This window comes from Lonchura striata, chromosome 3 (genome assembly GCF_046129695.1).
Source record: "Lonchura striata isolate bLonStr1 chromosome 3, bLonStr1.mat, whole genome shotgun sequence".
Lineage (NCBI taxonomy): Eukaryota > Metazoa > Chordata > Aves > Passeriformes > Estrildidae > Lonchura > Lonchura striata.
Window position 1 is genome coordinate 44,689,762 of NC_134605.1, and position 72,089 is coordinate 44,761,850.

At 40.2% G+C, this 72,089-nt stretch overlaps 1 protein-coding gene across 1 annotated transcript; it reads left to right on the top strand.

Moving 5' to 3' along the window:
* Positions 1–6,020: 6,020 nt before the first annotated feature.
* KCNK1 (potassium two pore domain channel subfamily K member 1) lies at positions 6,021–34,022 on the top strand. The gene is made up of 3 exons (XM_021527111.3): positions 6,021–6,497; positions 28,245–28,640; positions 31,473–34,022. The coding sequence occupies exons 1-3, from the start codon at positions 6,143–6,145 to the stop codon at positions 31,730–31,732; spliced, it is 1,011 nt and encodes a 336-aa protein (XP_021382786.1). The 5' UTR covers positions 6,021–6,142; the 3' UTR covers positions 31,733–34,022.
* Positions 34,023–72,089: the final 38,067 nt, after the last annotated feature.

Genomic DNA, 72,089 nt, shown 5'->3' on the forward strand with positions numbered 1-72,089 from the left:
GAGCCCAGCTGCCTAAGGCAAAGCCAAAGAGCAATGTGTCCAGACCAGGCTCCAGCACACTGGAGATGTGCATGCAGTCCAAGCATGCACATATTGTTCCATCCAAACTCATAGCCCAGCGTAAGGAGGCCTCAGAGAGCAGTGCTGTGCTGTGTACACGTGCTGGGGCCCAGGAACACAGAGTCAAATGAAGCTGAAGCTGAAAGCTGTTTTGATAAGTTAATGTGACCTTTCTGTGAATGGGTAAGAGGGTGCATGAGCTGTCAGAGAAAATGTCACCACTGCTAGGTCCAAGTTTTTGTCTGCCACTGTAAGAAAAGTTCAACTCAGCCTGTTGCATAAAATTGATTTTATAACAAGTCCACAAATTCTACAGTGATCCAAACTGTAGAGAGGTAAAATTAAGAGAGGTAAAAGGATGTACACTATTGCCCAATTGCACCACTAAACTAAGACTGGGACCAGGCCCTAGTCAACCAAAATCAGAAACCAGGGAAATATAACCCAACTACTCTAAAAAGTAATTACAGATAGATCATTTAGTGTTTAGTCCATTCTAAGTCTGTATAGTTTGAAACTGGCCCAGAGAATGCTGGTGGGCTTTGCTGACACCATCGTTTCCTGAGTGCCCAAGAACTAGCACAAAACCAAAACTGGTCTCAGAACTGATAAGATGAGGATGGAGGCCTGGACACCCGCAGTTGTGTGAACTCAGTTTTGCTATGCATTGTTTTATTTCCCACCATGACCACTTTTAAGAGCAGACTGCCAAGCTGGGGAAGAAGGACAAAAATTTCTACAGAGTAGATGGAAGAGATATAAAGTATTTTGTGATTTGAACTCCTATTTTTCAGTGCAAAGTATTAAGTATATAATTTGTCTTTTCAACATCTTGAACAAGAGATTAAAAAGACCGATTCTGCTGGGTGACTGTCACAGGACTTAGGAGGGCAAGGTCACTTTATTGTAAACGTTGAATTTTATTTACTGTAATTCACTAGTAAGGTCATGTTGACATCCTGAATTCTCTGAGCTAGTACATTTCTTTAGTGTTAACACAATCCCACAAATAACCTTTCTACAAAGATATGGCACAACTTGGAATATAATAGTGAGGACTTTGAAGAAGCATGCTATATATATAATTATATAAGACCATATATGTATATACATGGGCATGTGTATTTATGTACCTATATGCAGCCCTTATGCCCATTGAACTGACATCTCTTAGAGAAACCAAGCTGCTTTCTGGATAATGTCATTGCTAAACCTGATGGCAAGTATACACAACATTACTTTTTCCACCACATAAAGTGCTTATCTTAATAAAACAGTTATCTATCAGTTATTCAACCTGGACAGCAAGATCATTGGTTAGATATGAATACTTATTGCAACTCTAAGGAAAATTATATTTACGCTCAACAAGGATGACTCACTCAAGAAAGAAATTGTGCCTGACCATGCATATAAACTTCCTTGATTCTAAACACTACTACTTCATGATGCAAACCTTCCCCTAAATATAGGTCCAAACTAGGCACATCCACTCCTTTGCTATCACACATCAGTGGTCTTAACCTTTGTGGGCAGCGTTGCACCATTAAGCAAACAGCATAAAAAGGGTTTTTTTTTGAGGAAACCACTAAATCTCAAGCCTCCTCCCTTCCCTCTCAAGTAGAATTTAGCCAGGCAGGTTTTGTTGGAAATGGCATGAACATGGACACAGAATTTGCTGACTCTTTTTTTTTTCCATAGCACTGTATCTACTGACACCAGTAGAGCTGCTGATAAATATTAAAGATCTAAACACTCTCTTATACCCTCTCCATCCTCCTGCCAAATTAAGACGAGACTGCATCCACTCTTCACAGATTACTTTTTTTCCCCTGAAAAGTCAGGCTCCGTTGTTTCAACTTTTATAAGTTTTACTTTATTTGACCCAAATCGAGATGATTCCATTTAACCAAACAGAACACCTTACCCATTGGAAACAGAACACATGGCAACCCATCTGACTGCTTTTCAACTTAAGTACATTTTTGTTAGTGAGGAGGTGATTCTTATAAATTCACATCCTGCCTGCCCACAAGGCCATGACTTTCAATTAGAGCCACTAGCAAACCTTGCACTAACTTCTGCAAAAGCTTGCAAATTGAGTATTTAGAAGCAATTGATCAGAAAAATTTTATTCCATAAAAGGAAATGTATGATGTTCCAGCCTTCACTTAACAGATAGACCAAATCATGAAGGATTCTACTTTTTATCAGTTTCATTTAAAAAATATTCTAGGGGCAGAATAATTAATAGAAGTGAATTCAGAGAATCTCACATTTATGGCAATGTTTCTTCATGTATACATAATTTAGGAGTGATCAAACTTCAAATTTGCCAAAACCACTGAATTTATCTCCATGCCAAATTTGAAGAAAGGTTCTGAAGGACAAATCAGTTCCCTGCTGCTATTCAATATTCAGCTGTCAGGGTAACACAGCTTTGATACTGCCTCATGTTTTCCCCACCTAAGTTCCTAGTGCCTCCCACACTATCCTGGTTCATCCCACCGTTCCTCACCACCACCTCCTCTGCTCTCTGTACTGTGAGGTCATGCTGTAGGTATGCCAGAGCAGAACAGGTTTGGCAGGATAAGTATTGCCTGGTAACTAATTTTATTTACCCAGCTTCTGGGATTTAAGGTTCTACAACATAAAGAGAGGAAGGGCTTTTTCTTCCAAGACTGATGGAAAAAGTTTTGTGGTCTGGCCAAAAAAATACTCTTTTTGGGGGAAAAAAAAAGAGAAAATAAATCATCCTTTCAGTCAACTTGAAGTTTCTGTGCATATAAGTACTTTTCAGTTTTCTTTTTAGTGTTGAAAGTATTTTATAGTCTTGATATAAGTAACGGTGCCAAACATGGGTGTTTCCCTTTCCCCAGACTTATTCCTGCTCACTGAATAGAACTCAGCGATCACAGCAGTAGAGACTCCATGTCAAATCTCCTCTTTGGCCTATGCCGCCCAGCACAGACCAGGCTCTGGGCACTGGAGCATTGCTGTGAGCTATTCTTGCTTTTCACTGAAGCTACTATTTTTATCTATTGTCATTTTCAGTCACTGGACAAAAGACTAGAGTCCAGTGATCCCCCTCTCTGGTCACTGTCTGCAACTAAGCTGTCCTCTTCCTCTAGCCACCACCTCCTTATCTTTTGATGTCTCAAGCCCTTCAGCATTTCATTGGAAATACTGCCGTAATTTAAGATTATTCTACTTAACCAAAAATCTCAGAGAAGAACAGACTGCCATTAACACAAAGCTTCTTTACTTCAATTTCACTTCTCCCACTAGAAAACGTCAGTGATTCATACAGCTCTGAAAGGACCTTACACTTCTTATGTACAAGAGAGGGTTTTCTCAGCCTCTGCACTGTGCCACAGAAGCTGCTAGCCCAGTGATGTGATAGGGGAGTTGTCCTACCTCCCTAGGTAGCAGAGTTGGAGACTATTAATTTTCTCTGTGGTTTTCTAGCACCCCAGGACATAACCGTGGTTTCTGTCTCAGTTCTATGGCGGATTAGAATGTCTGCCTTCTTTTCTGCCCTTGTAGACAGGCAGCTTGTATTTGCATTTTCTGTAGCTCTGAGAGAGTTTTGTGCAATGGAGAGCACCAGTAATACCAATAGTGTGTTTCTTCACTCTGCTTGCAGCTGGACTTCTCCAACAGTAAGGAGCCCAGTCACCACAGAGCATTGCTGGTAGACAAGCAATGTGATGATGTTGTACAATTTATTAACTGGATTAAAGTTTTATTCAGAGGGATGATCACTGTAGAATGAAACTTCTGCTGGGGAGAGGCTGTTCTGTAACAGCCTGCTCCCCAATTTCAGTCACTCCCTGCTGAAGCATGTTGTGACGTCCTGTTGTACGGGACATAACACGGAATTCAGTACACTGAATCCCTGACTAGCCTAATCTTTGACTAGCATAACATGAAAATGTAATATAGCATGCTGTGGAATGAAGCTGGAATGCATAACTGCATTCACATGTGATATTATCATGGTAAATACAATCACTCAAAATCACAAAACTGAATATGAAGACACCTTCCTATCCCAAAGAAATCTATAACTAAGTTACTAGTTATTTTAAGTGCTTTGAGTTAAAATATGAATATCAATAATGGTGGCTAAAACTCAGACTGTAAAGATGTTTGCTTTGAAACCAAGAACTGAATGCTTTGGTGACACAGCTGTGATACTCTACCATTGTTCCCCTCAGCCCATGCCTCTAAAAAGCTTTGGAGATAAAAATTGAGTAAAGAGAGTATTGCATGCTCTGTTCAGCAGAGAGTCCTCCTTTTCTCTTCAGCCTAACAAGCCTCCAAGTGTGAGAGGCTTCTAAAAATGGAGAGTGACTGATTCATAAAAATGGAAAGCTGAAGGAGGCTGATTCAGCTTACCCAGCCACTGTACCCTATCACTGAAGAGAGGTGTGTTCTTTAGGCAAACATTTTCTAACCTTTAAACAAATATTTGGCTTGAAGGTTGGGAAAATTCTGTTTTATAGGAAAGACATGACCACTACCTATCACGAACACCACACATGTGTTCTCCCAGAACGTCATCGAGAGTCTGCCTGCTCAGCCTGTCGCCTGTGTACCTCCCACATCTCCCCAGTGCTCTACTGACCAACCATTCAAGCAGCTGCAGTTTCTATGTAAGAGTACATTTACATTTGAATGAAACATGGGGGTGGGGGGATGTGTTGAAGGCCCTGGAATGACCCAGCTGTGGCTGGCAGTGGGGAATAGACAGGAACTGGATGAGCTGTTCTGTCAGGACAGATTTATCCCATAGCTTCATATAGCTATTGTATAAAAGGAAATGTTGACATATCATTTTAAGTTTTTAGCCTGAATTATTTTTTTGCCTTTCATTTTTCTATTCTTTTCCCACAGTAGTCCTTTAAGCTTAAGAGTGGTACCTCACAGCTTAAGATAGGTTGCTGGATTTTATTTACTCAGTCCAAACTCCCTGGCTCAGCCCTAGTAAATTTCTAATTTGCAAGTTACTCCTTTTTGTCTGTATAAATTGCCATCAGCAATGAGAGATGGAAGGGCCGTGGCAGAACTTTGCGACCAGGGAATCCTCTCTCCCTCCTTTACTAGAAGCTGTCTTTATTCACCCTATGGGATAGTTTGGGAAGCTGTAATTTTTACTGCTGCTTTTCATCTGGTGGGGAGCCTCAACTGGCAAGTTTACAGTGTGTTTGCCGGTTTGGAGTTCAAGATGGATGAAGAAAGAAGCATTCAGAGTGAAACTTGTGAAGATCTCTGGCTGGGGCTACACAGAGAGCCGGCTGCACCGCGCATTTGTATTCACCGTGGATGTGGCTCTGAGCACTAGCCAGGCACTCCACACTGTTAAAAAGTAAGCGTCTCACAAGAGCAAAGACTCCTTCAGCTTGTTTGGGGAGCTGCTGGAGGTCACCTGGTTCAAACCGCACCCCCAAGCAGGTCCCATTTTGAAGTTACAGACCTGAGGGAGGACTTCAACACCTGACATCGGGGTTTCTCCTTGAACTCATCACATCCTGCACTAAATGAAATTCAGCCTGCTGCTTCACACTGCGCCACCTTATTCTGCGTTAAAACGTGAATTAATGAATAAATAAGTGAAGCATAATACCGCCAACAAAATAGTGGAAGGAATTGCTGTTTTGGGGGATCCTCACGGCAGGGCCCGGGGAGCAGCGGGGCAAGGAAATCTCCAGAGACATTTGTGCGGAAAGGGGAATGAATAAACGTCCGCCGCAGCGCGGGGCGGGGGGAGGCTCTCGGGTCGGCTTCTCGGAGCGCCTGCGGGGGATTCCACGCGTTACTCGGAGACGAGGAGCAGCAGGGAGAGAAAGAGCCGGCGTCCCAACAGGAGGCGGCGGGAGCAGCATCAGCAGCAGGAGGAGGGGGAGGCCCTTCCTCCCCGCGTCCCTCCCTCCGCCGCGGTACCTGCGCCGCGCCTCCACGTGAGCGCCACATCAGCGCCGCTCCGCGCCTCAAAGTCAGCCGGCGGCCGCACTGCCCTGCCCTGCCCTGCTTCCCTCAGCGGCCCGGCCCGGGGCTCCGCCGGCCCCGGCTCGGCAAGATGCTGCAGTCGCTGGCGGGCAGCTCCTGCGTGCGGCTGGTGGAGCAGCACCGCTCCGCCTGGTGCTTCGCGCTGCTGGTGCTGGGCTACCTGCTCTACCTGGTGTTCGGCGCCGTGGTCTTCTCCTCGGTGGAGCTGCCCTACGAAGACCTGCTGCGCCAGGAGCTGGGCAAGCTGAAGCAGCGCTTCCTGGAGGAGCACGCCTGCCTCTCGGAGCAGCAGCTGGAGCAGTTCCTGATGCGGGTGCTGGAGGCCAGCAACTACGGCGTCTCGGTGCTCAGCAACGCCTCGGGAAACTGGAACTGGGACTTCACCTCCTCCCTCTTCTTCGCCAGCACCGTCCTCTCCACCACGGGTAAGGCAAAGGCGGTCCGCCGCTGCCGGAGGCCTTCCGGGGCGGCCGGACCCCCGGGGGCCCCGCGGCGGGGCCGGGGCTGCGGGCCGGGGCACGGGGCGGCTGCCTGCCCCCGCCCTGGCGAGACGGGTCTCTGGAGGGAGCCGTACTTCCCAACTCTCCGTGCCACAGGCACGTTTTGTGCGGGATGCATCAGCCGTGACTGACCCCGCGTCAGCCAAGAGCCAGGCTGCCAATTCCCCACCTTGAAATCGTTGGCGGCTTCGAAAATCCGGCGAGATGCCCGGCTCTTCCTTTGAACTTTTAATTGCTTCTAGTGCTTCTAGAGGTGACTCCTTGGCGTTCTCTTTTGTTTTTTTGGGTTTTTTTTTTTTGTTGTTTTTTTTTTTTTTTTTTGGGGGGGGGGTGTTTTGTTTTGGTTTTTTGTTTGTTTGTTTGGTTGGTTTTGGTTTTTTTGGCTGTTTTTTTTCCCCTTGGGGTACACATACACGGATGGACGGGGGACGGACTGCTAACCTGGTTATAATGAAGTTAAGTTTCATTGATATGTTTTACTGTCAATTTCCATTTAATATTTGTAAATGAGTGACTGAAGGATAATGCTTCTTTTCTTCCAGACAGCAGTTTGCATTGGTGTTTTGAAAAGCTCGAGGAAACGTTCCTCTGACCATAGTTTTTACAAGCACTTATTTTTACAGTAGTTGCATTTCACGTACCATCATAGTGGACAGCCTTCTAAAGGATGAGTGCAGGCATTTGTGCTGGGAAACTGGGTTTTGGTGATTTGAATGCAGGTCACTGACACAAATAAGGGCTTGTTACATTAAAAAAAGCTTTAAAAATAATCACCCCAAATTTGTCCAACCAGAGAGGGCTTTGTCTCTTGATAGAACGTTGATATTACTGTAAAAGATGCACTGTGCCTTTTTTTTTTTTTTTTTTTTCTCCTTGCCCCCAAGTTAACACTCCTTCTATTATGGGAAATTTAATCAGCTGATACTAATAGTGACATTTAATAATTTTCTCACCTAATCATATGTTAGTGCTTCCTGACTGATCTCAAACAGGCAATGCTTGTCCTATAAAATAGCTGTCATTGAGTATACAGATTAGGGTTATAAGGAAGTTGTGTTTTTTAAAAAGTAAAATAGGGGTATTGGTGTCTCTACAACTCCTCCCCTCCTCACTTCTTAATTATCAGAATTTTTAAGAAGAGAGAAAGTGACACACTTAAAGCAGTTAAATTCTTTAAGTGAATAAATTTCCAAGCATTAATCAACATATAGGAATACTACTGATGAAAAAAGCATAGAACTGTGATAGTACTTCAGCACCCACATTTTTCGTCCTTTTTTTTTTTCTTTCTGCAAAGCTATAAAGCATTTAAAATATAAGGAGCTGAATTGACCTGCTTTTTTCACTTCTAATCAGTTATACTGTTAGGTTCTATAAAATGTAAATGATTTTGTCCAAGAGCTATTTTAATATTCAAATTAATTTTTCTGTAGTGTAGTAACATTAAAATAATGCAAAAAAAAATTTTTTTTAAGTCCCCCCCTCTTTTTTTTTTTTTTTTATGACTCAGTCAAAAAATGTTCACAGTTGGGACAGTGGGGCTGGGTCCGAGTTGGTAACACCTTAACACTTCCTGCTGATATACAGGTTCAGGATATTTGGTTTCAGTAGTACAGCTCAGGCAGGGATATCACTTTCCCACTGCATGTCTGCTGAAGGGCAAGGCATAACCTGGCCCTGCATGTTTAGCTGGCTTGATCGTAGAGGCCTTACCAGGGAAGAAGACGCAAGGTACCAAATTGTCCAAATGGAAAACCTTTTGGAAAATGACCCTTACATGCTGTGTGCACAGAAAACCCAGAGGTCTGACACGTGTGCAGTGAGTTTTCATTATTTCTGTGAGCTTCATAAACTGAGGTCATCCAGGCATCACTGATGTAATAGACCCCGGCATTAAGTGGTGGTACTTCCTTCTGCGTCTGATAGTCCTTTGACTTGGGCCCTTTTTAACCAAATCCATCTGTTTCTTGTTTTATGCAGTAACCTTCAGCTGCACTTAATCCCTATTTAATATAAATTAGAGTTTGTACAAGTAGACAAGTATAAATACAAATCAGTACAGTATGGCCAATGCTTGTCAAGTCCTCCCCAGAGCACAGGTATTTCTGGTGAGGTGCATTTTTTTCCCCTCAATTGACTCTGCACCAGTGCAAGAAATCTTTCAAGTCTCTTAAAATGGTCATTAAAAGGGACGACAAGCAGAAGAACCTGCCTGGCCACCTCAAACAGTTGTTCAGAAGCGTTTAACATAAAATATGCTGTATTGTTATAAAGTGTATGCCTGAAATGCCTTCCCTTTGCCAAGTACAGTAAGGGCAAAAGCAGAAAAGAGAACCCTGCTACTGGTGGTGCCAGCTGAGGGTTGTTTCTGTGTGTAATTGAAACTACAAGGAGCACCTGGATGTTCCTTATGTTCAGCTGACTGAATTTTTCTCTCATATGTAAATAAATGCACACCTATCTCTTGTAGAGAGGACAAGGCTTCTTTCATAACCTTTCAGTTTTCTATATAGAGTATGTGTGAAAGTGTTTAAATTTGGCAATCCTGACTTTTCCTATTCCCTCCTGTCCTTAGTATAGTCTTTGGCTTCTTACTCACTAGAGAAAATCCTTGAAGAAAATTATAAAGCCAGTTAAGAATTTAAAAAAAAATCTTAAAGGAGATTGCAGAATAAGGCAAACTGCTACTTGAAAGCAATTAATATTGCTGTGCACATGGGCTGTCACAGGACTGTCACAAGCTGCCTGAAGGACAGGCAAGCAAAGGGCAGTGAAATGGACTGGTGGTGAGGCTTCAGCAGAGTGTAGCAGTGACAGGCAGCAGGTTTCTCTTCTGACTTTATTCCTTCCTATGCAACTTAAGCAGTTGTGCAGAATGCCATACGAGCCATGTGTAAGGTGAAGCCCTTTGGTCATTAATAATTGACAGCCTAAACGCTAAGAATATACAGTTGTGTGCATTTAAGTAGTGTCTGCCTTGGAAATTTGCTGTAATTAATACCTGACACACATCTATGGTCTGCTTGTCTCAGTGCTAGATGCCATCAAATCATTATGCTGAAGCAGTTCTTTATGGTTGGCTTTGTTGTGGTGCCATCTGTACTAAAGTCTTTTATTTCCAACAATAAAAATGAAGTAATTTTTTGCACTCACCCTTGCAGGTGGTGTTTTCACTCATCTTGGCATGCTGTCAGTGTCTAACATCTTATCCCATATTGGTACAATATGGGAATACTACATTACATGAGTTGTAGCAGAATGAACCAACCAAAGAAATTGATACTGGTTGTGTTGACAGATATGAAAAGTACACTGGCTTGTTGAAGGAACATAGATAGGGAAGAAAAGGTTCTGCCAATTTAGGAACTTGGGGCCTGTAGTTCTATGTTTGTTTCTGGAAAGAGTCTATTCCATGCCATTTTATACAAATGGGCTGTAAGACTTTATTCTGACTGTCCAGCTTTGAGCTTTTTGCATTCATCTACAAGCTGTGCCACCTACAAGCATGGCTGGAGATTTCACATTTAGACACCAGAGGGATGCTGAGGAAGAGCTGCTTTGCATCCTTCTCTTCTGTGATAGGGTTGGCGAGATACCCATTAGAAGGAAGGTGAGGATAGTCTTGTCCTGATTTAGGGATTTGCAGAGAAAAGGTGAGAAATTGCCTTTTCTATGATGGCAACACATTTTTTAAATTTTTTGATTGAGGTCAGCTGGCCTCTCATTTGAATGACCAGAGTTAAGGTAATAAGAGAGGGGAGGATTGTCCATATTCAGCCACTTTTGAAGCCTGTAACATGGTTGTCTGCAAAGTGCTTTGTGAAAGCAGCATTTCCTCCAGAATTCAGCCTGTACCAATCTCATCGTTGGTGCTGAGGATGGGTGGATTGTGCTGTATTCAGAGAATGTCACTGAGGATCCACAATGGACTGAATTTGGGTTTCTGCTCACTGTATTATGAATGGAGTAAGGAAGAGTAGTAATTCAGTAGTTGCAGATAAATGCTAACAGAGGGTGTTACTTTGAAAATGATTGGTTGAAGGGCTAGTAAAGATACAATATGGTTTTCAGCAAAAGTTTTGCATTCAGGTTATTTAACTGCCAAGCTATATGAGGAGTTAATGCATCTATAATTTGATTTATAAGGGTGTTCTCTGTTAGATCTGACTCTCATAAGCACGGCTGCTGATTACATGCTAGAGAAACGAAACTGTGCCTTTATGAAAAGTAGCAGACTGTGAGGCTGTGATGTACTGCAAAAGAAACTTCATTCTGTATGAAGAGACCTAGGAGAGAGAAGCCTGGCAGTCTGCATCATCCTCTCCATGTTCTTCTCACAAGTGCTTGATTTTCTTGCCTTTTTTCTCCCTCAGGGGAACAGGCCCCACATCCAGTGCATATTTAGTGTGCATTACAGATCTGAACAAGTCCAAAGAAGATGAGCAAGTGCCATGAAAGCATCACAATGGAGCATTAAAATAACATAATAAGATTTGTAGTCTCTTACAGTAGAGCCCTCAGGTGGAAGAAACTACTGGGATCTTTCAAACCTGTATAGAAAAATGCGAATATAACTTAAGGTAATAAATAATAAAAAAGAGGATAGTTTATAGATGCTTTAGGGAAAGCAAGGTTTTTTGGCCCATGCTTGAATTCAATGTGAAATGCAGATGTTATTTTTGCTGCTGTTAGAATATGTGGGCTCTGTCCCTGGTGATGGCTGCATTATCTCATTAATACACACCAAATAAATGTGTTTCATAATTCATACCAAATGTCTGTCTAGAGACCTGACATAAGATTCTCTGTTGCCTCTTATCTGAAAATATACAAACTTGGTGATGGATTAAACTTGGATCTCTCTCACTGGTAGTCACCCCTGACTCCAGCAGAACACTGAAGCTTCATTGTACTGTTGCTCTGACTGCAGCACTCATAGATTATTTAAATTGTTGTGATGAATTGCAGCTATTCACCAGGGTGAATATGCCAAACTTTGGGAACTTTGTTTTTCTTTTAAGAGTTGTTTGCTACTTGGAAATAACATCTACAGGAAAAGGTAATTTTCTGGGGATGATCTTGGGAGTAAAGGGAGGTTGTGCTGTGCTCTGCAATAGAATGGGTTTTATACAGGAGACATTCTAAGAGCAAGGGAAATCAGTTAGGTTGAGAAAGATGCCAGAGGAGAAGGATTCCATTCAATAAGGCAACTGTTTGGATCTGAAGCCAAGTGGTTGAAGCCTACAGGGTTTTCTGGGACAGGGTAATGACAGCTACTGGCCCCAAGGCTGTTGGCCTCCAGATCAATAGACTGTCCTGGAACCAGGCATCCTACCTCTTGAATTAAGTGGTATAAACAGAGTCATTCTGTCTGCCTGTGTATCTGCTTTCTTCTCAAGGGAAGTTCCTTCATTCTATACCCATGGAGCAGTTCCAGATTTGCTGCTGTCATATTTTAGTCTGGCCCCAGGGTGCTGTCTCCTAGGATGTGGGAGATTTCAGTTGAGTTCAGCTCAATGTTATTCTCAGTACAAGGATTTGAACTAGGGTTTTCTAGAACTCCTTAGGAAGAGGAGACAAAAAACCCCACCATCTAGGGGAGTTGTGAAAGAGTATGTATACAACACAAAATCATGGGAATGTTCAATGAAATAGTAAAAAATAAAAAAAAAAAAAATCACATTTACAACCAGAGAAGAAGGGTCTTGACAAGTTAAAAAACCCAAGCAAACTGAAAAAAAAAAACCCTGACAACACGAAACCAAGCAAACCTACCAAAATACACAAACCAAAAATGCATGGTGTGAGTACCTCCAAAACCCCTGTATTTTGTCAAAATATGTGTTAACAAACATTTTTGGGAAAGGTATTAGGTTCTGGACTTCAGAATAGAAGGCACTCAGTTACCAGAGATGAGTAACAGAGGTGAGTTACATCCAGCAGATTGGTCACATTATCTCTTGTATGCCCAGGACAAAGGTCTTGTTTTCTTTCACTGCAGTACGCAGTAGCAGAGAGAAAATCTGTCTAATGTTCCAGGCAGGTGGTAGTTCCTGGTTTCTCATGGCACTACAGCAGTCAACTAAGCCAAAAATTCTGCTTTGTGCTTGCTGAAACAAAGAGTGTCAAGAGTCACTCTAAACCAATATTTGGCCTTCTTTACAGATCAGTGAGTAGTAAAAACCATCTACTGACAGAAACTGGGGAAGCCATGGATTACCAAGACTGTATTATTTTATTACCAGCACTGCTGGCTGCTGATGGATGGAATGTCTTTTTTACAAACTCTGTCCTCACTTCTGTATCCTCCAGTTCCTCTTGCCTTGCTCAATTCCCAATGATGAGGAGCCACCCCAGCAGTTCTCAGCAGGTGAAGGACTGCAACCGCTGCCTCTGTAGTCCTTCTGTGTTTGGCCTAGGGTCATTCTTCCTGCGCTGAAACACAAACAGTTGAAAGCAACAGAGTAATCTCCCCTGAAATTGCCTTTCATTAAATATTTTCTATTTTTCAACCCTTTTGTGAAGCTGGAATTTGTATTATGATTCTACTGACATTTCCAAATCAAACCCTAAGTTGAAAGTCGTGTATACTTTCAGAGCAGGATTTCTAAAACTTAACAGCCAAATCCTGCAGCTCCTGGCCATTACTTGGTAGGATTTTCACTTCTTTATTAATATAATTTTTTACATGTCTTTTAAACCTGTTGTTTCTCTTATTTTCATTTATTTTTTGGTTGTTTTGGTTCTTTCATTGTTTCGCTTCAGCCAACTGCATCATCATCAATCCGTAGGGTTTTTTTAATAGAATAATATCATACCTATGGACTAATGCCTTTTTTAGTCACTGCTCCAGGTTAATTATGAAGTAGATTACAAGCTACTAAATCATATGAAGACCAGACTATTTCTTGGTCTGTGAAGAAATAGAAGTTTAGCATTTTGAGGAGAAATTAGGATTCCTATCAGAGTTTTAATGCCGTCAGGACTCAAGAAAAGTAATAAAAAGTTTCTTAAGAATTTGCTACCTTAATACCTACTGTCTCTCTGGGTCTGACATCAGCTGCTTGAGAGTTAGGATATTTGTACAAACCTAAACTGATGATCTACAGTAGTTACTGATGGTGACCCAGAAGATTCAGAAGAAATGTACCAGTTGTCTTTATCACTGAAGAACCCTGCCTAAACCTTAAAGAGATTGTTTCTTATGAGGTCAGAACAGTGATGTGGTTCTGGTTAAGAGCAGAACTGAAAGGAATCAATGGAGCAAAGCTTTTCAAGTACTGTACTTCACAAAAGTATCCAAGTGCCTCTTGGAAGAACATATGAATTTCCTTTTCCTTGGAAAGGAAAAGATACACATTCATCTCTGAAAACAGAATGTACCAGCGTCCTTGTAGGAAAAGCACATATGAATCCAAATGGTACACCAGCTGTCACCAGACTCCAAACATTTACTAACTGATGCTTCCTAAGTATTATCATGGTCTGTACTTTAAACTGATTCTGTGCTAGTCACTCAAGCAGCTTTGGAAGTTATCACATCATCTTTGAGGAACCAGGGAAATGCCAGTTGCAGGTTGGGCTGGGAAACAGGTTTTGCCAGTGGAACAAGCTGGCCCGGTAGTCTTCCAAATACCCTTTGCTTGTGTGTGAGAAATTGAGTCTGTGCCCTCTGACAAAGTTGCATACTATTTAGTGCTAGAAAGTTTACAGCAGAATTCCATCTTTCTCCTGCAAGTTGTGAGTCCAGATTGTTATGATAACAGCAAGTAGAGGCTTTCTGCTGTCTTCTACCACAAATTGAAAACTTCTGGCATGACCAGAATCTCTGCATAGAATGTTTCCAAGTGTAGTTTAATATAATGGGAAATGCAGCATTTGAAAGAATTAGTACTATGAGAATGGGGTTTTGTCATATATTTTGTTCCTCATGTATTTCATGTCTGACACACCAAGTACTTTTTTTGAATGTGCTTAATATAACTCAAAATTAAACGAAAATGTTAAAATGTACCTCTGAATTTAATTTTGCTTGTAGTATAAGTACCTCCTTCTGTGTTTTTCAGTTATTTAAACACTGTTTAAATAGATTCAGCTGAATAACCTTAAATTCTTTAATAGTAGCTTCTTCACAGAAGGTTTCTAAGAGTAGACATATATGTCGGTTTAAGGTAAAAGAGAGACCAAGCAGAATTAAATATTGAAATGATAATGTTAAGACACATCATTGTTCACGGTTTTTATTTTTTTTTTTTTCCAGTAAGCAGAATGAGAGATGAATCTACTTATAGGTGCCCCATCCCTGGAAATGTTCAAGGCCAGGTTTGGATGGGGCCTTGAGCAACCTGCTTTAGTGAAAGGTGTCCTGCCCACCATGGCGGGGGGGGGGTGAAGGTAAAACTGTAATTATTTCCAAGTATGAGAAGATTTCTCAGCATTATGAGGCAAAAGTAATCCTTCAGAAAATCTCAAATAATGCAGCACTGACTGGAATAGGACTTAGGTATGATTTTATTTTAAAGTTTCTATTGAATTTTCCCTTATGTGCCACTTGGTCTTCTACTCTCTTTGATACTTTAAAACTATGTGGCACACTATGAACACCTGTTTTACTCAGTTGAGCTTTTAAAATGTGATTGTCAGTCTCAGACATTGCAACATGCAGTACTAGTGCTAAAGTCCAGAAACAAGTTAGAGTAGGTATCCTCTTTTGTTTACAATGTAGTTTGAAAAGGAGATGTTACTTCAGAGTCACCAAGAGCCAATACAAGGCAAAACCTGATTTCACCTCTTCCCTGATAGGCTGAGACTCTACTGCATGTAGCTTTAAAGTGGAAAAAGCCTCCTCATGTTTGAAAAGTAGCAACATATCCAGAGATCTGCTAAAAATTAAATAGTTTGGATGTTTGACTCTTGGACTTAATTATCATTATAGAAGTCTATACATCTCCCTCCATTAAAAAAGGAAAAGAGCCTTAAAAATTGATCATTGTATTTAAGATTAATATGGGAAGGCCTTGGAATCTCTGTTTTGTATGTTATTCAAAGTAGCTATTTTCCCAGCTGTATGCTGTACAAGAATGCCATAGACCTTTTCCTTTGAAGCTTGCAGTCTAAAGGAAATGAGAGAACTCTAAAACAAACCAGAGGACTTCTATCTCTTGTTGAGTTTTGGAAGCTCTAGGCTGTATGATTTACTAATGCGCAATTATATTTTAAACACTTCACAGCAGGTCTTGTTACTTATTTATATATGTTATATAGGTTGATGGTTGGACTTGATGATCTTGTGGAGTTTTTCCAACTTTAACAGTTCTGTGATCAGTGATTTCCATGGCTCTGTTTTGGTTAGTGTTGGGATGCTGACTGAGCACTATAGGAAAAAGGAACAGGGCTCAAAGAAGTATCACTGTGTTACTATTTGAAAATGCCAGCTACTATAAACTCTAAGCAGTGTACAGAAATTAACGCACAGAAATTAAATTGTAAATCATTTGAGTGATTAGTACTTAGGAATAAATGTATCTAATGTGAGGATTGTTTAATTTACCTCTGCATTTACACATCTGTTGAGAAGTCCAGGACTCCAACCTTGCTCCTGGTCCACTGCTGCAATTCTGTTTGGGTAACCAAGGAACTGTGAACATTACAGGATGCATCACTGTGTGAACCAACAATTCATGTTGATAAGGAAAAAAATCCAAGACTAATCTCGGCCTTAGATTTAGGTCTCAGTTTATTGTTATAGTTGTTATGTATATACATTCTGGCTACCTGTAGTGGAAAGATACATCTTTAATTTTCACTTGTATCTTTTAGTGCAGCTCTGTGTCGTCAGTGAAGCCACCTGAATTGTTCAGGTCAGGTTTTCTAGCTGCCACCTGAAAGCATACATATTTTGTATGCTTCTTTGAGGAAAATTTCATTTATCCTAGGAGTTACTGTTAGCCATGAATCTCAATCAAAGCAAAAGATGGAAGCTCTCTCAACACCTCAAACAGAAGTTTGAGTTCCTGATTTTAGCCTTGCATTACACCATGTCCTTAGATGTCACGAGGAAGATGGTGATTATCTTTCACATTTCTGAATAATGTTTTATCAGTGTATCTTGAAGCATGTGCATACCAGAAACGGCTTTGCTGATTAGTGCACTACTGTTATGTTCTGCATCTTGACAGATCATAGTGACATTTCTGTATATATTTTGCTAAAGTATAAGCTAAGACAAAGGAAAAACAATCGTGAAAGACCATGTATGAGTCATCGGTGTGGTTCAGAATAGGAACCTGTGTATTTTGTCTTGCAGTTCTCCATTTCTGCTGCTAGGTTGTATTCCCATAGAGTAAGCTGATTTCCCATCCTGTGGATGCACTTGAGCAGGCTTTTATTTTCTTGCGTTTGATGTTCTTTTTTCTTTTCCTTTAGTAATAGTTTTTCTGCTCAGTAATATTAGAGGAAATCACAGCTACTTGAATAGAGTTTTACAGAAGCCACATCAAAGTGTGCAATGCACATTTCTGTATCTTCAATGGAGAATCCAGAAATGTTGCCTCTCCCTTCTAGGGAATCATACAGTTGTTTACTATGTGTAGGAAACCTACTGGACACCAGATAATGTGACCCACATAACTGACCAAATGCCTGAGTAGCCTTTGTGAGAAGGTTGGCAGCATTTTCTCTGCTTTAGCATGCCAGATGCATCCCTTTACCTAGCAAAGGGTTTGCTCAGGGTGTTGAAAAACAAAATGGGTTGAGCCTACCTAACTGCTTTGCCAGTGGTAGGAAGATGCCTTGGATCCCTGATTTTCACCCTGGGGTTCAGCCCTGTGCTAGGTCTGTTGCCAACAGGACCACAACAGTAGGCCAAGTCAGTTTATCAGACTGGAAGAAACATATTCTCTTCCTGCTGGTTTAGTTTGCTCTGAGGTACTACATTTGAGCAAACTGCAACCAATACAAGAGGGGGCAGAACCAATAGCAACTTTTTTCCTAGCAGTTACTTTGGGATTATTTAGGCATTTCATGTAGCTACATGGTAGAAGCACAGAAAGAATCAAAAAAGTACAGCCAAATCAACAACAGGTATAAGAAAGGAGCTGGTAACCTGAGAAAGTATTTCCTTTACTGATCGTGTACCTGACAATTGTTGGTTGTCCCTTGTAAAGGAGCACTATTTTACTCAGGATTAAAATGTCAGCTAGCAAAGCTGAGAGAATTTTAACTGGACTCCTTTTTGTTAATTCAGATGCCGTCATTAAAATATTTACCTCCAGTGTATTTCAGGTGCGCATATCTTCGGGAGAACTCAATTTTTTCCTGCTGTGTAACTACTGCTATGTGGGAAATTGCATTTTCTTTGGAGTTAGTAAGGAAGTAATGCAGTCATACCATTGTACCCAGTTTACAAATTCTTGTCATTGACAATTATAAGAAACTAGATGCATTCATAGGACCAGACACTTGCAAAGAAATTGGTCCCTTTTAAATGTGTGTTAATTATTAGTTTACTCATTGCTGCTCTGGCTCTTCATTGCTAGGCCTTTCTTTTGGCATTACCAATAATTTAAGATTCCCCTCCCCTTTATGCTGAGGTCTGAAAGATGCCATGTACAGCACATTTCCTTACAGAGTCACAGGTTGTGTCAGTCCAGCCTTTTCCATGTTGGTCACTGTTTGCAAGTGCTGGCAGGAGGGTGCTGAACATGAAACCTTCAGTATGGATGATGGCTAAGCATTTCTGATATGTGTGCTACCTTACTGGAAAAGGATTTAAGGAAATGGGTCTCAAAAGCTTTGGTCAGTGTTAATGGTCTTTGGCTGACTTTGTGAGTCCAGAGTTGTGATTGGGCAACTGGAGTATTTTTTGATGAATTGTCATATTTTTTGGCATACTTGATTTAATGTTGCGTGTTTTCATTATATTCATGCCTATCTTATTCTTGCCCTGAGAGGTTAGAATTATGTATTTCCACTAGGAAAGTCATCCAATACTTGTAAGAATTTTTGGAATCATTAACTATCCCACCAAGAGAAATTCTTGTAGCAAAGCGAAGTGCATTGTTTTAAAACAAATTGCCATTAGTCTAAACAGACAATACAGATTTTGAAAATCACAGAGTAATTAAGTTGCTCTGTCTGTGTCTTTACATTGCTGGCTAAATGTCTTGTGTATGTAGTTTACCTTCCTAAATGCTACATTCCTGTTTATTTCTAAATAACTTCTAGATAAGCAAAAACCTCTACATTTCATCTGCTTGTGAACATAAATAATATGTGCAACCACAGTTCTTTTCCTTTCCCTTTTTTTAGTGATAGGACATACAGCTGTGATTATCCCGTTTGTCCTTATTTGTCCTATCAAATTTGTGTTTCCAATGATTAATGTTTGCTATGTGGGATGTCTTAAACATGTAAGTAATTGAATAGGACTAGTGAATCTATAAAATCTGTTTGTGGTTCAGTAAACTAGTTCTCACAGCAGTTGAAGTATTTCCCTGTTGAGTTTTGCAAATTTGTGTTCTATTTTGAGCTTGAAATAGTGAATATATTCAGCTAGACTGTATTCAGATGTGAGAGTGTCATCAAGCATCATATTTAGGACTGTGATTTAGAGTTTTGAGTAAGCCATCTCATCTATAAAAGTATCTCGCTTTGGTCTTTATTTAAATATTGTCTCATAATTTATCTTTATTATTCCAGATAGAATGTGCTTGCATGAAAGTGGAGCGTGATGCACTTCAGTTCTGTGTTGTTGTTAGTTGCTTTAGTGATTTTTTCCTATTTGTGCTAAATTGTTTTGCTTCTGTTTAGCTTTGTTTCTGAGAATAGCTATTGAAACAGAAGATAGTAATAGAATTTATCCACATTCAAATACATTATGGTGAATGACTGACTTATATGAAATATTGAAATATCTTACAAAAATAGGCAAGGACTATGAGTCTTTCTCTGCCAAACGAGGGAGTTGATGCTTGTTATTTCCCTGAGTTCCAGATGTCAAATCAATAACAAGATTAGAAGTAAATATTCCTATTCTACTGCTGCATCTAGTAGATAACACTTTCTTCTACGTGAGGTTGCATTTTAATGCAAAGATGCTGCTTACAGATTTAATTTTAACTCCACAGTGTGAAATGGCCTAATTTTTTAATGTTGTATGATAATTCCTTACTGCCCACAATACAAGTTTCCTTCACTGTTTTCATGCTCTGTAATTTCTGATGGTGCAATAAAGCAATCTTTGTTTCAAAGTGGAGGTGGAAAGCCTACTAATTTGCAGCTGGTTGTTTCTTTTTATTTCCAGATGGTAGGAAGAAAAACTGTGATTCATTTCAGTGCGAGAAATTAACTTTGCAAGACTAGAAAGGTATTCTTCAGTTACTGGATATGTGATTAAAACACTGCAGTAAGTGCCACTGCAGCACATTCAAAGCTTTTGACACATCCCAGGGTGCATTTGAGATGGTAACAGGTGTGAATTATAAATTTTTAGAAATCTCTTTTCTAGTGAACTGTACCAGGCTTCAAGCAGAGCACTACAGTGCACAGGTGCAGGGTTCAGCAGTAGCACCTGGCACAGCCCTGTGGTACACCATGCATACACAAGGTCTTTCAAGTGGTAGAAAGCTGAAGTAATTGATAGAACTTGAAAACTTGGTACATGAAAATTAGAGGGGCTGTGGAAAGACAAATTTGCAGCATGGAATGAATCCGTGGCTCCAGACCTTCTCTGTAAAAAGAAAGATCCATCTTGTGTCAGTCTCTTCAGAAAGTGTGTGTCCTCTGAGCTTCACTGCCAATTAGATGCTAAATGTGTCTTAGCTGCTAAAAGGAATTTTTCCATACATGCAGGCTTCTGGAATTACAGACAAAATCTGGATGTGTAAAAAAATTTGGTGAAATCTTCATCATGTTTTTTTACTGAATCAACATGAGAAATGAGAAGATCAATATCATGGACAAGCTGCTGACTAAGTGTAATCAATAATGACATTTTCTCTCTGCCAAAACATTGTCCATGTTAAGTTTTTTTCCCCTACTTTGAATATTTCAGGATGTGAACCTCAGGAGGAACAGTAAAAAGGCTTGTACCCTGCCCTCGTTTCAGCTGGGATAGAGTCAGTTTTCTTTTTAGTAGCTGGTACAGTGCTCAGATCTGTATTGATTATGAGAATAAGGCTGATAATACACTGGAAGTTTAGTTGTTGCTCAGTAGTGCTTACCCCAAGTCAAGGACTTCTCAGTTTCCTAGGATCTACCAGGGAGCAGGTGCACAAGAAGCTATGAGGGCTCATGGCCAGGACATCTGACCTAAACAATTCAAAGGGATATTCCATACCACAGAACTTCATGCCCAGAATATGAACTGGGGGAAGTTGGCTGGTGGAGGCCCGTTGCTGCCTGGGGATGGCATGGACATCAGCCAGCAAGTGATGAGCATGCTTCTTTTGTCTGTCTTGGCTTTTATTCCTTTCATCCTCCTTTTTATTATTGTTGTTATTATTATAATTATTATTATGTTTCACTTTGTTTCAATTGCTAAAATTTATTATCTCAACCCATAAGTTTTACTTTTTATTCCTAATTCTCCTCCCCACCATGAGGGAGGAGTGAGCAAGGAGCTGTATTGTACTAAGTTGCCATGTGGGGTTAAATCACAACAACCCCTTTCAATACCTTGAAGTTGGTATTGAAGTTCTTAGGAAGGATTTTAAAGAACTTGTTTCTTTGATTGCTTGTTAATCTTGGTGATCAGTGACTTTAAAAATCCATTATTACGGGAATGCTGCTGCACACATGTTGCTGAACATTCCAGTGCAAAAAACTCATCTTGTTTTCTAATGTTTCAGAGGACTACAAGTTAAACTTTCCTAAGAAAACTCAATCACATTTCTCTTTTAGTAGATTTAAGTTTCTGAGACTTAGGTAGTTTGTTCTATTAGGAAACCTTAATAATAAAGTATTTTCTTGGAGCCCCTACTTTGATACAGATTTTTGACCATCTGTTGCCTAGTAGGCAAGTAAACCAATAAAAGAATAATTGGAATTTTCTTGGCTGAATTCTCAGAGGAGCCCTCAGGAAGTCTCACCTTGCTTTTGACCTGTTGGTTGAGTTTTATTCAACAGACTATTGTAATTTTTACTTCTTTCTCCACTGGAAAATGAATCTGATATAACAGAAAATAATTGTTGAAACAAGATAAGAGTTTGTTTATTTATGCTAAATCTTTGCTTGAGGCAGATCTAAAGATGTGGTATTTGTGTTTTGGATAGGTGTTTCTAGAAATGTGCTGTTATTGAGAATTCTGAGGGGGAAAAATAGCCCAACACTAGATCGATCTTGGTTGGATTGTAGCTAAACCCTTATAGGATCTTAAATTCAGGATGACACTAAAAGGAACCAATTTTCGGTATTGTCCTGGTATAAAGACTTTGAACTTCAAAAAAAAAGAAAATGTGCTGTTAGCTTTTTTTTAAAAAAAGAAGAAACACAAACCCAAATGGCAAACCCAGAAATTCATACATGCCTCTTGACTATCATTTGTGATAGAAGTAAGGCCTGAATGCTGAAGTAAGGCACAGAGGTTTAGCAGATCTCTGCCTGCTGAAGCCACTCATATTTAGTCTTTGCTCCTGCCCTGGAGCACTGTGAAGCACAGAGAGGACAGGAAATCTTTAATGATACATCTAAAAAACATGACTGAAGTTGTCAGGTCTCTGTGTGAGTATGGGCCCAGCCCACACAGACTGCATGACAGGCTGGAAGTTTAGCATGTCCCAGCAAAAAGGAGTTTCTCAACAGGCAGTCTGATGGGAGCCATGTAGCTGACAGGCAGGGTTTGAAAAAATCTTCTCTCCCCGGATAAGTGGGAAAGCTTTGCCTGCTGTCTTGATTGCCTGGAGAACACAAGCTCTTCCTGCAGGGAACATGTTTTTTTTATATAAGCATATTTACTAGCCCTGGAATGGTGAATATGCCTCACCTGGAGTCCTGTCTCATGCATGGTAGGCATCTTTCTAGTGGTGAGGAATGTGTGTTTTCATGTAGACTCTACTGGAAGGGTGTAACAGTTCCCTTGGGTTGATAATACCTGTTTTGGTCATACATAATCTATCCAGGCAGGACAAGCAAGATCCACTGTTGAGTGGTGGCAGGAAAGAGTGCTATCATTTTCCAGTTAAAGTCACTGTCTTTTGAACTGTGTTTCCCTCTGATACTTTTGTTGAGAAGAGATAATACTGCACCAAGCAGTCATAGTAATCATCTCAGATATGGGGGGGAGATACTGATGTCTGTACTTAATCTTATGTCTGCATTTGGTTCCTGTGGAGTGAGTCCATCTGCTGTGTTGCACACTGCCCCTTACAGATCATTCTTTTCCACCTTTCCAGTCATGTTCACTGGCTGGCTAGTATTTTTTTACTTAAGATGGACATTTTGCTAAATTTTTAATGTATTTTTATATGGGTAATTATTTTCCACCACTCTGTTCAAAGGTCCCAGTCAATGAGAGACTTTGTTGTCTCTTTGTGTAGGACTCTCTGGTAAGTCAGAGGTGGGATGGGCTTATTGCAGAAAGGCTTTTCAGACAACTAAACATGTTCAGTAGGAAATTGGAAGCATTACTACTTTTGCTTCCAACATTATATTTTGGATTTTTTAATTATTATTATTGATTATTATGATTTCTAAAAGGATATGTTGCATGTCCATATGCAGTAAACCCATTTTCACACCACTTATTTAAGCTGACACAGAATATATAAGAACAGGAAGTGAACATCAGTTGTTTGCTAGCACTGGTGCAACTCCACAGGCAATTCAAACAATACCAAACATAAGACTGTAAAGCAAGCTGTTCTTCTTCATATAAATATGAATAAGGTGTGAAAGTATCCCTTGTCCTCATACAAACATCTTCCCCAGTTTGATTCATTAGCATTCCCCTTCCCAGCATCTGTGGATGCAGTTTCTTTGGGCAGGTGAAATATAGCTTCTTGTGCAGGAACAGACAAGGCAGATTTTGAATGCTTTGCAAGACAAAAATGTTCTGACATACAGCTGTTCTTGTAGAAATTGGTTTTGAAACTGACTTTGACCATAGAAGTGAGTATGTCCATGTCTTGTTTCTTTGGTTCAGATATTTCTGACAGTCAGCCAAATTGCTCATATGAGTATTTATTTAGTATTTAGTATTTATTAATAAAGTGACTGTGTTAAAAGCCATTTCAGCTTTTCTTGGTGCAGTAGGTGACATTTGTGAGCTGATTATATGAGCATGGTCCTTTCCACAGTCCAAACCTAGCTACAGAACATTGAGGAATTAGCAGTCTCGGGCTTTGATAACTAGTGGCAGCAGAGAACAGCCTCAGGAGGAATCAAAACCACATATGAGATGCATGTATCAATGTGTTGGAATCTTCTTTGGAGTTTTGGTTGGTTTGTTGGTACTTTTGGAAGAAGCCCTTTCACTCTAGAAATTGGCAAAACAATTCTATTCTAAAAAGTGATTAGGGGAGATACTGCTGTGAAGATCGAATCTTCATGGTTATATTAATTTAAATATTGTTTTACTACTTTTATTTCTAGTGAAGTTTGAGGGGTATATTATTATTGAAGAGAGCTCGATTATTTAATCAATTTTAGTTTATAGCACTTCTTCCTCTTCCCTCTTCTAATGCACACAAAATCAGTTTCATTAACTCAACTGAGGAGATAGCAAAATGTAATTTCCAAGTGGATTTCCTCTGCTTAAAAATGCCTGTCACAGTGGAATTTTTCCTCCTCATTTCTGCAATATAAGCTGGCGTATTTCAGCCTGGCTATAAATCCAAGTTCTCTGATTTGTTTAGCAAGATGGTGTTAGGAAAAATTTCCAAAGTGTTTCCAGTTTGGTAGCACAGTAAGTTTAACAATGAAATACATATTTCTTCATAAAACTAGGTCTCAGACTATTCTTTTCTATTGCAAGGAAGAGCACAGCAGCAACCAAGGTGATTTCTCTTACCACACAGATGTACCATCACATGACATTTCCTTTTCATCTTGGAAGATAATTGACCAGTTAGGAAAAAAGATGTATTTCACTGTTAAACACAGTGGAAAATGCCAAAGGCTTATAAAATTAAAGTCTAGAAATTATGTAAATATTATCATTGACCATCTTCATCATAACCCAGTGAGTCATGTTATGCTTGGGATGAATTGAAGACTTTTGCATAACTTAAAAATACATAGTACATGATGCACTTAATTTATTGGGGCATTTAGAGATTATGAGCTGACTTAAAGATCTGACTTCTCTTCAAGGACACTGACTCAGACCAGCAGAGGGATGAGCACGCTTGCTGTGTTATACTGCGTGGTGTGATTCTGCCATCTGAATGGGTGTGTTGGGCAGGACACTGGGTGTGCTGAACACAACCCTCTCCACGCCCTGAGAATCTCAGGATGCTGCACAGGGCTGGTGGTGTTGCAGCAGGTCACCTGGGGCCAGAGGGAGCTGTGGCTTGACAAAACCTGTTGTAGAAGGAACATTACCTCTACTATGGATAGGCAGTGGAAGAGAGAGGCAGTGCTGCAGCCTGGTACACACCTGCCAGGCTTCATGCCCATAGCCTGGGCGAAGCTGGCTGGGGGAAGCTTTCTGAGAGCCATAGCAGTTCTGTTTGCCTCTTACTTGCCTCACTTGATGTCAGATCCACCTCCACCTTCAAACATCCACCTTTTGGGGCATCATCTGGGGATTTGTGTGACAGTCTAGGCTGAACAGAACCATGGCACCTCTTTACTCTGGCACTAAGTGCTCCGTTTGGGGTCCTGAAAAACCTGTAAGGCAGCCACTGCCTCTTAACACAGAGAAAAACTCATTAATAAGCTACAGGAGAGACTGAACTATAAAGAGACAAAGCAATGATACACAACTGCTTAGATTGGTCAAAGCAGTGTCTGAGAAGGATGAAAGGAAAAAACGCCCACTGCCAACATGTGCCAAACTAAGAGAGGATGGAAGAGTGTGAAATGCTCAAAGGCAGTGCTGGGTTTGACACAGGCTGTTACGAATGGGACATTGTTGGAAGCTACCTAGACACTCTGAAAAACAAAGTCTGATCGTGTATATAAAAATGGAGGGAGAAAATATATCTACCTGGAATATAATGGCCAATTCTATGTATTTATCTACAAAGTGATCTAACAGGAGCAATTAGTCACAGCTAAGACAGAAGACAAAATAACTTGGGCAAGTTCCTTAGGACTTTAGCTGTAATGCTTGTGATCATGGTGGTTTCCACTGAAAAAGGCAAATGGGCACACACACCTCCCTGTGCAGGAGCAGAGATGGGAGGCAATAGAGCACAAGTGTCTGAAAGCAGACAGTGGAGTGTCTAGGGCCTTGGATCTGTAATTTCCTCTGTTTTAAAGTATAGCTGTGTTGGTTAGGGGTGTTTTAATGACTTTTATACAGTGATAACTAAGATTATGGGCAATTTTCTTGACACTTAAGATTGTCAAGAAAAGTTACATAAAAGCAGTTGCATAGTGGGAAAAAATAGGAATACTTTTCTTCCCCGCTTGCCATAGCTTGAGATATGTAAAGGTAGCAAACAGAGTAAGATAAATGGTTAGTTCGTGAAGGACTGGTTTCTTCATTCCCCTAGGGATTGTCACAGGTGGTGTTCCTTGTAGAACTGTATTGGGCCTGTGCTGTTTGACTTACTCCTAAATGACCTGGAAGAGGGAAGCAACTAAATTTACTGAAGATACAAGGTTAATTAAGGCAGTAAGGATGATGAAAGAGCCCCATGGCAACTGGGCAGTAAAGTGTCACTTGAAAATGAGTGTGGATAAAATCATACTCAGTTGTAGTTTCAAACACTAAGTGATGGGATATGCCCTCATGGATGCAAGATCCAAGACTTCTGATAGACAGGGCCAAGAAAGCATCGACTTGGCAGTAGTCAGAAATGCCAGTCAAATCTCCAGCATTATTAGGCACAGAGTAGAACACTTCTCTACAATTTCATGAATCTGATTGAACTGCTCTGTGCAGTGTTGATCCTCTTATCTCAGAGCAGATAAAGCAAACTGAAGGTAAGCAGGAAAAAAAGCCATTAATTAGTACAATTTACCAGGGCTTAAAAGACTGAGCTTGGGTGAATTATTCATAATATCATTAAAATTCAAATACAACTGAAATTTCCTGTTGGGTTAGCTAACGCAGAGAAATTACACCTTATGTGTTTCTTCTACAAGACTTTGAACATTATAGTGATAAGACGTTTTTCCTGTCTCATTGTCTGGAAGTGTCTTTATGCATCTTAAGAAAATGAAATGTTATTTTTTATTTACTCCTCTGGAAAACTTAAAAAGTAATGATTCTATTATTAAATCCATCAAAGTAGAGAGGAAATCTCTTTTGTTCGTATAAAACTTGAGGGGACTTGCAGAACAGCCAGTTTCACAGGAGAGCAGGCAGAGAGTTCCCAGGAGGCCTCACTGAATGTCTGCCTGGTCTAGTGGTACACTGGGCAGGCTGGGGTAGTGCAGAGTGCAGTTCAGAAATCAGCAGCAGTATGACCCTGAATTCACTGTGTGTTCTGCCTGGACTACTCAAGATAGCTACTTGCAGTAGCTCTGGAAAATGCCTTGCTCTACAGCAGTAATATAACCCAAATGAGCTAGCTGATCTGGGGCTGCAGAATTGGTAGGGCCTGTCTGCACTTGCCTGGTTTGATGTCAGTGTAAAGGCTGCCCAGAGTAAATTTCAAGAGATTTCCTTTTTCTGGCTGCAATGATAACAAAATGCCTTTTTTCCCCAATTTTTTGGCAAACAGAAGAAAGCATTCCTGGTTTATGTTGGATTCCTGTGGTGATGACTTACATTTAGAACCAAATCCTGTCTGTCAGTGTGCTTTGGCAGCGTAGCCACTTGCACTGGGTACAAGTACAGGTTTTTGACATTGGAATTGCTGGCTGTCATCAGTCCCTACACCAGGGGATCCATTCCTGTACTCTGAAGGCAGCACTGTTCATCCTCCTGGTGTGTAAGTGGTGGAGCAAAACTCTAGCCACAGTGGCTAGATCTGTGAAGTTTTGCTGTGAAAAAAATGTTTGTTCTGCTTTTAGATACCTTTTGATGTATTATAATCTGTGGAGGCATGGAATTAGGTAGCTTTACATGTTGATTATAGTACTTCTATGTAATTTAATTGATTTTCACAAAAGGTGTTAAGAGTGTGTTACTACTGTAGATGTAGGAACATTTTTCTGAAGTGTGTATTATTCCACTTTACAAGGTGGGTAGAAAAGTTACATCACTTTGTAAAACTAAATTTAAAGTTCAACAGGAAAACCCAGAATCAAATACAAATTTCCTGGCATAAGCTTCCACTCCTGACTAGGCCTTTCTTCCTTCTCTGAAATAAGCATTTATACAATGATTATCACAATTTTGAAATAAAAAAAATATTTGGGTTTACTTGTTCGTGGCTAGTACTGAGTTTTGTTTGCATGCTTAAAACAGACCTTTGAACAGCATTCGTCAAGAGTAGCAGAATTCAGAATTACTGATAGTGCATCTTTTAGTGCATCTCACTCAATATATCCAATATCAGAGTGGCAGCTGAGCTCCTAACTTTCGCTGAACCCATGCCTGCTGTGCTTTGTTGCAGGTTATGGACACACAGTGCCTTTATCTGATGGGGGAAAGGCCTTCTGCATCATCTACTCAGTCATCGGGATCCCGTTCACGCTGCTGTTCCTGACGGCCGTGGTGCAGCGCATCATTGTGTACGTCACCAGGCGCCCGGTGCTGTACTTCCACATCCGCTGGGGCTTCTCCAAGCAGGTCGTTGCAATCATCCATGCTATGGTCCTCGGGTTCATCACTGTCTCCTTCTTCTTCTTAATCCCAGCAGCAATATTTTCTGTCCTGGAAGATGACTGGAATTTTTTGGAGTCATTTTATTTTTGTTTCATTTCCCTGAGCACCATTGGCCTTGGAGACTATGTGCCAGGAGAAGGCTACAATCAAAAATTCCGAGAGTTATATAAAATTGGAATTACATGTAAGTATCAAACTAAACAGCAAAGTAAAAGGCATTTTATATTAAAAATAAAAATATCAACATCAAATTGACAATCAGACTTCTTCTCTCCAGTCTGTGAATAATGATCACTTGTCAGCTAGAAAACTGGGCATTAATTTTCATAGCTCTGTAAAGAGGAAACTGTTAAGGTCAGTTTTCTTAGTTAAGAAAGAAAAAGCTAAAATTAGAATTCCATTATTTTAACCATAACTATTTGCTGTCTTATTAATAGTAGGGGAAAAAAAACCTCACGTAACTGTTACGAAAATGGTTAAGAGCATCTTGGGCTTACATTTCAGTGCATTGCAGAGCCAAGATGATGTGTATAACCTAAGGCTATCCCATAAGGTTAGATGACAGGTGGATAAAAATGAATCAAGAAGCCGTGAAAAACAAGGTGGAATAGCAAAGTTTCTGACTCCAGTTGAAACAGAAGGTAGCTGAAGCTGGCATTGCTACATACCAGCTGTCAAAGACAGACAAATAGACTGAGATGGTAGAAAAGCAAGACCATGAATGCTAAATTTAAATTGTTTAGTTTTATTTGACATAGAAGAAATCATAGTGATCAGTGATTTTAAAGAGAAAATTACCTTTATTTTGGTATTTGGAGTAAATATATGCTGAGTGTGACAGCAACAGTGTTTTGAAACATGGCAGTTTCTCATACAGCTTGAACGCAAGCAGTCTTTGGGTCATCAGAAGCATCGAGGCTGGTCTTCATTAGACTAAGCTTCTGTGCATGATCCAGCAATCATAATGTAGGCAAAGAGTCTGTTAACTTGGTTTTGTGTTGTACCTGAAGAGAGGTTTATTCCATTCTTTGAATCGGGGCCTTGAACTAGCCAACAGAACACTTTGTTTTATTATCTTGCTAGGCCTGTTGCTGTTGCAGATTTTCTCCTCTCCCTGTCATGTTTATCTTATAAATGGTAGCTTTTAAGTATTAACCTGCTGATCTGCAGAGTTGATTTTGGGGATGCTAAGTGGTGAAGTGAATGGAAAGTCACACATGGCAAAGGCCTTGTTAAAGACTTGCTGTTCTGAAAAACTCAAAATCTGAAGAAAACATTAGGGCTCAGATTAAAGCTTTTTCAAGCTGTACAACAATTAGGAAGTAAACTGCAGGAAATACTAAAAGGAAAAAGTAGCTTTTAGGCAAAGTTATGACCTTAGAATATCTAATTTCAATAGGTTTTAAGGTTATAACTTTTAAATTACTCTTTTTCCTTTCATGCAAACAATTCAAGGAACCAAATAAAATGTTTTCTCCTGAAGCTAAATTTTCTGTAAGATATTTTGTTCTTCTACATCAGAAAATGCTTAATGAATACTACAGGCTTTTCAAGAATTTTTAGAACACAAGTCCTGTTCTAAATCAAGTGGCAATCAAATGGACTGAATTTCAGAGATAATTACAAATTCTCAATGCAGATTTATATATGCTTTTCAACTGATATAGCTTTGTTGGTTCTTCCTTGTGTTAATGCATAGCTCTCATTTGATGCTATGATATAAAGTTTAAAAACAATTAATAAATTTTAGCTATAGTGCTGATTTAGATGAGAATTCAGTATTAAAAAATTGTTTAATGGTACTCCTGGAACAAAAAGCAGAGTGTTCCTGCCAGTGAATAATCTGTAACTACAGGTGAGATATTTATGCCCTTAGGTAACAGGACAGTGACCATATGGAAATTATAATCATTAATCTGTGTTGATTTTTCAGCACACTTAATGTGCAGCTCTTGGAGAAGTGCAGTCTGCTAATGGTTATACACTTGGATTCTGCTTCATTTACTTCATTGAAATTATAAAATAAATAAGTAGTCATGCTCCTTATTGAATTGTAATGAACAGAGGTAGGGATCTAATGAAACACTGAGATTAATAAATATTAATTTTAATACCTTCCTTTAAACTATACACATTTATGTTTGGAGAATATAAAAAAAAAAAGAGCACAGTGTACTGCTGGTCATAGAGATCTCCATTTCCAAAAGTCCCAGTCTATGAGAGGTGGCTATTACCTCTAAAAATAAGTCAGTCAGTACATGGCTAAAGTAATTTGTAATATATTTTAGGTAACACTTCCAGGTTTTGCATAATTTGTGTACCTTAGACAAACATTGCAAAGGTGCCCAAAAGATGGAGTAACTATGTCGGGTTTTTCAAATTCCAGGAGTAATTTTACAGTAATTTTTCATTTTGGTTTTATTTCGTTTGTACATGTCTTTAGTAGCTTTGTTTTTCCAGGTATTTCAGGGTGTTGTATGTCTAATAATTTTAGAGGAAAATAATTCCAAAGTTTTCATGAAGTAGTAAGTGATTTGTCCTGCTAAACTGATACAAATTATCAATGACCATAATTAGCTCCCATATTTTTACTTCTGCTTGCAATATATAGGAATATTATGGTAAAAGTTTTTATTTTCCATCTTTTATTCAAACTCTTTTGAAGGGCACTTAATCATAAGTAAGTACAGGAGTGTGCATATGGTAAATTTTTATTGTTATGGTTTTTTAATACCTTTACATGTTTGTTTTTTTTTTTCTTGCACAGTCGTACCAGATTTGAAGCCACTACTATTACTTTTTCTGTTTATGTGGTTGTAGATAATAAAGGAAATTTCCTTAATAAATGAAAAAAACCAAGGATATCACAGTTCAAAGCTGTGTAGTTAAGTCATAGAGAAAATTGACATACTAGTCAGAGAGGACAGGGGTAAGAAAAGTCAGAAGCTCAAAATTGGTCCAGCCCTACCTAGTTTGCTAATAACTAATTTTTTTAAACTTTTTTATTCCCACTCAGGTTATCTGTTGATGGGCCTTATCGCAATGTTGGTGGTTCTTGAAACTTTCTGTGAACTCCATGAACTCAAAAAGTTTAGGAAGTTGTTTTATGTGAAGAAGGACAAGGAAGAGGACCAAGTGCATATAATGGAACATGACCAGCTCTCCTTCTCTTCCATCTCAGACCAAGCAGCCTCCATGAAGGACGATCAGAAGTCAAACGAGCCTTTTGTGAATTCCCAGTCTCCAACTTCCAATGACAGCTCTCTAAACAATTAATACACGGGTATCCATACCAGTGTTTTGGTGCATTTATGCTACTTACCATAAGAAATAGAAAGCCTCATATTTTTTTCTCAAATTATAAAAGCTGGAAGACTGTGCTACTTTAACAAGGATTTATCACTTCTGTCATAGAAAAGACTTCTGGGAAAAATGTGGGAGCCACCCTGGGAAGAGGAAATAAATGTGAGATGTGGCTGGGAACATAAGGCCATTTTGGTTGAGGGATAAGGATTTAGGTGTACCACATTCAGAGATGCCAGAGAGAAAGGCTTGCACAAGCAACTTCATTAAACATCTTGGGGAGACTAGGCCTTCACTGACATCCAGCTCATTGAGTTACATGCCCCATCTTGCAACTGGTTGACAGCAGATTTTGAGATGTTCACTTTTGATAGTCACAGTTTTAATCTAACATTTGCAGAGCAATATCTCTAGATCTGGTGGAGGGGGTGAATATCTAAGTCATCCCTTTATTACCCAGTAACTTGCAGGTGTAAACAATTATTTTAGGAAGGAAAAAATAAGACTGCAGTCCCTCCTTTGCCTATGTCATTTACATCTAAATTTCCTACTTCCTTAAAGGTCCTCCAGTCACCAGAAAAATGTCCTGAAGAGAGTGTGCCTTGGGTCTTCCGTGCTGTTTGTTTTTTGTATGAAATACTTTTCTGAGAGATAGAAAAAGCAATTGAAAGGTCTGGATGAGGTGAGATGGTAGGGAAGATTGACAGATGCATTTCAGTCTTCTGAAATGGGCAGGAGTGGATATTTAGCTGTATGGAATGGAATGAAAACAACTCAGCATATGCCACATTCTCCTAATAGATGGTTGAAATCTGCTCAGCAGAAGGAGTTGGCCCTGTTCTTCCCACAGTCCAGCCCGGCGTGTGCTCTGCTGAGCTGGTGGTTACATGCAGGAACAGAAACAGCATCACCTTTGAACATAGCTCCAATTTCTTCTCTTGCTTTTCTAGCTGGTACTCAGAACACTTTGGAGGAGAAGGGAACGTTTCAGGGCAAATAAATTTTTTCAGTTTTTTTGTATGGCAGGAAAAAAGGAAAAATGTCACATTTGGTTCGGATGGAACCGAATTTTTTTCCCCTTGGGAAAAGTCACTAAAAAGTCAAGATCTCGCTCAACTTCTGAAGCTGGAACCTCTTTGACTATAACAGGAGAGGTGTTTTAGTCCAGCTACCAGTCACTGTGTTGAATGCAGGGACCTCAGAGTGAATTTCAGTGAGCATGAGGTGAGATTTAAGTGGTTGTAGTACTTTCTCTTCTGGCCTTAAGAATCTTACAGTAGGAGAATCTTAATTACGCTTTGCAATGAACACAAGATCTGGAGCACAAATAGCCATAATAGACAGCCTCCCACATAGGAACAGTGTAGAGGAGAGGCTTTTACCTGCAGTGCAAGCATGCCAGATTGCCTGTAATTCGGCTTTTAGTGTTTAGAGCTGAATAATAATTTATTGTAAAGAAAACAAATGCAGTGTGTCTAGATTTAGCGCACATGGGAAAAATACTTGAAAGTAAATAACGCAAAATATACTGTGTTTGAGCTTAATTATAGCTAGCATCAAACAATTTTTTATATCTTTACTGGAAAAACTTTATGGTTAAATCAGTTGAAAGTCTTCAATTGAAATTTATATTTGTAGAAAATCAGAGCTAAAGGTTTTGGTTGTTTTGAGTTTAATTGATTAGGTGAGAGCATATTATGTTTGCATGTTCCCAGGAAAGTGGTTATTTTTATACTGCTTAGGTTAACACAGTTCTATTTAAAATGAATGTTAACCAATATATATGTACATATATACATAAATATATTTATATACTGTACATATATCATAAATCAACAGAGTCTAACAGACTTAGGAAAGGCATTTTAGATAATTTTCCCTCTAGTCTTCTCTTTATACAGTCAATATTTGAAAACTATGGCATTAAAATGACACTGACATAAAATTAAGAGTACTGTACTATAAGAAACATTTATACTATTTTTTTCTGTGGAACTTTATTGATTTTTTTCAGTACCTTAAAATTCAAAATGTCTTTTAATTTCTTTGTCATGTTAAACTCTAAAGGATATGCACAGATGTTAAATGATACACAAAGTTACTTTTGCAGCATTTACACAAATGCTAAATATAGACACATGAAATGAAAGCACAGAATTCAAAGCAGAAGCGATAAACTAAGAAGTATACTGTGATTGTAGGTGAATATTTGTTATTTTAAACTTAAATAAAATGTCTGGCTTTTGCCTGCCTGCACTATGAAGTGGGAGTATTTTCTTTAGTGGCATGTGTGCCTTGAAGAAATCCTGTCTATGTTTGTGCATCCTTCAGTTAGCCTTCCTCAGCCTAAGGAGGCTCTATTAATGCCAGTGTTGTACCTAACCCTGATATTAATTGTAGCTTAGTTATTCCTTTATTCCTGGTTATTCCTTAAAAAAAAAAAAAAAAAAAAAAAAGCACTCCAAAGTATGTTTGGTTTTGTTTCAGATGCTGACTGATTATAGCAAATAAAAAAGTGACGTAATTTATCCTGTTCTTATGAACCAACTGCTCCAATATTTTGAGAAATCTGAAAAACTGATGAAAATAATGGGCCTCATTTCATATAGCTTTTACATCTTCACATGAAGCCAGCATATAAGATGAGTTGAAACTGGAATCCAGATCAGAAGGAGAAAGATTATCATGCAAGAATCTCAGTATAAAGAGCATCCCTTACCTAGAGACAAACTGTGAAGCAGGTGCATGTAAACCCAGATGAAGAGCGTGGCTCATAAAGCAGTAGTGCCAAAAAAAAGTCACAAGAGAGAGTTAAAAATGCAAGCAAATTACTTGTACACATACAAGAATTGCCTGGGTTCTGTCCTCACTTTCCTGTCTTCAATTGTTGCAGGCATATATCCCATTAATAGCTTTATTCCTGTGCTACAGCTGACATTTGCTGTCTTCTCTTTTGTCTGTCAGTCATTAAATATAAACTTGTTTTACTGTTATTTCACAGGAAAGGACTGGCAGGATATTCATTGTGTTGGAGGAAAGAAAATGGAAAAGCCTACTCGAGTTTTGATTTTGGAGCTGAGTGACAGCCATGTTGTCCCTTAATGAATGTGTTCTCTTCCCAAAGTTTCTTCCCAAGGTTCACCAGTGGCACCTTGTGTGGGTGCTGAAGACTTGCTGGAGGTTGAAAGGAGTTATTCTCTAAGTAGGTAACTCCAGGGGCTGGGGCGGTTTGCAGCTTTACTGTCAGCACTGCAAAACCTCCCTATCTGGTTGCTTATGTCAGAGGAGTTGTATAAGACCAGCAGTTCTGGATTTCATTAAATATTTGTCTAGCCCAGTGTTTTGTCTCTGTCAATGGCCAAGATCATGATATGAACTTGTGTAAGGAAGGGGCAAGTGTGTAGCAGCCATTCCCCAGGATGTTCTTCTAGCTCCCAGCAGTGTGCAGCTCTAGATCCACGACAGTATCTAGGAGGGATGGGAAGTCAATGTTGGTGTGGTGTGTGGAAGAGATTCTACACTGAGGTGCCTGCTCTCTGCTTTGGTCAGTGAGAGATTGTCCTGCCCAGGATCACATGGAGATTTCCCACAAAGCTGTTTCAAGTTAGGTGCTTTGCAGTTAGCAGGTAACTTGCATGGAAGGGGCCCTTGAAAACGGGAAGGAAGGGGAAAAAAGAAGGTCTTTTATGTGTTGTTACTTGGACAGTGCTGTCCTCTAGGTAGGTAGGAACTTGCACAGAACCTGTTTGCTAATGCCAAATCTTGAATTTCCATGTTACAATTTGCTTTGTAAACAGTTGCCATAAATGTAGTGAGATGAACCATAAGTTGCTAAAAATACCACTGCCCTAATGTTATTCCATTATTCATTCTTCTAGATTCTTCTTTCTACTGAAACAAAATAAAATTACTATAATGGGAAGTATTGTTATTCCAGGCATACACAAGTTCAGGAAAATAGAGTTTCTCTTCTCTGCACTACTCTCAGTGTTGCAGCATATATCAAAATGCTTCTAGATAGCCAAAAAAATTTCTTATTGCTTGTTTCAAACAGAAACCATATTTTTAAGATTCTAGAGACCGCCTCTGCAAAATTGTGTCTTGCTTAATGCAGATTAGGTAGTTGGTGTATGTAATTTTAATGCTTATCATGTCAGTCTCATTGCTTCCTAAGTTACCATTCTACTTACTTTTTATCACTGAGTTCTCCTCACAATTACCTTCAAAGGTTATCATGTTGCCACTGAGCATGAGGACTGTGATGCAGTTTTCTGGTGATGGTGCAGGTTTGCCAGGGCCATTGCCATAGCTGATAACAAGACAATCTCAACTCGTGGCAGCTGGGGCCAAATGACAGATTTAGGTAATGAGGAGGGACAGTGTGGCTGGGAGCAGGTGCACGGGCTGACAGCCAATGTCAGGGAGAAATCATCCTGGAAAACTGCTACGTGACCGCACAGTTTTTGCTGGGCTTCATTGCCTGTCACTAGGAGTTAGAGGAAGGAAGAGCAAGGACATTGCCAAAAGTCATCTGAAATGAAGTTTAATGGAAGTAAGTTTTTCATCCTTTATCTACATTTATCTGCAGCTCTCTTACTTCAGTCGCACCATATATTCTATGAATCAGGATAATGGTTTGGCATTTCCCCAGTGTAGATGGCTCCTGTGGCCCCTGAGGCAAGTTGTGCTTGTTATCCTAACAAGCTTTTTCTATCTTAAGTTTACTTAGTGTTCAGACCCATGAGCAGAAGCGTAGGTCAGTGTCACTGCTGAAACTTTCCAAGGCCAAATGTGGCTCAAGGCACTGCCTGGCCTTGGGTCAGCCTTTCATTTTAGTTCCTAGCCTGTCTGGACAGACAGAAATGAACTCTATCTTAAAAAGTGAGAAACCCACTCTTCTGGGAGGCTCAAAACTCCCCAGATTTATTTGGTGCTGATCCCAGGGGTTTCATAGTGTGTTTAGTGCATATGTGCAAGTCTCTGGAGTAGCACATAGAACTGCCACTTCTTTTCTCTGTGCCTGATTTTTTTTGAGACTGGTTTACCCCCTTAACCTTCTGAATTTCTCTTCTCCGTTCAGGAGCATGGCTCACAGTATTCTCAGTCTGACTCTCCTTAAGCTCTCACTAGTGCCTAGCTGGCCCATCTCAGTAGGCAGCAAGGTGAGAATCAGAGAGTAGAAAAGGACTTCATCATCTGCCCTAATCATGGCGACTAGGTGAGGGGACAGGAAAGCCCCATCACCACCCATTAGCTTTAGCTGCAGCCAACACTTTATTTCTAAAACCATTTCCAATGTCTGTCACAAAAGGACTGTATGATTCACTTGTCTGTACTGTGCGTGTCAGCCAGTTTGCACTAATGCTAACATAATGACATAAAAACTAATAGCTCATCTAGAAGAATTAAATTGGTTTATTTTTCTTTTTGAGTGTATTACTGCTTTGCTTATGAGCATTAGACTGATTGAATCCTGGCCTGCAATATTACATCTGGACATATTATCCTACAACTGTAAATCTTCCATCTCAACCCCACATGGGCAAGAATTAATTAACATGTTTGCATAAACAGAAGACAGGAAACTGTAGTGTAAGTTTAAATAGGAATTATCAATTCCTAATTCTGCATTTCTGGGCTGGTTTCCTGATTATGGGCAAAGATCTGTTAAATTTGTTTAGTGATTGCCAGCTGTGATTTGAGGCATGTTTTCTGAACAGAGATGCAAAAAATATCATTGCCCAGTAATGAAGTACAACATTACCTTTGGGATAAAGTCCTTCAAATGTTTAGTAGGCTACTTTTGCATATTAGTGCTATTTGCCTGGGATAATTAAGCCCTATTTGAAATTTATTGTGCAAAAATGAAAATCCACACTCCATTTAGCTCAAATTCCTGCTTCATGTTCTATGGGGAGAAGTATCAATACAAAAGAAGAAAATGACCCATATTTTGTACCCCCTCTTTCGGGGAGCTTGACATGGTATTGCTGACCCTGCTGAGAGCTGAGAAAAGCCCCTGGTTTTCCTGACCCATGCAGAGCGTGGAGTCGGGCAGTCTGCCCCAGGAAGGTTTGCAAACAACATCAGCCTCAGGTGCAGGGAGAGCAGCTTCCATGGGGCACAAGAGGAGAGACCACAGCTGCTCTGAGGCCAAAGGTAAGTAGCAAAGATGGCCAGTGAGGGGGGGACATGGTGGGACTTAGAGGGTCAGGGGCAGTCACCCTGCTCCAGCCCAGCCCCTGGGGAAGGGCCAGTGCCCAAGGCATTGTGAAGAGAGGAAGAGAATAATTTGACAGCAGGATTATCAAAGAGGTGGTGTCACTAGAACAAAACTAGTCAATCTGTTACAAGTAGGAGGTGTGGAGTGAAAAGATGTCTGTCTTTTAAAGGCATAAAGGACCCTTTTGATGCTCTTCTGTGGCGTCTTACAGCAATCAAGACATCTGCAGTATTAGAGCAGATAGGACTTCCAGGTCTGACAGAAACAGTCCTAGCTCTTATCCTCTGTCCCTGATGCTAATTACCTTCCCGGTTAAAAAATTCCTGTCTTCTTTGGCTAACTGCACAGTTTCTAATTAATTGTTCCAAAACCAGCATTGCTATAGGGCTTTGTTACATATTTGTCTGCAGACCACAGACCACATTACATTAGTTACCAGCTTGTCCTGAAGAGATGAGCATCCTTCAAATATCCTCTTTAACAGGTGAAGCAGGCCACGCTCCTCTGAGTGCTGAACATGAGCATCTTGTCAAAAGCTCAGTTCATTCCCGGTCCAGTTTTTCAACATGCATTTTTCAGCACAGCACTGAAACCAGGGTGCCACACTCCTGCCAGTACCCAGGGTGGTAGCTCTGCAGAGGGGCTGTGCTGTGGCCATGGAGTAGAAAAGGGAGATGGCATTAGCCACCATGCCCCTACCTCCATGCCTTCCCTCTTTCTGGGGAGCCCCAGGTTTCCCTTCATCCCTTTCCCCACCTGTGGAGCACACCTGATTCTTGTCCCAGCCCCTGCTAACCTGGGGGAGATGCATGGAGACAGAGAGTCTGTGTCAGCATCTCTGCCCTAAATGATCCTAAGTGTCTGACACAGAGACATTGATTTTAAACACAGTCTGCTGCACCCTACAAGAGCCAGGAGCTTTGTAAATGCCTCCTAGTCCATCTGAAATGCCTGCTGTGCAGAAGCTGTTTACCTCTTCTGTAGACCCTTGGGATGCAAGAGGTTGTCAGAGCTCAGAAGAAACGTGGGCAGACCTGCCAGAAGGGTCAACAGCACATTTACTTCAGGCAATCTCAGAGCTCTCATTTTGGGCAATAGGGCTATCTCATCAATCCTGCCCTCCTCGCTCTGCCTCAGGCATCAACAAGGTGCTGAGAACAAATATGAATGTATAAATGCACCCTTGGTCAGGAGTGAAGCCCCATTCTAGGAGGGTAATGCACAGAGTAGGAAGATGTGTTTTTATCAACTTCAGGGTACAGGTCAAATAAAAAAAAATCTTACATGCAGTGGAGCTGCTCCCTGTGATACACAGTGCTCCTGTGATGTTCTTGGGGACACTTGTACTGTGACCCCCTTGGTGACATCTAGTTATTAAAATGCAACTGAAGCTGCAATTTCCTATTCAAGATGAGGCAAGAGACCTCCATGGTACTGAGGTAAGGCAATGTCCCAAGGCAGGCAGCGAGGTTCCAGCCCTAAACAATCCAAAACCCTCTGAGTATTTGCCAAGCTACTGATAATTTTGATGGTGCAAGTGTTGCTACCTCATCTCACAAAGGAGGCTAATAAAAGTTGCAGGCTTTGATTTGCAAGTCATACATTGTAACATAAACCAATCTCAACATGAAAATAGGTTTTTGAGAAGTTTTAGTCCTGAATGCCCTTAGATGAGAGCTTGGTAACTAAACAGAATAATGTAATGATCGGTACACAGACAGCAGACTGACCCTGAAAGCTTGGACAAAAATAGATCCCCAGGGTAAATTGTTACCCAGGACTTTCTTTCCCAGCTGCAAAATGTGAGCCTGGATGAAACTCCAAGAGCTGGTAGCTGGAGCAGAGAAGCAGGGATGAATGGAAAGCACAAAACCCTGGTTCAGCAAGACCCCCAATAAGATCATTTCACTGAATTCCAAGAAGCAAGATGATGTGTTTGCATCAAACTGATCTAGCAGACAGCTAAGAGAACAATATGCTTCTGCTATATTTCTGCCTTGATGTCACTGTCACTCTTTGCAGCCATCCTGTAATCCAGAAAGTGTCACCCTTCTTAAATGCAATACAGGCTTGGTTTAAAATGGTTTCAGAGATATTACATCAGCAGCACAATGGTGTGCTAATGCTATCATGTTGACAGCTCCATAAGACATTCTCTGAGGTCATGTGGTCAATATGGCATTTTAATTGCATCTCATAATTTAACCTCACATCTTATTAGATGTGATATATAAAATCAGTAGAAAACCTATATGTCAAGTATTGCAGGGAATTACCACTCCAATTTCAGCCTGCATTTTTGCATGTCTCTCAGAAAGAACCCAGTTTCTCTTGTCTAATGATTTTATAAACCCTTCTGCTTGGTAGACCATGGCTCTATCACACTTTAAAAATGCAACCAGATTCTGCAATGCAACAAATACAACCTTTGTATTTGTGCTACTATTTTACCAGAGGTTAAAGCATTGACACAGTTTATACAAGAATCAGAAGCATGTATGAGACCTGGAGCTTCTCCCTCAGTCTCAAGAGTCCAAATTCATCTCTGTAATGACAAAGTGGTCTCTAAAGGACTATGAGGAAACAAGAACAGGCAGTGAGATCAGAGGTGATTTTCAGTTCCTGTCTTGCTTAGATTCAATTCATATTCTCACCCTGATGCAGGAGCCGCAGTGCACATTCCCATGGAATTTAGCAAATGTAACATAAATTTGGCTTATTTTGTATCCAAACTTCAAGGCCATGCACAAATTAGAACATTAACTTCTGTTCTTCTCTGTGGTATTGTTTAGCCTCAAACTCAGCTAAGTGGATTGCAGGAAGTTATTTGTGACAATTCAATTTAAGGGAGAAATTAAAAACAAACAGAGACTTGGGCTTCATACCAGCTGCAGGTATGTATTTAAGCTACTGCAGAAAATATGTTTTTAACAGGTTTAAATCTTAGTCAGTTATCAGTCCTCTGAGAGATGCTGCTGTCTAATGGTTTAGGCTAAGAACATCCAGCATGTTTAATGGCTGCCAAGACTGGTTCTGAAGGATATTTTCACTAAATAGTGCTCCTGCTGAGGAAAGAAGACTTTATGCTCATTTAGATTACAGACTAGCAGCTGGGAAATATTCCTGGGTTAAAAATGTGCATTTTAAATAACAGCTCTGTTGATTATGTGTATATGGTTTGTACCATTTCAGATATTTATATGCAATGTTTTCAATTTGTTGTCACTTTATAGGATTTGTTTCTCTTGTTCTAATAAAAGAAGAAAGCCTGGATGAGTCTTCAGCTTGGGAAGGGTACAGACTGAAAGCTGTACTTTACAAATAGTCATGGTTTCTGTAGGCAAATTTTCCCCAAAACAAGAGAATCTCTCCCAACCCAAATCTACTGATGTGCGGAAATCTTTGCAGAACTGGACTCGGTTCAGATCAGAGGAGAAAGCCCCTCAGTTGCAAGGACATCTCAATTGGAAATGGTAGTGCCTTTTTTCATCATATTCTTTTTCAGTTTCATGCTCTGCCAGCTGCCAGACATGAGAGTCTTCCTCCGTTTTATCTAATGCCACTTAAAATTTCATAGAAAAGAGCAAGCAAAATTGCTTGCTGCACTGCTCTGAGACCAGTGGGAGATGCAAATTGGTGTGCTGCTGAAAAGTTGTCCCTGTGCCACTGAGGCATCCACACACCTGGACCAACATCCTAAAAAAAAGCTGTAGTACCCAAAGGAAAGTTCAAACAAACCCAAAATGAACAGCATCAAGCACAGAAGAGAAAATCTGTACTGGCACCAGGGAATAACCAGGAGCCTGGCCTAGCATGAGATTCAGCAGCTAAATATGTGACACAAACACATGTGACTAAGCCTCCTTTCAACTGGAATTCTAAATAGCACTGAAGCAATTGAAACACCATCTATTACACCATCATTTCCAAACCCAAGAACCATCCCTGTGTTCACACAATCTCTTCTGTAGGTTAATCCGACGTTATCTTGTAACAGTCAAATACCTTCTCCCAGCATCCCTGTTCAAAGGCTGCTCTGGCACTTTATTTCTGGAAGTTAAATATCTTCTTTCCAAGCCAAATTCTTTCAGGGTCAGTGTACAGCTGCTTAATCTTGTAGCATCTTTTATCTAAATGGAAATAATTCCTCTCTCTTCCTGTATTTATTGTGCAAATGTTATCCAACCTTCTCTCAGTCTTCTATTAACACAGCTACACAAGAGAGGCTATTTGATCTACCCTTCAGAAAGAGAGGAACTCAACTTGTGAGTAGCCCTTTTCCTATTTGTCTGTTTAAAATAATCTTTTCTGAAAGGCAGCTGATGACAAGTGCACACTGACAGCTCAATGAGGCTGTAGTGGTGATTTAGCCAGTGCCATGACACCATGGAAAGCTTCTCATGTGACCCTTCCCGGATCCACTATCACAACTTTCCTGGCTGTGGCACTTAGCCTAAGCAGCAGCACACGGTTTTGCAGTGTAGTCAGATCCTCCTCCTCCTCAGCATCTCTTGAAAATAGCTCAGCACAAGACAACGCACTTCTTATTTAATCCCAGGTGAATTATGCCACACTTTTTTCCCATTGCATACTTTTCCCCCATTTCATACTTTTACTAACTCCAGGAGTACGTAGTTCTTCCTGTAATAGAATCCAGTCATCCATTATAAATACAGGCATTGTCTTGCACCATAGACATGAAGGGAGTGGGCTAATTTGTGATTTGAGATACCTCTGTGGGCTGGTAACACCCCTAACAATTGTTCTTTTTATCCTGTCCTATTTGCCCGAGTCCTTAAGTTGTTTGTAATTCTTGAAGTACATCCCAACTTTGCAAACAAATTCTTGTGAGTCACTGTACTAAACTCTTATGTAGAGATGAGGCCAACCAATCTGTGTTTTATTCACAGCACTTGCCATCTGTATGTATTTGTATGTAACAGCCTTTGTATCATTTCTGTGATCATGTATCATTTTCAGTGAGCATGATGGGTTTTGCTATCATCCAGCTTTACCCCTGCTCATTGATAAAAGGTAATAAAGGAGATGAAAATGTGTGCTTGAAATACAAAAGGAAGTGTCTTGTGTCATGATGGATACCAAAACACAGGTTGGACATACGAAATACGAGACCTAAAATGTGTAATCTGTTGGGTGTTTCTGCTTGCTATCCTTCCCCATGTCCCAGTGGTCACAGAGAGCCCAGATCTGCCTCTGCTCCCGTGAGCTGCGCCTTTTGTTTGCACGATTTCCAACAGGTCCCCAAGTGCTCAAGAGTTAAATGAGATTCCCTGCATATGAGAAGTGGGTAGAAGCCTGTCTCACCTTCTCTTGGCTGTGAGGAGGAACACCAGCCAGGGCCTGGGCTGGCCGGTGCCTTCCCATTGCTTGGCAGGCAGGATCGCAGATGGTCCGGAAATCAAACCTCCTTCCAGGCCGGCGCTTCTCCCTGCCACGGTCATTAATGAAGGTGCTTATGCTGCTTTCCTTAGAAAGGTCAAACATATGCTGGCTAGCAGCTCTCACCAATCCAGTTTTCCCCAGCAATGTGGAGTTGCCATTTGTGGGCTTTCCTAGTCTGCGGGCTCACTGCAGAATTTGCTTTCCACAGAAGACGGCTGCAGCCCCATGTTCATGCTGCTTTAATAATTTCCTCCTTGGGGTGAGGGCTTGTTTGTTTGTTTGTTTGTTTGTTTGTTTAATCATCTCCTGCTCTGTTGTGCTGAGCTTTTTCTCAGTGCCTCACACTCCCCCACTCTGTTGCAGTGCCTGCTGTTATTCTTGGCACACGAATCAATGCTAACTGGTATATAATCAGCCTGTGTTTCACCGACCAACATTTGTTCCACTGTCAGCTTTCATTTCAGCTTCTGCTCTCATGCCAGTTACTGTTCTGCTCTCTGGTGTGGAGCTCTGATTGCTCTGTAGGGTGCTCTACACCACTCTTTGGGCCTCTTCTCATCAAGTTCTTGTCTGTATCAGGGAAGCTTTTTGCCCAGTATCCCACCCTCACTTCTTCCTAGTCTGTATACTTAGTCCACTTCTAACTCTACCTGCATGTCCCATCCTCTTGTATTTGCAAGTTCATGGGATTGCAATTCTGCACAGAATATTTCTTAATTTTAAGCCTAATATGGTAAAATATTAAAGAAATTACTCTTGAGAGGCACACATAGATTCTAAGATGACTCTTTGGGTGTCATGGTATAGAGCTACCTTACTGCATTCTGTCTGTGATAATGAAAATGCTAAAAACCTATTTTACTTGATCCCCATTTTTCCAGATTTGTGTTTTATTGATCACTGGATGCATGTGTTCTGCTGAATCAATAGAAATGTAGCTATTTAGGCATTTATCTATATATTGCCCGTGCTGTGTGGGACTAGATTGTTTAAAGCAGACTTTGATTTTTGTGAATAAGAGGCTGCAATTAAAATAAAGGAAATTGGTGTACACAGGAAAAGGGCCACGGTGTTTGGGCTGGTGGGGAAGTGCACAGTGACCAGGACATTAGATCTGTGGTTGATGAAGCAGGAAAAATAGAATAATGAAGACAGAACAGCTGGGCTCATGCATCACTCCAGGAGTCTTTCTTCTCTAGCATCACACAGCAGATAAGTTCCAGGCAAACTGGAAGGAGGACACATTCATTCATTATCCAGAATGTGAGAAAAGTCTGCTGGAAAGAGCTGAGCAGCCTGGAAGGACACTCACACTAGACAGCCAGAATATAAAGAGAAGCTGAATATTTATACATTTTAAAAGTTTCCTCAATTTAAGAAGCAATGAGGCAAAACACCAATAATCAAATAAAACAAATCACAGTTCTTTGCTTTTATGAATAAGGAAGAAATAGAAGAGTGACCAGGGGATAAAATATTTTGATAAGGATGCAGCTGTTCATTTTAAAATAATTAAAGATGACAGCCTGGATCCCAAGATAAGGAATATGATGATACAAAAAGGAATCATCAGCTCAGTAAGAGCCTGGCAGCTCTTTTGTGTGGCCTGATGTGTTTTCAAAACTAGACAATACTGTCTGTTGGGCAAATATCAGCAGAGAGTAAACAAAGCTGTATTTTTTTCAACAGATGAAGTAGATATTACCTCAAAGGGTGAGTTAATATTCCTCAGTAGACCAAATCCTGCCCCCAAATCAAACTCAATGCTATCTTTAAGATGTTATAATTTTCTTGTAGCTGAACATGTTTGCTAACGTTACTGCATTAACATGAGTGTATGGGCACAGAGTGATCTGTGGAACTCCTTAAAGAAAAAAAGTGTGTCCTCTGGGGTTCAGGCAGCTCCACCTCCAACTAGCCTGAATGAAGCCAGGCAGTTGATGTAGGTGATGGCAATCAGTGGCTGGATGGGGAGAGGCTGGTTTGAAGGGCAAGAGCTTCTCCTCTGTGGAGAGGTTGAAAGGAGCATCATGAAAATGTAAGGAAAAAAATCCACCTGGTAAAACAAATCCTGAAAGCTTTAGCTGTGGAGTGGGGCTTGCAGCAGAGAGTGATGGTGGCTCTTATCAGTGCTGGCGGGGGCAGGAGGTGTGAGCAGCCTTGCAGGCAGACTAACCAGGCCGGTGCATCCATGTGTATCCAACAGCTCTGGCCTCGCTCCTGGAAAAAGGTAAGACCCAAATGTGCATCTCTTGTTCACTTGTATCTTTCTCCAGTTCAGGGTCAAAGCTGTGGAGCATCCTGGCCTGATCCAGGGGTGCCAGGGCTGCTGAGGGGTTGCAACTGGTGCCTGGGGTAGATGCAGCTGTGAAGGACTGAGGGTGATGCTGGGGAGTGAGTAGCTGAGGCTAGAAAGGAATCAGAGGGCTGTGCTGGAAGCAAGTCTAAGGTAGAAGATCAATTTTCTTTTTAGATTCTCACAAGTGCTGTTTGGAGACCTAGAGAAAAAGGCTAAACTGCCTTGGGACTAAAGGATGAGTTTCCTATCTGAGGGAAATAGCAAGGCAAGGATAAAGCCCTTGTTATGAGAATAGCCAAATATATTCCTTTGATCTAGCTGTGTTTAAACCTCATTCATATGTTTATTAGCTTCCTCTTATCTGAGCCATATGCCTTCCTGCAGCTGCATTTCCCTTATCGCACAGCAGTGGAAAAGACTCAAAATGCCTAAAAAGCATGTCTTTCTTTCAAATGCTTCATAAAATCCCAGCTGTCACTCATATCAATGTCATAAATGATCCCTCATCAATGTCTGTAACTGCCTCAAGTCCTCCTTGCTTTTCCCTTGACTGCCCATTTCTTTCTTCTCCCAGACTTCCTTTCACCCCTGTCACCCATCTTCTCTGACCACCTCCTGCTGAACCATCCCCTTCTGAGGATTCCTTGGTCTCCTCTTTTTTCTGTCCCTGCCCAATTCACCAAAAAAATCCAAAACAAAACAAAACCCAAATAAACCAACTAAACAAAAAAACCAAACCAAAACAAAACAGAAAACCAAACCCAAACAAACAAAAAAACCTATTATAAAAAACCCTGTTTAAAACCTGTTGAGGTGCAAAAGCCTCCACGGTGAGTCTCTGGTACCTTTACAAATCCAGCTGCTCCAGACACTTCCCAGGAGAAGAAATCTCCCCATTGTGATGCCAAATGAATACAAAAGAGCTGACTGCCATGGGGTGTCAGGCATTAGGGTTACATGCTCATGAAGTTCCAAAAAATGAAGCAACCTTTAGCAAAAATGTAGGCTGTGAGACACTGGAAGTCTGGTATGTCTCTACTATGCTTATCTGAGAGAGATTTTTGCATGGGACATTCCCCCATGGGAAGGTGGAAATATATATTGGTGCCCTAAAGCACACCTGTAATGATATGACCTCTGTCCAATCTCCTCCTAATGCCAGCACTTGGCTGTGTTTAGACTGAGTGAAATTACACACAGAAAATGTCTTTCCCACATGAAACAACTAAGGTGCATTTCCTGCTTGGTGCTAACCTGTAGAAGTGGGACATGAGCACAATACTTGTGCTGAGCCTGTGAGAGGAAGATGATCACCTAGGGCTGAGGCACAGCAGTGTACAAAGGAGCTGGACAGCCAGGTTAAGTCTGAGCTGGTATGAAAACCTCACCCACACTGTGGCTTGTGGAGCATATGGACATGTTCAGAGGCTCTGCTTGACCCCACAGCCAGGCAGGAGGCAGGACTATAGCTGTGGAGGGGACACAGCACCTGAACACCCCAGTAAGCATGAGCTGAGGACAGGAGCCCTCTCTTCTTTCCTGCATAAATTGCTTGTCTCTTGGCCCAAGGCGCTTGTCACTGCATTCTGACCGAGGATGTCCTCTCAAGGCAAAGCACCAAGCCCAGGCTCTGGTGCTGCTCCTGGAGGACTAACACAGTGCACAATGAAAAAGCCCACACAGAACAGGGGTTTGAGCCTTTTTGAAGGCACATGGAAGCAGTGTTTGGCACCTGCAGTTGCAATTACAGGCCTCCATGTGTCTGTAGCCCTTCTCCTTGGTTTGTTTTCCTTAAGGGAGGTTCATGCTCTGCCTGCATCTCACACGGCCCCAGCCAAGGGAGCTGTGGCTTATAGGCAGCTGTGATGTTGGTAGGGCTCTTCCCTGCCCACAAGGCTAGGGTGTCCCATGTGGCATCCCACACCAGGCAACATGGCAAAGGAGTCAGAAGGTTTTTGTTTTATTTTGTTTTTTTTTTTTTTTTGTTTGTTTTGTTTTTTTTTTTGTTTTGTTTTGGTTTTTTTTTTTTTTATTGTTGTGCCAAACTTCACTGATGGAATTGCCTGAGACGTGCAGAATTACAGCTTTTGTGTTTGATTTGTCAAACTCCCCTTCCTAAGACTAGATTGGGAAAAATCACACTGCTGCAGCCTGCCAGAGCTCTTGCTTCTGCATTTATCCTTAGCTGGCTATCAGCTACAAACACATCTATTTTGTCAGGATTTTTTCCACTAAAGGATTTTTTTTCTCATTAACTTTCTTCATGGGGTAATTAGCAAAGTCATGCACTGGCTCAAGAGAGACTGCACCCCCAGGATTTTTCTGTATTGCTGAAGTTTCATTTCTGCTCTGCTAACTAGGGAAAATACTTGACAGGGAATAAAGGAGGAAGAGGACAAGGGCACACATACAAGACAGACTGACACAAGGTTCCATGTACTTCTTTACTCAGGCAGCTCCAGAAACTGCCCAGCTTTGCCAAGTCATTCAACCTTCCCTGAGCAGTGTATTAATGAAGGAAAACAAGTGGGACAGGGTAAAGGCAGAACACCAGGGTGTGGCTGGAACACAAACATCATTCTCATGGCCATGTTGAGCCAAGGGCTGCTACAAAGAACAGTGTGGCAGAGACTATGAACAGGCTTAGACCAGTGTTCTGCCTCAACAGAGCTACTTCTAAACACTTTTTCTTGCTAAATCTTCATTAAAGCAAATAGCAAAGTTGGGCTCATATTAGGAAGATTGCTTAGGACCCTTGATGTTAAGGTGGAGTTTGGTCCATCTTCCAAACCCATCCAGCCTGACATTTGAGCTCACCCTATTGTCCCCTCTGACAAGGAAAGGAAGCCATTTGCACAGAGCAAGGTTGCAACAGCAGGTTTATTGTCCTGCTCTTGGCTGTATTGGGATGTTACTGCATGGATGTTTGACAAGTAATCCACAGAACCCAAATCACATGAACTGTTTCACCTAGCAATCCCTTTTAACACCTTCCCTTTCCCAAATAACCAACCTGCCTCTTTAATTTTCACCTACAGGACTCAGTTTTGTTGATTTGACCTCAGTGATAGCCAACAAATCAGCACCTCCCTATCTTTTGGGGCATCACCCAAAGGGATTTTCCAACGCTCCCGTTTCACTTACTGAAATGCCTAGTAGTTTTTTCCAGTTCTTGTTGGATTACTGAGTCCCAGGTGTGGCTGGCCAGCTGCTTTCTGCTCTCCTGTGCAATGTTTGATGCTTTCTGACTGTTCTTCTGTTAGTTCAGCCTAAGGGCTGGTCACCAGTGCACAAACCCTAAAAGATAATACTTCCTTCTAAAGACTGTGGAGTATAAACACTTCATGGCTGTATTTAAGTTTGTTGCTTTCAAGAAATGGTGGTTTCAACTCTCTATTCTTCTAAAACACTAAGGTTGGGTGAAAGAAAAAAAAGGCAAATACTAAATCCTGTGAACTCTGTGTGTAGAATGCCAGTGTCTCCCAAGCTGTTCACCTGGCATTAACAGTACACCCAGATTCAAGGACTCACAAATTTGCAAATTGTTTTAGTTAAAAAATACTGCCTTCAAACTGAGACCAGACTTCATAATAAATATCTGGTGTTCACTGGAAGAAGTAATGCTTTTTCAGACACTGTCAGCTCTAAGCTTTCATCAACTCAGCAGCTGGGCAATTTTTTATTTCTCTATGGCCTCACTTGCTCTCTGTGCCCTGTGTTTGCTGTGGGACTAATTGTACATCATATGACAGAGAGATGGCCAGAGATGCAGAAGAATCCATTGCTTTGATTTTTGGTCTTGAAGACAGCAAAAGAGAAGCCACTCTCTTTGGATTTTCTGCCCATGTCTGTAGCAACCTGGAATGCTGATTTACTTTCTAATGTGTTTGGGAACAAGCACTGCACAAAGATTTGGCAGAGCTGGGTGAAGTCCTATGGGAGCAGTTGGTGCAGCAGGAGTCTTTGAAAGCTGAGCTTACAAGCTGAGGGAAGCAGGAGAGGAGAAGAACGACACAGGATGGGACACCAAGGGAAGAAAGACTAGAAATAGGGACTATGCCAAAAGGAGCCACAAGGAAGTAAGACACAGAGAGAAGGGGCAATTTGAGCTTCTGTAGATCACATGGACAGAAAGACTTTAATTCTCTACAATTCACTGTTGCCAGTGACAGCTTCTGGAAGAAAAGTGCATGAACCTGGTTGGCTTTCTTCATAGGAAGATACAGTTTTGAGAGTCAAACCTTGCAAAACCTATGTTCTAAGCCTCTATGAGAGGGAGCTGTCTGGCAATTAAATGACAACATTAGGCAACAAACTGCCTTTAGGCACTCAGCTTCCACCTGCCTAGACACTGTGACAGCTTTTGGGAAGAGACAAAGAGTGGCCTCATTTTAGAATTACTGTGTATAACCACCTAGTAATTGTGGTGTATTTGCTTCTACAAGCCACAAACAGACCTATAAATAAAAAGTCTTGCCTGAGTACATGGACCATGAATAGTGAACATCCACCACCACCTGGGTCCTTCCCTGTGTGACACAGCTTGCTTGAGTCTCCTTCTCCCACGGCATGAGCTGCACTCAACTGTTCTTGCAGAAGCTGAAACGCTTCATTTTGCTGTGTGGACACATCCTGTAATTTATTCCCCCTATTTTCTGATGTAAGACTTACAAAGGCACTCAACACTCAAACACACCACTACTAAATAGCTAGGAACTGAGCTTCAAAGCTAAAGGTGGTGCCTAGGTGAGGTGGCACTGGGCTGTGAGAGGGCTGGTGCTCCCTTGCACAATGCAAATACTTCGGTCCTTTGTGGCTCTCACTGCTAGTTCACCTACAATACCTGAACTAGTCCAAGTGTCACTATGCCTACAGCACATCTGCTGTGATAGAACTCTGTCATTATCATGTGTTACAAGTTTGTATAATTTGAGTGCTCTATAAGGAGAAATCTGACCTGTCTGATGCTGACCATGCCATGAATGGATGCTCTGACATTTCAATTTCTCTTTATCCTCCACCTAGAATGGAAGAGAAAGCAGAAGTCCCTCAACACCAGATTTCTGTGGCAGTAAATGTACACTTATTTTTATGTACTCAGACATTAGTGTGTGCAGAAAAACACAAAAGAAGCAACAGTTTTCTTTTCATGAAAAAAACCCAGAAATAGTGTGGTCAGACAAGACAATAAAGATGAGATTAAACACTGTATCAAGCAAGCTCCTACTTTGTTCAGTGTACAAATGGGTCCCACAGGAAAAAGCAAAACAAAAAGCAAATGGAAACCTGTAATTCAATACACTGTTTGAAAAAATGACCTCAGCTGTAATGTTTCCTAGCATCCAGGTAGTTCAACCAATATTACAAGACCATTAATGTCATAGGCTGTGTTTTATTTGACTCATAATCCAAGAAAAGGGAACGAGAAAAGAGATTTGTCGCAGATGTGTTCAGTGGAAATTCTCTACCAAGGTAAACGGCTGATGGAGATAGTCAGACTTAAATTTATAGCACTCCCCCTGGAACTGGATAATGCCTGCACTGCCAATGCCCTGCAGTATGTTGCACATTTGGGATGACAGGTAGAAGAAAGTTTGTATGTAAAAGTGATGCAGCTGAAGCAACAGCTAAACAGCATTCTGGAAACTGCTTTCAGTGTGGGAAATTATAGGATTTGAGTGACAGGACTGGGTCGGCAGAAGAGCTAGGGGAAGAGACATGAAGTTCCATGTGGTTTGTCTGTTCATCCCTTGCCTCCTCTGTACAGTCAGCATCACACAAGGCAGTCTCTCATACAACAGATTATTCTCTGCTGCCTACCCTCTGGGTGGGATTGCTAATGGAATAGGGTTCTTCCTCCTGGTTTGGTGACTAAGCAGAAAAGGAAAAGAAAAAAGTACTTTGAAGTACTTTAATCTGAAAGGAAAAGTTCAGCTTTGTGGGTTCTTGACAAGACAGTTTGGTATGAAAAGTGATTCTGTTGAGAGGGGAAACTTTTAATTACCCCTTTCTTCATTAAATGTTAACAACAGATTAGTACAATTATAAATTTGATCTTTTAAAATTAATCAAAGGAATTTAAAAATATATACAATTCAAAGAAACTGTTTCTGATTAAAAAAAAAATTCTTAATCCCATTTTTGTCAGTGCATTCAAGTGACTTAATTTGACAAAAAATCATTGATGAAGCTCTCCTGAGGCATTTTTGAACACTGGAAGGGCTATGTGAGGTATCAAATAGCAGTGGCCAGCTTCATTCTTATTGTATTGGTCCACCTGACTAAAAAAATGAGTGCCTCTTCTCTGGATACAAATACTTATTTTTCCTCCTTTGCAGAAAAATCAAGGAAGCACTTTAACTGAGCATGGGCACACTCTTGAGGGAGGGTGTTGTCACCAGTCTCATGTCTTCTTCCAGCTTTCCATTGCACCAGTGTTAGCAGATATCAGCCAAGTCTTACCTGACCTCTTTGAACACTTTGCTGTTCCCTGCTCTTGTCCTGAACAGGTGACACCTGCAGAGGGTAGGGGTTTGGTTCTGCATCTTACCCAAGTGCTTTCACCCTCCAGCAGGTCCTCAGTACCAGTCTGGGACCAGGGCCTTCAGATCATGACTTCTCTCAATTAGTTGAGCATACATGATGCCAAAACTTGCTTTCCAGGTAGATGGTTTTACTTGCTTATGAAAAAAATAGTGATGCTGTCTTCATTACTTTGGAGAGATGGTGTGTATCACCTTCACTTAGACCAAGTGTTGTACACATTTACTTATGTAAATGGGTTTTTATCTTCAAGTAATTGATAGGCTGAAGTTTTCAGATACTCTTATCTTATTGATCTTCACCAGACACATAAGTTACTTTTTAGTTTGAGTATAAGAAGGATGATTCCTGTCAAAATATTGCTGGACTGCTCACTGACTGCCCAGGCCAGCACTGTCCTGGTTTCACTTTCAGAGGCACTCTGTCCTTCCCATGGTTGGATCATGTACCTCAGTGCTCTTTTTCAATTTTAGCATGGATTTTGCATTCTGTTTGACCTGCCAGCAGGTATTTCCATCCTTTAGTAGCAGCTAAGACACTCTTCTTCTCAGGCTCACACACAAGCCCCAGTTCCCACACCTGTTTCTCATAGGCAGACTGAGAAGCCACCTTAATTTTCTTTTCCTACAAGAACATGGCTCGAAGTCTATGGGATATGGAAGTAATTTGGAGACCGGTGGAAGTCATATATTATCTCTACTTGTTTTCTGTGTTGCTTAATATTCATAGATGATTTGCATCTACCTAATAAGCATGAAGAAGTTCTGCTGGGGAAAAAAAAGGAGATCAAAACATGCAGCTGATGTAAAAGTCTGAAAATAGTCTGAAAATAGGTTCATGTATTTTTGGTGTATCAAAGTGGCATGTGAAAATGGGATTTATAAATCCCATTAGCTCTTGAGACATAGACCTTCTGGGATTGCACTTTCCATTGCAAATTTCATTTGTTATGTATACATATTACAAAAATATATTTTCAAATGCCTGAAGTGAGAGAGCAGCCTTGGGTTCAGAAGTTGCAGACTGCTTGTAGTCTTTCAGAAGTCTAAATTATCTACTGAGTGTCTAATGAAGATTTGGAATAACAAACTGACAAACAATTTGATCTATGTAATATGGGGAAACTCTTTCATAAACCCCTTTTCCACTGATACAAAAAAAAGAAAAAAGTCATAACACGCTGGGGTATCATTTTCAGTTTGCCATAAATCAGGATCTATTAATGTCTTGGGATTTCTTTTTTTTTTATTTTTCTTTTTTTCCTTTAATTGACACTCTCAAAATTAAAAGGAAAAACTAGCAGCTGGTGAATGGCAGAAGAGATCAGCCCTTTGCACAGGTGTGATGTTATCTGCTGTAATTACTGACAAACAGAAGGGGGAGGGATGGAGTGCCCCTGGTTCAGTGATGGGACTTCCTGCAGGGTGCCTGTGCCCAAATCAAGGGAAGGACAGAGACAAGCAGCTCCTTTATGTGCAGAAAGGACTTGCATTGTCACAGGGAATTTCAGGTCACGTACCATAGGGCTGTCCCTGCTTATGGCAAAACACCTGTCAAATCTCTAAATATTACTTTTCCAAACAAGATGTTGCCACTGGCTCAGGATTATTCTGTGTCTGCTAGACAGAATTATCTCTAAGAACACGTTTCTACTTTAAAAATTAATTTCTACAGGTGCCTATGAGCAAAGCATGATCACACTACAGTTTCATGGAGGAGAGGAATGTTGTTCTGGAAAAAAAAACAAACAAGAAGAGCTGAGAGGCAACACTCAAAAGGCAAATGTGTTACAGGAAACTGAGTGAGGGAGGATTATGTCACAAAACCCCCCATATTAATAAGTATTTTAAAAATAATTGTTTTGATATTTAAATATTGTGTTTAAATAAAATATAAAATGTTAAATAGAAAATGTTTTAGAATGGTTATGCCTACAAGTACTTTCTGATATCCCTATTAACACACATATATTACACATATGTATAAATATATATATGTAATTTTTATTTTTTACTTTCTATTTTTACTATATTTTACTTATTTAGAATCTAGAGACATTTGCATAATAGAAGAATGAACAGAGTATTTAGGCAAGATATTAAAGTGACTGGTACTGTAATGGACCTGTTTCATATTCTGTGAATAATATTTAATTTTTTATAAAACAAGAACAACAGTCCATGATCAATGAATATCAAAGACAAAGAGAGGGATTGAAATCTGATTAATTAATGAATTTGTATTTTGTCTCCTGAGGGAAGGGGAATCACATAGTACACTGCTCTGATGTGCATTATAGCACTCTTCAAATACCAGTTTGTGACAGTAAAGAAACTACCTGCTTCTCAACCAAAGGATGTATAAGCAGAGAAATATCACATGAGCAGAAAGGATATGCTCTTTCTGTACCGGTTAACAATACCACCACTGCAGGAATAAAACAGTCCGCTCTAGAGCTAATACTCCTTTGTACTGTGCTTTGCTCAAGAGTTCAAGAAAAAAATTTAAATGGCAGGAAAATTATACAAAATTTAATCTATTTGTTTATTGCAGTTAAAGATTAAGAGGTAACTTGATCACAGGTGTGTGAATAAGAAAGGGATTTGAATATTTAGGGAGAAAAGCTCACACAAAAATGAAATCTTTGGTGTTAAATGTGATAAACAACCATACCTCTATTTCCTGACAAACTGGAAGTCAGAGAACTTTTGCAACTTAGCCTGTAATCTACTAATATAGATGTGAAGCAATTCTGAAATCCTCTTCTTATCTCATGATTGTTCAAATAAACTGTTAAACTAATGGCATCAGGTATAATGTAAACAGGAGAATCCAAGTATAAAAATAATTTGTCTCCACCTTAAAGCAGAGTCTCCAAAGACCATCCTTTAATTCTCTGTCTTGTTCCACCATAAATCAGGTTTATTTCTGGACTAAACTAAGCTGTCATTCTTCTGCCTGAAATGTTTCCCTATACCTTCAAAACTGCATTTCAGGGATTCATGAGAAGCATTGGAGGCCAGGAGAAATCTTAGTATGGACAGGCACAAGAAAATTTGTAAGCTTCATCAAGTAGCCTTTTCAGAAATCTGTTTGGGTCATAAAGAGTGTTTGTTGACAGTCTCTTTTGGAGCCGTGTACTCAAACAACCAACATACAGAGAAAATCTGGGTTTGTTTATTCTCCTGCAGTCTGATAGCTGAGGAGAAGTCTCCAGAGACATGCTGGTAGATTCTGTAACAACTGGATAAAGAAGAAAAGCAAGTGTGTTCCCTAACTGGTGTCTCATTTGTATGGAAATGGGATTGCTTATATACATTTAACTCTCCCTGGCACCACCATCTTTCCAATGATCAATCCATCACTGTCTTTTCTCTCTTCTTGGCACAAGAACAAGCAACTTTAAAACCTATACCTGTTAATATAGCTCTACAAAATTGTTCCCCAAATGTACTAGTAGAGATCCTAAAAATAACGTCTTCATCTTAGTCAGATGGATGGGAAATAAATCCAAGCAACTCAAAAACTTACTGTAGGTTGTTTTCATTAAATGTAAATTGCACATCTCTGATGAGCAGTCTGGCAGAAAGGTTTTTTCTATCATATACAAACTACAGCCTCACAGAATGTATAATTGAAGGTGTTTTATGCCCAAAGTTATCCTCTATATAGGCCTGCAGCGGTCAGTTTGTGATTATTTGTGGCCAGGATGATTTCTCTACAGATTTTCTAAAAGTACAGATTATCAGCCTAGTCTCTTGTGAAAGTGCTACCTATGTATGACACATTTTCAGTCAGATATGTATGATCTGAGGCTAATTAAACATCTGCTATCTGTACTTCTGTTAAAAGTAATTCCCTGATGTTTCTTGCTGCCTTTCACTTGCAACCATGTGAACTCAAAAGGAATTGCTTTTTCTCTCTCTTTGTTATCATACAATTTATATTCAAATCTTGCAGAATGATTATCTGCAGAATTGACATGATTGCCCTGAAAATTGCACCTAACTCATGAAAGCTGCAATTGATTTTAAAATGGTGACTATTCTCACTCACTGTGATTTCTGATCAGGTTTGAATACACCGAATTTTGTCTAAATTTGCTGGGCATCTCTGTAAAAGTGTTTCACTATTGGGAAGCTACAGTTATTATTTGCAAATTTTAATGGGCCTATGACCTTCCATGTTATCACTTTGGATCTCCTATGGAAATTAATGGGAATTGCTTTGAGAGAATAAGAAGCTTCCTAATAGTTTCTTCAAAGACTTTCATGCAGCTTGTGAAGATGCCTCTGAGTTGTATTAACACCCACAGTGCACAAATAAATACTGTTCAGATAGTGTTTCTGCACAAATTGGCTCTAATCTCCACCAGAGGCAGTCATTGCCTACTATATTTCACATCGTCAGCCTCCTTTGTCCTACTCTTGCCTCTAGCATAAGCAGCTATATACACCTGTGAGAGAGCAAAATGTATTAATCTAAGCCCACCTGAATCCTGAGTCTTGAAGTTTTGCAGAAGAGCTCAAGCCAACACAAACCAGTTCAAAATAACTGTGATGTCTTGTAGAGAAACCTAACCAGCAGAGTGAATTCTGCCTGCCAGGAAACCCTGTGAAATCTTCTTATTTTCTATCTTGTGCTTCAGGACCCTGAACTGCGGGTGAGGAAGCAATTAAAAACCTAGTGACTGACCTCACTACTCAGCACAGACTTGACCAAAACCGCCTGCAAGCTGAGCTTCCCTATCAGTGCATGGCAAAATGACACCTCAGTGCTTTAGCTTTGCCTCAGGCCTAGGGTTTCTCTGGTAAATGTTAAGCTGCAGTTGTTGCCTGAGCTGAAAATGCAGTGAGTGCTGTTCTGCTTTGGCTGGCATCTCTACTGCAGTGAGTTGCAGTGATATTTCACAGTGCAAATATGCAGTGTTATGTTGGTCGTTGCCTTCTTGCTGGTTCTATGTTTTCTGGGGTATTCTGGGCTTTTTTTGGCCAGCACCTCCATGTAAGTCAAAATAGCTTTTCTCACAGTCCTTTCAGAGCTTGCCATGGCTTCACTGCAGTAGCCATCCACGTGAATACTCTCTTTGCAGTGACTATGCTCCTTTGCTTGCCAGTCCTAAACAGCTACGAACTGTTAGCTATGGGCACTCTGTATTTGGTACAATCAAATCCCAGGTGTGCTTGTAATGGAACAGATGCATCTGGAAAATTCTCTCTCCTTTAGTGATAATTAGAGTTGCAGTGTCCAGTAGAGCCCAAATACTATCTTACTTTCTCTTGCAATGTAGGTAATATGGTAGGTCACCCTCCACAAATGTGGGGTAGTCCAGACAGGCTGGTGATACCTGGACATTCAGAGAAGTAAAACTTACTGCAGTGAGAACTTTGGTTATACTGCAGATCTTTTCTCTTAAGGTCATCAAACATACAGTGAATGGACAACCAAGGTACTGCATGGACTTGAAATAAAAAAAAACCCAACTTATATAATACCTTAATTAGCAGGAACACTAATTGTTAGCAACAGAAAGGAACTGATTGCCTGGTGAATTCACATATTCCAAAACAAAAAAAATACTGTCAGTTAGCCGAATGTGTGTAAAGATTTCTGTTAATATTATACATAAAATATTCTTCAAAAATCATGTAGCTATAGGAGAAGCAACCCCTTTTTTAAAGTGTTTATTGAATTAAAGTGTTTGCATTTGAAACTGACTTTAAAATTGTAATATGATTTCTAGCTTTTGTGAACAGACTGAAGTGAAAGCAGATTTCTGCACTTCCCATGAATGAATATTACTTATAAGTATTTCACAAGTGGTAGGCTGCAATGTGCGTGGGTTTTAGAGCTTCATCCCTTTGCTAAACCATTCTTCAGCAGCATAGCCTTTGGACAGTTAAGTTAGTTTCATCAGCAGTAAACTAGTTAAATGAGTCTTGCCTGAAACTGTTCAATGATTTGAAACAGAGGATTGCTATGCTAAAACAAAAATGTTCCATAAATCTATTGTGATTATTACAAAAATAACATTGTCAGTATCATAATCTTAGACTCAATATCTTTGTCTTTACATTTTTTTTTTGTTTGTTTAAATGAACATCGTTTTCTGAAATAAAGCAGAATGAAAATTCTCACATTAGATAGTTAGGTCCAAAGAGATAAGTAAGGAACTGTGACTCCATTTGCATAACCAGATTTTTAGACAGCTTTCATATCTTCCTCTCTTTGCTTGTCTTTAAAATAAAATCATTGCCTCCCATTGTCTTAAAAGACCTGTTGGTCTTGGAAATGTGAAGGATTGCATTCAGGATAGCTGGAGAATGTGCAGTCTCAAAAAGACTTACGTGAGAGCAGTACTAGAAATAGAGGCATAATCTTTCTTTGGTATTCAGGTTAATGCTGGCCAAAAAGCTTCAAATGCAGTTTATTTTTATCCAGATGCCAGTGTGACTTACAGTTCATACAAACATACCTCATCCAATGAAGACAGTGGAGATTGGCATGGAGCTTTGTATGGATCTAGGGATCATGGAATAAAAGTTCCTGTCTGACATGAGTTTGCCAGGTGAGCACTGAAGATTTTCTAGACTGAAAATCTGTATGTAATCTGTTGTTGCACAGTCTTTCTATTTCCACCCAAAGTACCATTTAAATGAAAGCTATATTAAAGCATCCACAGGCAACACAATATTGCAATTTCATGGTCTGTCACAATGTCAAGGCTTCCCATATGATGGTGTTTGGTTTGCAAAAATAATACTATCTCAATGCATTTTTTTAGCAGCACAGAGACTATTGATGCTGCAAAACCATCTTCAGAATGGTTTTCATTCTACTACTGGTTCCAGGCTAGATTAGACTTTGGAGTGTTTTGGGGCAAAGCAAAATGGTGAGAAACTATGGCAGCTCCTCCATACTGCACACACCAGTGCCTCCAAAGTGGAAATTAATATTTCTGTGGCATTAGAGAGCTCTAAACCATTAAGCTCTATGGGTTTTGTGTTCACAGTATTAGCCTGATGAAACATGTGGGAGGGCAATCCTGAATACAGAGGGACCTCTGCTCACTGTTACCTGCTGTTAACTGTTCCAGTGGGAAGGAGCAGCTGGGTCACAAGGACTAGCCTGGGTTTTTGACAGCAGTCATTGCTGTGTGTGCAAACACCCAGTGCTGGGACAAATCCAACCCTGGATCTCATCAGATTCAGCTTATTGGTGCAAATTGTTACAGTAGGTGATTTGTAGCACTTGACAGTCATCTGAGGCTGAGGTAGTGACAGGAAGACTGTATCCTCTGCAGCATTAATCTGCTTGAGCCATGAGCTCATCCTTTCTGACTCATCTGTTGAGTACTTTCCAGTGCCTACCACAGGCACAGGAGCTGGTTTAGCAACTTGCACAGCCTTGGTTCACTCTGCAAGCAGTTTCATCCCATGATCTGAAGGAGGAAGGTCCTGTGCAGAACACTGCCTATAAACACATGCCACCACCCACAAGAGAGTGTGCAGTAAGGCCAACATGGTAAAGCTGCAAGAGGAATAGTAACTCTCTCCCTTCTTGATTTCCAAACATTTTTATTTCCAACTCCCTCTTATACTCTGGTATAATAATTTTAAGTGCAACATCTCCCCTCACCATACTGAACAGCCACTGCTACACAAGTAACCTAAAAGTTACAATTAAATTGTGCATAATCAGAAAGTAAAACCTCCCATCTAGGATATGCCAGTCACCTGCTTCATCTATTCTATTTCTTGCTTGGAAGACTGCAGTGTTTCCAAATTTCTGTTCCTGCTCCACAGTACCATGAAGAAAGGCAATAAAATTAATCCAGGTATCATAATTTGTGCTATAGGCAAGTGGATTACCATTATACTTTTAAATATCTTTCTGTCTTTATACAAAACACATTAAACTCAACATTAAGCATTATTTTTATGTGACAAAAATCAATGAAAACATGGTGAAAGTATGGACTTATACTGGCATGAAATAACTGAATGAGTCACATAAAACTCGTTTTGATAATACAACTTTTTAAATTCTTTACTTCACTCCATCACAGCTCTTAAACTTCATCCTCCCTCAGATAATGCTATTTGAGTAAATGGCTGTTTTCATGGAAGATCTTGTGACAAGGAAGAGTTGTATTAAAATGACACCACTGACAGAAAGGCAGCATAGTCCTTTCTTTTGCATGTGATGTTTGCAGTTCAAAATTCTTGAGCTGGTTTGTTTAATGGCTTAAAAATCCCAGTGTTTTGCTTTCTAATACCTTAAAATAGACAGAATAGTTTAGCTTAATGATCCTTCAGAGGCTGATGAATATTCAGTTACACTCAAAGATGTATCCCAACAAATTTCAGGGGAAAGTGGGCTGGGATGTTCACTATTCAGAGAGAAGCTGGGATACCCTTCCAAGGAATTTGCATGACCCAACACTCAACTGGAATAGTCTTGAGGAAAAAAAAACCATTACTTTTCATGAAGTTGCAAATGGACGTGTAGAAGAGAAATGTTGAAAAGCAGGACTCTCCTGGCAGAAGTGACCAGGATTCAGTCTAGGCAGAAGGGGTGACACTGCATTAAAAAATGCTACCTGCACACATTCTGATTAATTCTGATTAATCCCGCAGAAATGCGCAGAGACATTTTAACAGATATTATTAGGATTTGTCATGATTTGCAGACCTAACCACAGTCCAGCCACTAGGAGTGCACTGGTTTTCTTTCAGACAGTAAGGAGAGCTTGACAGGTAAGATAGAGACCATGTATATTGAAAAAATAAATACTCTCATGAATCCTAGTAAGAGCAAGTAAGAGTCTTCCAATTAAAAAAAAAAACCTATTTTCTCAGAAATAAGTCTTACCTCTATTTCCCAGGATGTCTATGCTTATCTGTGTGAACACCATATTATGAATGGTCATTGAGAACCTATCCATCAATTTTATTATTGTAAGTGAACTATAGGTATAGAGATGTTTCTTACATACAGAAAAATACCACGTACAGTGCCTTTTTTTTTAAGAGATGAGAAATTTTCACATGTATTCCATTCCAGAAAAAAATGCTGAAATAAAATATATTTCTTTAGCTTATTTTATGGAGTCCAACACAAAAGATGCTGAAGCTGGAAAATCTAGTCATAGGACATAGAAAACTGTGTGAAGAAACAAATGGACATGTAGGCTTCAGCCTTCATACCAGTTTTCAACTGGCTACAGTTTTCAAGGGTTTTTAGTTGTTATGTACCTGGGTTTAAATACCAAAAAGTGCATTGAAATAGATTAAAATCTTGCACATTGCCAGTTTAGAGACAAGTATCATGCAGGGAATTTGGCATATTCAGAAGTAATAAGCAAAATCATGACAGAAATTATAGTTTCTGTAAGGTGATGTAAATGTGATTGTCAGTTTCTGAGCATTATCTTGAAAACTCTGAGAAGAAAAATACCTAAAGCAAGGACAAATAGTTACAAATTTTCTTAAAGTTATTCCCAAGATTTTAAAGCTGTAAAATTACCTCTGCAGAGCTATTTGGCTCCATGTATAGGAGCCATGACATAGATACCTATCATATCCACAGCTGTTTCTCCTGTGAATAGAACTACTTTTTTGGTTTTGCTTCTCAGTTTACTAGTCTCTAAACACTGATTATGACAATTTTTGTTTCCCCAGATTAATAGTACTGTCAGAGCACAGGTAAAAGTATTTACAGAATACAAACCACAAAAAGTCCTGGAATATATTGTACTTGTAGCTGCTTCTTTGCCTGTTTAGGTTCTCTCTGTGTTCAAGGATTATAAGTTTAAAACAACTGATTAGCAATAGTGAAAAGGTTTCTATGACCTTTTAAAAGGTTATTTTATTCCATTACTAATGCTTATACACAGGTTTTATGCAACTCTTTTCAAGTTGGTAAAATTGTGTAAGTTTATCTATGTGTGTATATGTTCAGGTAAATCAACCAACATCTATGTGATACTGAAAAATTGAGCCTAAGAGCATCTTAATGGTGTTTGAGAAGGATATAGGATATCAGAAGACTCTGTATCCTATTGACAGATCTTCTAAATCCTCCTGATGAGCCACATCAGTGTTTGCTCTGTCTGTTCCAGATCCCTGTTGGAGCAGAAAGAGGCACAACAGCCCTGGGGCTACCTGGAGTGCAGCTGTGAGATCCCACAGCAGCACACAGCACATCTTCCAGAGCTCTGCTGCTCCCTTTGCAGTCTGCTGGGTGTTTGTTACCTCTTCCCAGGTAATGAGGAGAATTGTGTTTTCCCTAGTGACTTCTGCACATCCTGTGTAATATCTCTGTGTGTCTCTCCTTGCCTCCCACTCTCTGACAAGCTTCTGTCTCCTTGGCCAGCACCACACAAAATGAGTGTGAGTAGAAAACTCTTGGCCTGGTCTTACAGCTTTGAGATGTGTAGGAATACTTCTGCAGAAAGCTGAATACAAAGCAAAACATAACTCCCTCCAACCACAGAATGGTTGAGGGTGGAAGGTACCTCTCGGGATGATCTAGTCACCTCTGGAGATGATCTGGTCTAGTTGAGCCTCTGGCTCAACAGGGCTTTTGCTAGAGCAGGTTGCCCAGGACTATGTCCAGATTTGGGACAGTTTTTAAAATAAACAAATAAAGGGCAGAACAGTAGTCTCCAACGTCTTTTAGAATAGAATGGACAGTCTACAGAACTCCAGAAGTGTAGCAGACCATGCTCTGCAAGGACACAGGGTGTCGCATAAATCAAACTCCTATATTCTGGGCAGGTAACCTGTACTGACCCATAAACTCACCTGAAAATAAGGTGGTTCAGTATGCATTCTGCCCTAAAGATCTGTTTAGATGGGGAGAAAAGGCATGGAGGTCATATTTAGAAAAAATAATGGGAAGAATTAAAGACTCTGTTCTTGACAAATTTCAGCAAAATGCAAAGACTGACTGAAATACACTGACCGTTCTGAAAGTGTAGAGGACCCCTTGCAAAGATCTAGCATGAAGGAACTGCACTGTGTCATTTTTCTGTTGTCAGGGAAATGCAAAAAAAATGTCCAAGTGTTTCTGGAAATGCAAGCTTTTTTTCTATCACATTGGCATAAAAATACATGCTCCTAAGCATTTGTACAAAGGCACCTGAAAACAAGAAAAGTGTTTCTAAAAACCTGCATCCTATGAAAAAGATACTACATGGTATTCTGGAGTGTATAGAATGGTTTAATTATGAACTGAAATGATTGTGTTTTAGAAAAAACACCTTTGCCTTCCTTATTGTCATGAGATGTTGCCCTGCTCTACCAAATGAAAAGACCACTTCATCCATCCTTTTCAGCATATTTCACAGATATTCCTCCCATTCTTAGTTATTTTGGGGTGGGGAAGGGCTGGTTTGGGTGTTTGTTGGCATTATAAAATTATAAAAATATACTATTATAGTAATATTAAATGTCAGTCAGTATGTTTTTTAATTTTATTGTTCTTTATAAATGAAGAAATAATCTGCTTTCTATGGAGAAGAAAGATGTATTAAATCCCAAACATTGTAAGGCTCCAAAGAACTATTACCAGGAGATAAACCAACAAATTCTTCTGAGGGCATTATTGTTACTATGGAAACATGCCTACATCCAGAACTTCACTGTGAGGTATGAAGGGAGAATTTGCTTCATTAATCAGTTTTACTCTCCTGTCACAACTTGGTCGATGGAGACGATGGTAACCACAGGGCAGAGAAGCATGGAGGTAAAAGCATCTCCTGCCCTCTTTAGTAAAAACAGACTGAGCAAGATGCAAGTTTTTGTTCAGAGCTGGTGCTGAGGGGGCCTTTCCTTCAGCCACCAGGCTGTCTGTTACAGAACCTAATGCCAAAACTGTCTTGGTCATCTCCTGCTAAAATACATCTACAGTTGTGTAGTTATAGCATCAAGACTAAAATGTCAGCCTGTAGCTCTTGTGAATCTGCAGCGGGGTCATGCCCCTGCCTTCTTGCATCCTCATTCCAAAAATATTGTTTTTTAATTTGATGGTTCTTTAAGCAGACTTTCATTAGCTGGTGGGTTGCGCTGCTCCAGGAAGCTACTGGGGCATTCTGCAGCATGAATTCTTGAATTGAATGGACAATATTATTACTGAAGTTTTTTCTAATACAGGAACACAGACAAAGATGTAACAAAATCCCAGGCTTTATGAATGCTTTCCTCTGCTATTCCACCACTGCTCTCTTTTAGGTTGCACATAACATTGCACATACACTTCCACCTTCCCTGTTGTCATTTTCTCAAGAGCCATTTAAGGCCATCCTCTATCTAGGCATAAAACCTCCAGGAGCCAGAGCTCAACTGTTATTTCCCTTAGATACCATTTCAGTATTTAGTTCCAAAACAACAGGTTATGAGCCAGGTTGTTGGTCAAACAGAACACAGAAAGGCAGGACGTGCCTGGGGTGGCATGGAGACTTTCAGTGGTTTTACTTCTGTCTCTCTCTGGAAGTTCCCAGAAGCACACCATGCCAAGGCAAACATCGATAGAGTTGATGCCCAAGGCATTGCTTGCTGGGAACAAAAGCTGTCTTGCTGAGATGACAGCCACACTCTCTGGCCACTACATTCACTTGGCTGCAGTTTGTTGGATTCAGAAGTCAGGGAGGAGCTAAGACACCCAAAAACATGCTTGTTGAACTTTGCATTAAATTTCTCATGCTCCCTACAATGTACCACAGAAAATCTCACGGGAAGGTAGGAAAGGACCTTTATGTACAGATCTTTCGGGCTGTTAGAAAGGAGAGGGCACCTGCAGTAGCCATTTTTGAGCCAGGGATCTCCCAGAAGTAGCCAGGCCACATCCATATACTCGTGACTTCATTCCAAAGACAGACACACAGCAGCAGGTGCTGGGGAAGAGATCTGCACTGCACTCCATCCAGCATGTCCCCAGCCTGGAGGTGCAGGAGGCCAGGGCTCCCCATGGACCTGCTCAGACGAGGCACATTGCCACCCCACTGTCACCTCTACTATAAAGAGTAGCACACTGCTTCAGAGGGAGATAAGCTGAACTGCTGGCTCCTCTCAACACATCATGAAGAAGGTAAAATTATGTAAAATTATGCAAAAGATAACACAGTTTCAACCATAGTTAAACTTTCCTGGAAGGCTCTTCACAGGGTTTGATAAAGATTAAAGCAGTAGACTGCTTGAATAACTATTGTCACAACTACAGAAGTTAATACAGAATACCTTCTCTACTGAGATATTTGAAGAACAGCAATTTAAAATGCAATTTGAAGGATGATTTAAGTTCTGTATGGATATTTAGGGAACTTTCTAAGGAGATCTGCCATGGAGAAAACCCATTAACTTTTATATCAGACTCTCTATGAATCTCCCATAAATTGATTAGCATCCAAATCAGAAAGTACATGACTTTGCCTCTATTTCCTCTGAGGAGTTTATTTCTAGGCCTCCCCTTCTTTTTAGTCCTAAAATGCCTTTAGAAACTTATGATCCTTTCTAAAAAAAAGATACTGAAAGTTGGGTTAATAGTCAAGCAACCAGGCTCACATACTTGCCTCATTTTTTCTGTGTTTAATAAATATATATTCTAATATGGATAACAATTTTTATTGATGGCACAGAGGTGTAATGATTTTTAAATTAAGGAAAAAGAAAAGGAAATTAATACCAAATTATAACTGCTGAAAAAATGAATACATCAATTTGCTTCATGAGTGGTTTCCTGAAAGTTAAATTTCATGCAAAGCTAAAACATTAACTTTCTAATTTGAAATTTTTATAGTTTTGGATTACATAGATAATTACTACAGGGATTTTTTGTTTTCTTTTTACATGCAGACAGCTATGCACTATAGTCAATATTCTTAGGCTCACTGTTGACAAAATATATGAAAATATATTTTGAAATCTTTCCCTGTGAGGAATTTGCTTCAGCCCTTTAATCACTTCACAACTATCCTTTGTACTCATTTGATTTTGTACAGTCTTTAGAAAAAATGGAGTAAGCACAATGCTCTACTGCAATATCAGCCTCACCAGCCCACAAAGGGTTCCCCTGCCTTCTGCACCCTTTACCCCTAGACATCAGATCAGCTCACTTTCCAACACAATTACTTTAACACCTCATAACCCATGTGGAGGTACAAGCACCCTTTTCTTTCCACTGTAGCAGCCTGGAAAGAGTTAAAAGAAGGCTGCTTCCTCCTCTTGCCCAAATTGCCTATTAGGTAGGATTACTCTACAAGAAAGAAGACAGTCCTGGAAAGGGTGATAAATGAGAAAGGTTCATAAGGTATCTACACGTAGGAAATGAATAAGAGAACCCTTTGCAGGCTCACATGGAAAGGGTGAGTATCTTATTTTAAACAAAATTTCCCATGACCCTCATACCAACAAAAATTAGGTCCAGAGTCCATCTGCTGGCATGAAATTCCCACCCACTCTTGCTCTAGTATCAATGGTGCTAATTTGCAGCCTCTTATCTGGGGCTAGGTATCTGTGCCCCAGGCACCCTCTGTGAGAGGGAGCCCTAAAAAGCCCTTACCTGGGGCTTCTGCAGGTGGGTGTGGGAAGAGGGACATACCTGTGCTTGTGCTGGGAAGCACAGCAGCTGAAGACTATTGGAGGAGGTGCAGTGTGACCTCACTTGGGAGATGTCAGGTCAGAAGTCCCTCTTCAGGTGTAATTGGCACAACTGTGCTTCAGGAAGCTGCCAGCTGCTGACAACTGGTGAGCATAGAATGAATAATTACTGGTGTGGGTCCTTCAGCCTGCCCCTGCATGCAATCTCTTCCTCTGGTTTGATCTACTAGTCCATAACAACCCCTTGCTTCCTCTCCTCCCAAAACTTGGTAGCTGGCACATTGTGGTTCACTGTGGTTGACTTTCCCTGTTGTGCATGTACATAATGCACAAAATAAACTTTGCTTCTTGGGGTTTTGGATATCAGGATCACACTGGTGAAATGGATGGGAAAAGAAATGAGTCATAGCAATTATCAGTTGAAAGTAATTTGTTATAAATCCCTGTTTCCTACACAATCTTATTATTGCAAAGTTCCTACACTAATTGGAATCACAACTAGAAAGTATCAAATTTTAAAATAATCAAAATAAACAATTTCTCAAGCTGCCTTTTAAATAAATATTATATTACTTGTTTAATAGATTTTTTTTTTTAATAATGAGGTTCGGGCGTTTTTAAAATATCATTAAGTGCAATCTTGCTTTCACCAGGGAGACTGTGTTTTGTCAGAAAGACAATTATTTTTCTTGAAGTGTTAGGCTGTGAAATCTGTAGAAAGTGTTTGCATGGATCCCTGAGACCTAAAGTCATCTGTAGTGCCACACAGAGCTTATGCTGCGTAAAGCATTATGGTTCTCTTTTTTCTTTTGTCCTTCATAAAGCTCTAATTATGGTTCAGGTAGCAAATCTAGGAAAAAAGACAAAATTGATTTTCATCATGAAGATGAAAATTGTATCAAGATAACTGATATCATTCTTACTTCCCTACACTTCCCACCTAATATTTCATGGGCATTGTGTGAATAGATTTATGCAAAGTATGTTCCCATGGGCTTGCTTGAAGACTGCCAACCACTCATGCTAAGTTTGTTTGGACTCTATAATTTTAAGTCAGTCATACCAGAAGTAAGATGGAGATGTGTTTGCCACTAAAGAACACACCTATAAATTCACATAGAACAAGAGAAGACAACAGCCCAAAAACTACAAGGGAACTGGAACGGGAAGAACTAGGTTTTACTGACTAGACTGTGTAAGACAGAGGTTCAGGCCCCTCTTGTAGTGGTTGCACCTCCATTGCACAGCAGGAAGCAATGAAGTGGGATTTTGAAATAGTGTGAATAAAAGAATTGGTATCACAAGGTTTGAGGGAGGCAACTGCATATATTTGGGTATCAAGGAATAAATATTCTTGCCTGGGTATATGTTTTGCTTCTGTTAACTGTTTTGCTAATTTTTTTTTAACAGCCTGTCAGATCACAGGCAGCACATTTGTCTTTTGAAATTTAGTCTAGAGGTAGCAAGACTTTCTTGGCCTTATCTTGCACAGCCCATAGACCCAGAATGCCTGCAGATGAAGGTCTGGGTGTACAGAGTAGGTCAGTGTCTGCTCTTCTGGGCAAAATGTAGACAAAGCCATCCTTGGAACTACACCCAACTGATACCATGGAGAAGGGTCTTTTGTTCTGCCTCTCCAGCCACCCACTCCACCTGCCACACATTTAATGATGTGCATGCATAACATTATTTATCAGAGGTGCACAAATCTCTTAGAAGCTGCTGTTAATATAGGCATATAAATTGGTATGTGCTCCCTCTCCTACCCAAAGAGGCAATAAGAACAGGGTACATAGCAGATATCTATATTATGATTTGCCTTTGATGTTTGTGTCAAATATTTCAGCATTGGTTTTAAGTGTGATTTAATTCCCTAAATGTGTTAACAACGAACAACCATCAAGATTTTTTCTAAAACAACTTTTTAAATGCACAGTATAAAATACAGTGAGGATTGAATTACACGGGTATGCGATTATGCTCCTAAAAATGTATTGCAATGTGCTTTTCCATTTATAGTCAGGAAATGAAGTTCCGTAATTATATGACAACATAAAATCAGAGCAGTGCAATTGGAATCTGGTTCTTTCTTTTTCTTGGTCTACTGTCAGCAGACATGAGCTTGAACCATTCTCTCTTCAAAAGAGACTCCTGGTGAGAATCCAGTGCAAATTTGCTAATTTAGAGACTTGAGAAGTGAGGCATTGCCCAAAGCATGCAGGGCAATCTTGCTCCAGTGCTGGTGAGCAACAGGGTAATGCCCCACAGTTCCTCAGCTCCCTCACTCAAACATAAGATCTTTTAGAATATAACACATATTTTAATCACAGTAAAGCACCCCTCAACACAGAACAGTTAAAGGTGGTTTTGGAATATGCTCTGTTCTGAGGTTCAATAATGCCATAAGATATACTTGTGAGAGGGAAAAGGACAAGCTCCACAACCCTCCCTGTCCCACACAGAACAAGACTTCAAATTTAAGTCACAGAGGATGAACATGTTGAAGCTCTGATGCTGCTTAATTGTGAAAATATGGTTTACAAAATACAGTACTGATACTAAGATGACATGATAATTCCAGTTTCATATAGTGCTTTTTATAAAATATTTGACAGAAAGACTACAAGAAAACCAAATTGATACTTTCTGAGTAAGGGATTCATTTTTATCTTGGAAAAAACACATTGAATAAGTACTGCACTCACAGTATAATGAGCTCCTCATAACAGTGATACTCTCTGAAGTAAACTTTAAATTAAAGGATTGCAATTACCTCTCTGTTTCCACAAATACATTCTGGACTTTCTGCATCTGTATGAATGCTTACTACCCAAGTATATGAGCCTCAAAATAGGAGGAGCTGTTCTGAATACTCTTATTAGGAATTCTGCTTCAGCTGAAGTAATCTGTGGTGACTTTTGTGATCATCTAGCTGCAGAGACTGGAAGACAGAAGGAAACAAATGGAATAAGGTCTTTGCTGGTAAGGGTTGAGACAGGCTGGAGCTTCAGCCTTAAAGGCGCTGCTGAAGGACAGGCTGAGCTGCCAGAGGAGCTATTCCTAGAAAAACCTACTTCTGGGCAATGGCTGGGGATTTTATGCCAAAGATCAGTTAGGCATATGCTGAGAAATACTGAAAATTAATCTAGGACTGGGATTTTTCAAGGAAAGAAGAGAAACACTTGTTAATTGCTAGGAAAACCACAACACCCAGGTCTTCATCTTGAAGTAGCTCTTATTAAAGTACTTCTAGTGACCTCCTCCCTCAGAAGCTGATGCACTTCAGGCATACTTCCAACTCTACAGAAGATGTTTTAATGTGATCACTGAATATTAATTTACTTTTGTACAGAACCTGCAGGACTTAAACATAATGTGGATCAATGCTGATTCCTACTTTCAGTTACATAATTTTTATATGAAGTTTCTTTGTACTTGTATAATTGTTTTCAGTACTGTGAGAATAGAGAGTATTTGTGATCCAAGCAGTTAATCTTGATTAGGCTGGAAGGAGAAGCCACTTATTGCATACATAATGCATTAACTGAGTTAGAAAAGCTTTTGAATCAGTCATCTCTAGTAGGTACATTCTGTGTTAAGCTGCTGTTATGGTATGCTGCTGTGTTATGGTTTAGTTGACTTAATTTGAGGAATATATTACAACAATTTTTTAACCATCTTAACAAGAAATATAAATATTCTACCTGTTTTTTCTCTTCATGATCATAGGAGCTATCACAAATCACTAGTGGAATACAAACATTCATTGTGTTAACAAGAAGTAGGATATGTATCTTTGTAATACAGAATACTGAACATTGAAGCATAGATTTTTAATATGGGAAGGTAGATATTGCATAATATATGTTAGGAAAGACAAACCTCCCAGGTGTTTCACACTGTATTGCATAGGAGATTAGAGTACAGGTCTCTTGCTTACTCCAAAGTCCTTGTTTTCTCTTTGCTTGAGAGGATTGTTATTCATGGAGGAAAAGTGAGACTGAGGAAATAATGTATATCTCACTAACATTGTCAGGTGATTGTTTGAGTTTTTACTTCTATCCAGAGTGAAAAGGAGGACTAACATAAAGCTGGTATTAATGGCTGCTCTGGCATGTGATCTATGTGCTCAGCAGGTTTCTCTTATTGCTGTTGAGGGATCCATTTAAACCCATCCTCACTCTGTTCCAATGCTGTGCTCCCGCCCCAGATCCCTGTTCTCAGCCCCGGCTAGCTCTCTTCCTGGGGTGAGAGTGGGCAATTGAGGCACCCTCCGCCGCTCCCAGCTGGGGTTTGGAGAGTGCCTTTGTGGGTTCCGGGCAGCGCTGGCAAGCCTCGCGGTGGTAAATGAAGAGCAGATCCTGTTGGGGGCTAAGTCCGAGTTTATTGTGGCCAACGGGGCCAAATATCCTAGAACGGTGCCAGCCAACAGGAACAAGCACAAGGTGCTTGCACCAGCTTATAAACTGTAAGGGAGGGGAAGACCGGTAACTAATAGGGATAGGGGTAGGGAGTGGCTCCGAGATGGGGTGATATAACGTGGTCCAATGGGGGAAGGATATGAGAGGGGCCCCAAGACCTCGCCCAATCACCCGGTGCCCAAGGTGGAAGCTTCTGGATGGATGGGAAGGGGCACCGAGTGACAGACAAGGCACCAGGGAGGGGTAAAGGGAAGGACTGTGCCTCTTCCAGGGTGATGGATAGATACTGGAAAGGCGGGAAGGGAGGACAAGGCGGGAAAACTGGGGATAAACCAAGTTGTACATGGGGGTACAAAGGAATAAACCAATACATAATACAGGGATAATAAAACATACAAATAATGCAACTCCACATTCCAAAGTGTGTGTTTTGGAAAGCTGGGTGTGATCTTCAGTTTGGTTAGAAAATAAGCATTATTGCTGCATATTACAGACTGAAGTATAAAGTCAGCAAGATCTCTGCAATAGTTAATGCTGATCTGATGGAACTACAAAATTAAGAGATTTGTCTTGTGGAGCTATGAAAACTATAAATAAAGCTCCGTAAAGGGAACCTCTATAAACATCTTCATGTATTTTCCTGTGCACACTGGTTTTTCAGATTGCCGTCTATTCTCATGCTTCAAGAAAAGCAGGAGGTGAAATTTCCCATCTTCTTGATATTGATTTAATAGTTCTTTATTTTTATTGCTCCTGAAGACAAATAATCTATAGGAAATTAATCTGAAAACTCTGTGAATCCTGTTGAATGAGTCAGAGATTAATTATCTTCTTAATGATC

Bases quoted from the DNA above. Each gene is read 5' to 3' on its own strand.
- KCNK1 (XM_021527111.3), top strand. From the start codon at position 6,143: ATGCTGCAGTCGCTGGCGGGCAGCTCCTGCGTGCGGCTGGTGGAGCAG. The intron at 6,498-28,244 runs GTAAGGCAAAGG...GCTTTGTTGCAG, and splicing joins CACCGTCCTCTCCACCACGG to GTTATGGACACACAGTGCCT. The intron at 28,641-31,472 runs GTAAGTATCAAA...ATTCCCACTCAG, and splicing joins ATATAAAATTGGAATTACAT to GTTATCTGTTGATGGGCCTT.